Consider the following 67,938-nt stretch of genomic DNA (forward strand, 5'->3'; position numbering starts at 1 on the left):
TAGTAAATTGCATGCACAACTCTAGCGTATCTTGACTCAAGTAATAAGTCGTTGAAAACGGCCTGAATATACATGCGGGGTACTATACGATACTTCGCTTGGCCCGAGCCCCACTTGGCAATGTCTCCCAGCGAATCTATTGCTTACAATAGCACGAGATTGATCCATACTTGTCTTCTACTATAACTGATCGTCATTTAGTCATGCTATACGATATATCCCTCGAGAGAACAGAAACAAAAATCTCCGTAACTTGAATAAGTTGAACTGATAGGCTACTAGCTCATCCCGGGGGCCGCGGGGGAACAGTTGAAGCACCCAATCTATAAGCACTGATTGAAAATTTAGTGTGTACAAAAGCCAGAGAAGAGCCGGCCTGTGGTCAGGTAAATTCATAATATTCGCTATTCTCCTGTGGCATTGAGAGCTTTGAAGGACTAGCTTGTAATACGCCAAGAAAAAGAGTTCGATTGAGACACTAAGACATTCGAACAGTAATTTGACACGCATAGCTGACCCTTTACACCATATGTTCAGACTCCGAAGATTTGAGCAAGGGGTGGATGATTGATCACCTGAGACAAAAACAACTCGAACATCAATAAGCGCAGGGAATAGAGAATAAAAGTCAAAGAAAAACGTATCGAAGAGGAACGAACAGTATAAGCAAATAAAGACCGGAAATGATGCATGCCCAGAAGTGTTTAGAGAGCAAGAGAGCCTCTAAGTTGTTGGACTATCCATGTATGAAATGTTGAATGACCACGCCTCACTTCGACGATGCAAAGCATCTGAGATCTACAATGATCTATTAAGGCACAGTTTGCGAGCCCTGTAGCTTCGATAATCGATATTAATGTCTGTACACCCCCACAACTTCTCAAATCCAAAGCGCACAGAGTATCCCATAGCAAGCGGGCTTCAAATCGAGATCCTCTCAAGGCCCTGTTTCTCAAGGCTTCCTTTCACTTTTCCTGATGACTCTACTTTGTCTCCCATGATGAAGGAGTCCACATCATAATTCCACCAACTGCCCCATTATCAATCACCTGGCTGCGGTCATTGAACCTTCCTAGCAATTGAAACCCCACACTCCTATACATGTGCTCTCCAGGGCCACTTGCTTCCAGCCCAACACACACGCCCTCGCCCTCTGCCCTCCTGAGAACCTCAGCCATCAACCGCTTCCCAATACCCCTCCCTTGGAATTCCGTACCAACAACCACACTCCCCGCATGCCACCTGTTTTTCCTCTCTGGTATACTATTCCAATACTTCTCGTCGTCCGAGGCGATCAACGACCTAAATTCAGCTGTCGCTTTTGGATCAGCCGATTTATCTCCAATCGTTAACTCCAGAATCTTGCAATAAGCCCAAAACAACCAGCTCAAAGCCCACAACCAAAGGCTCTTTCGGCTAGCAAGATGCTTCTTGGCTCCCTCATCATCACCGAGTCGGAGAAATGATCCGTATCCAATGGCATAAGAAGGATTGCTGGCTTCGCAGGCGACGAATGATATAAATCGTGGGTTGAGCAATCGCGCCTGCGATCGCTCGGTAAAAGCACGAACATAGTCTGCTGGGTACTTTTCGCGGTACGGAGAAAGGAAATTTATGAGAGGCGTGTCATAGTATGTTTTGGCTGCGATTTCACCGATTCGACGTCCTTCCCACAGACGAGCTTGTCGGATTATGATTGGTGACTTAGAAGTGGAGGATGCTTTTGCCTTTGTGGTGGCCTGTCCATTTATTGTGAGTGACATTTTGAATGCGCTGCGTGATACTGGATCATGACACAAATGTATGAGCAGAAACTAAAGAATCTCTATGAGGCCTCGAGGTCGAATAACATATAAACCTTTGCAAAACATACAATGACAAGGAAAACACGACATGCGCCTTTTAGTAGACATTTACAGCATGAGTCATGCCGGAATACTTTACATGGGCCAAGAAGTAAACCCCGTACACGTGACGTCAATTTCATCTTTCAGCGACGCCTCTGAGCTCCGAGACCCACTCGGCCTACCCTCGTGTACATATATGACTGGACTTTGAGCCTTGGGCGTCTTTGTTTCTGATAGGGAAATAGGAATAATATGTGTTCCAGCCCGCGGAATTGCCAATTGCTGTACAGCCATAGCTTGGGTTTTCCGGGTCTGCAAGTTTCAGCGGGAAAAAATCCTTTATGAAAACCAACTTCTGGTCTCCAAGTTGGACTTCAGAATGCATGTCGAGTGCTATTTTGGCATAAATGCCTTCCACTTCATTCTCGTCTCTCCTGTTCCTTGCCCTCACTTTCATAAGCCACCTCCAGGCAAACTGTGAGAGACTCGACGGAGACGTGGTATTCAGTATAGTATCTCCGAAGCCCGTATGAGTTTGGATGACACTGCTGTTTTGGGTGTCAGAACACACTGGGAGCTCACGTTTAGGCTGACTTTTAAGTAATGTGGCAATCAGCCTCCTGAGCGAACGACCTCAATTTGTGCCAACGTACAGCCACCAAGAAAGCAATGCACTAAAAGCGGACACGAATAAAACGTGCAATAGCGTAGACGCAGAATGAGTGTCTGGACTGAATAAGACTGAAATGCGTGTTTAAAATTCCAGTTTGTTGGATGACCAGTTTCGACTAGAAATTCAAGCACCAATATTGGTCAAGTCCGTACCAAATTAATAGGCCAAAGATGATTTGTGTTTATGAATTGTGTATATCAAACCCTAGGCGACGTTGCACTAGCACATCTAAGGAAACGCCCAATGCTCGTAAATCTGGACCGGTCGTGTTGTTTTGTGGACTCGGTGTCAACTGAAACCCCTCCTCATCCTCAACACTGATATCTTCCGAGCTCTCCGTTTCCCAGTCTCACGATCAAATTATTCATCGGCAAGTTCTTGCTCCAAGATGTCCCCTGAATAATCACCTCTGTCATGAATCCATTGATAGAAATCGCCAATTTGGCTCAAACTATTGCAAACTTCCAAAACGCTGATCTTTGGCCGGATCCAGTTACTATGCTCAGCCTTCTCTTTCATGAACGATTCGACACAGAACCTCCTATGAGTGTCGAAATATTTCCAATTGATGGTGCTCGAATATGCACTCTCAAAGTGTATGTTGTCTATGGATACAAACTGCCCCTCGGTCACTATCTGCTCAAAAGATTCGTCCTTGTCGAGATCCAGCTGTTCTTCGTCATCGTCAATTTGAAATAGGATAATGGCGTCGTCGAGGTTGCCCCCCCTCGATCGGGTATAACGATAGAGAAGTGTTCCAATTGATCGAATTTCCGAAGAAGCGTAGCCGGTGATTCACATAGCGTGGGGTGCTCTCTATGAAAGATTGCCAGGTCTTCATAAACCTCTGAAGAAAAAGCTATGTGATTAAAGAGCTTCATACAATCCATCTCTAAGAGAGCACTGCGATATTTTGGTAAAGTGAATATCCGGTCACCTATGAAGACGGTGTCCTCCTGTAAATCGCAGAAAGTATCAAAAACTCTGGTGTAACGCATGAGTGCCTCCGCTCGTGCTTCCTTGGAAACGCCAATAATGGATGGAAGTCCACCAAGCCCGGGCTCATGAGCCTGCCATTCTCGTGTAATTTTCTCATAGCATAGCTGGATGACCCGAGGGCGACGATGAGTTGCGAAGCGTCATATCTGAATTCTTAACTCGATTGGAAGTTTTGGAAAAAGAGTAAATGTCTGATCTGAGCATGGAGAAAGGTTGATCTGAGGCGCTGGTACTGGCTTCGGTCTTCGACGCGGTCCATGCAGTCTACGCGGTCTACTATGTCTAGTTGGAGCTGGCGCTCGAGCTGCCGTGGGCATGTTCACTGAGAAAGGATGTTGAACATGCGGTAGTCGTTGGAATTCAAATCTGTTTTGATATTGAGGAGTGGATTGAAGTAAGTGATTGTACTCTGTGTTTGTACTAAAATTCCCACTTGACACGTCCACGAATCACGATCTCTAAATCCACACTAAAGAATTACTACGTACATCCTTGAATGACAGTGATTGTGAGCGGGACTCACGGCCGTCAAAACCGCACAATCTGACAAGATATCACCCTAGAAAGGAAGAAACAGAGAAACGGTGACCCTCCCTTACAGGTAAACCTCAATTATAGAGCTCGACCTGTTTACTACGTCAAAATAAAGCATTCCATTTGAACCAATTTGCTAATTCTACCATGTCTTGTCAGGCATTTTTTAATATCGAGAACTCGAGCGGCCGCATTCTCCACCTCATCAATAAGACCTACCATACCCTCCCTCGACGGCGAGATGTCGATGTACGCTGCCGGTCTAGACAGTGCCATGCCCAATGGCACTGCGGATGGCCAGCAACAAGGCCCCCAGGCAAATCAAGCTTGTATGACATGCAGAAAGCAAAAACGCAAATGCAACAAAGCTCTGCCGGCTTGCGGGCTGTGCGAGCGTATGAACCGCCATTGCGATTACTCGGATAGCACGCCCCCACCAACCTCGGAAGACTTCAATGCCTTGCGAATGAAGCTTATGGAGCTCGAGTCGAGACTGAATGGAGGAGGAGGTGGAGGGTCAGGGGGAGGTGTCATGATTTCCCCGCCTCCTTTTCCTACCCCATCATCGGGCGCTTTGTCGGGCTCCGAAGCACTTGGTCCTCAGCTGCCTCCGTACAGTCCTCAACAACAAGAAGCCCCGACCCAATGGCATGGCGTACAGAATCGGTTCCCCCCGATAGTTTTTCTTGACAAGGAATCATTCACACATGGAGGGTGAGTCGCAATTGGCCCAAAAATGTAGATATGGAGGCTAACCCGGCCAGGATTAATATACCGAAGCCGTCTATTGAGATCCCGGTAGTAAGTGACTTGTTCGTCATCTTATGTGGAATGATATAACTTACATAACACAGGATGTGCTTGATCTTCTCGGAGATGGTCAATCTGTGCAGGCAATAATCTCTGAATACTTTGCTACTGTCCATAAATGGATGCCTATCGTTTCTCAAATGCGAATGACCCGAAATATGGTAAATCCCGTATGGGAAGCTGGGCCAGATCTTGCGTTATTATTTCTTTGTATGAAATTGATCATTTCGCGACCTCACGATGGTATTGAGAGCTCTCAGAACCCCGTTTACCTAGCCGCAAAGCGGTTCATTTCTCTACTTGAAATGAGTGGAGCCGCTACGCTCTTGATATTGCAAGCCAACCTTCTTGTGATGTGGTATGAATACGGCCAAGCCATATATCCTGCGGCCTGGATGACTGCTGGTTGGTGTGTTAGATATGGCAATCTCCTTGGTATCAATGGTCAGAGTGAAGCTGTACAACTTTTAGGACGCCCAGTAGGTGGGAATCACCAACATCCCTTTCATATACTAAGATCATCTGTAGAGCACATGGACTGAGAGAGAAGAACGTCATCGGACTTGGTGGGGTGTTCAGATTGCTGATAGGTAAAACGCCTAGACGATCACAAAATTCGATGAACTAATCTATTATAGGGTTGTCTCGCATATAAGCCAAGGTTACATTATGAATTCACAAGAGCCAGATGCAGAGACTGTTCTCCCTGTTGATGATGCTGCATGGGTAAGCCGCCAGCCTATGTTGAAATTGCTCAGACTGACAAGTAATTTAGGACGAAGGCGAGATGTCAGCCGCCACTCAGACTTTACTCTCCGCTCCTATTGACAGTCCAGTTGCGTCCTTTCCTCGTCTCTGCCAGGCATCTTCAATGATGGGCAAAGTTCTTCATCACCATCTTGGCGAAAAAATACCTATAGAAACTGCCCGCTTCGATCTTGCCTCTCAACTTTACCTCGACGTCTCGGCTCTCGCCAGACAGATCACTGAAGAGATAGCCACCGTACCAGACTACATCACCCTGACAGCCCCACTTTCGCTCACTTTTAGCGCACTGGCGACTCTCTGTGAACCGTATTCCTGCCCGACGGGTTACGGTAGCAAGACTGCTAGCGCAGAAGTCGCTGCTATGCAGATACAAGCTGTTGATGGCCTAAAGACTGTCTCGCGGAGCATCTTGGACTTCTCTGAGCAAATCAATGCCGTCACAACGGAACCGCAAGACCTTGATAGGATTTCCCCAATCGTCATGGCTCCTTTGTACGCAGCAGCGGCAAACTTTGCTTGGCTGGTGCGGGAAAGTGGAGATGAAAATTCGCAGATGGCTCTCGACGCCTTACGGCGCACTCTCAGTAGACTTGGAACACGTTGGAGAAACGCGGCAGAATATGCCAGAATCCTGGAGGCACAAGAATTCCAGTACGCTGTTGGCAGTGCTGGTTCGTGAGAGAGTTTGCGAGATGGCTAGGACTTATGAATGTTGCTTGAAAATGATGACTGAGTTGGATGTTACCTTATGATATGGACATACCACATGATTCATGATAGCGAACTGGGAGGTGGAGATTTTATGCATTGTTTGGTATGTTAACACCCATATTAATCGAAAAAAGAAGATGCCTCAAACGCCATGCTAGACTGCTCCAAGACTATGTATCTGCACACAGAATGTGATATCCCTGAAAAGTCACTCATTCGTCGCTGTTACCCGCATATCTCGGCCAACCCCTGATTGTTGGACCCCAGCGATAAGACGCATATGGAACAGGAACCATCAGAGCAGAGATTGCCCCAAGTATCGTCAAGGTCCAATGCACGCCAAGGTTCTTATAAAACCTATTAAGTCATTAGTAAGCATGTCATGTAAACCTGCAAGGGAGGGAATCAACTTACGGAATTCCAACCACGGTCATACCACCCGCCGCCACATAGCGAATGAGCGTTATACTCACCAGCTCAGACGCAGCATACATCTCATATGTATCAATGATGTACTGATAAGTGCTGACAAAGATGTACAAGGTGCCGTATCTTATCAACACAGAAGCTACCAGGTCACTCCAGTAGCTGATACTGCTATGATTCGTCCACGCCACCCAGAACCAACCAATCGGCACGGCGGGCGCTCCAAACATGTCAAACCAAAGCCTTTTCTCAGGTGGCAGCTTCGCGCCCAGCCCACTTTTCTCCTGCGCTTCTTTCAAACCCTCTTCGCCCAAGAATGGATAAAGGGAATCAGCAGCGAGGCCCCACAGAGTCCGAAAGCTATCCCTAGGAACGCAAGCCCCGTGATGCCTTGAGAGAACCCGTAGGTGTCGCCGTAGATGTATGTATAGCCATCCAAAAACGTAACAATGATTATGTACACGACCGTTAGGTACAACGCGAAGAGCAGCACGATCGGTTCTCGCGCCGTGAGTATGAAGGGTCTGAAAATGGCTGTCCAGGTGGCGTTTATAATAGCTTCCCCATACCTGATATACTATCTATTGTCTGTCACTGGTGGAAAGTACGCCAAGGAAAGTGTGCTATGGTGGAGTTCTGCACTGAGCTACTCCGTACAGTAGTTCACGGCGGATAATCGACGGGACGGGACGGGACCGGTAACTTTCGTACTCTGGAACGCTTTTGTTATTTCCGGTGGTTGCCAGACTGATGCATATTAAAAGTTAGGAATAGTTATAGATACGCAACGTAATATATCCTTTAAAAGTAACTTGAATTCGCTATTTATTTTAGTAGGGTTATAAGTCACTTTTCGTTTACTAGTATATGCATTTACTTATGCATTTTATATATTATCACATCCTCCCTAAACTATTTAGCACAAGTCGACTGAGCTATTTTTCAAGTCGACTTAAGCAAACCCATCCAAATCCATAATCGTCTGGTGGGACTAAATAGGTAGGCTGTGATATGCCTATTTAGTCCAACCATTTACTAGACCATTAACGTACCCATCGCTAAATCAAACGCCCAAATGCAATCAATCCGCCATTATCATAACATCTCCCGGGTCTGACGCCAGCGTCTATCCACAACCCCTCCATTATCTTCTTCGTAAATCACGGGCGGTATTTCGGTGGAGGAGAAATACTGCGCGGCCGCCCCCGTTCATCCGTGGAAACGGCAAACCTCACTCGCGGACTCGAGTCGACCCTCGTGTCTCAGATCTGCCCCTCGAGGACTCGGCACGCGAAGATGAGGCTTGAGGTGGAAACGGAGGCGCTAGATGTGTCGTAGAGCCCGAGCCCGAACGCTGTGGCTGCTCCCAGTGTGAAGGCCATCCAGTGACTGGGAAGGCCTGTTGCTGTTGCTGTTGAGGCGCTGTGGGACCGGGGTTGTTGTCGGTCCAGCCATACTTCACATCGTGCGGGTGCTGCTGAAGAGTAGGAGGATGGGTATCGTATCGCGGAGGAGCTTGATGCATGGGTTGCGCGGCGGGCATAGGGACAGGGAGAGGGACAGGAACGGGTTTCGGTTTGGAGGTTTCGCGCCCATACCGGCCATCGTGAGAGTGTGGGCGGTCTTTCGAATGTCTTCTCCTGCTGTGCGAGCGACGGCGCCGGTGGTTGTTGCTTGCGCGGTGGCGGTGTTCTTCTTCCTCGAGGTAGGCTCTTTCGTCCTCGATCCTCTCCTTTTCCTTCTTGTTCTTCTGATGTTTGTGAATCAAGTAACCAGCGGCTACCACTTCTAAGCCGCCCAAGAGAACCATGGTGTTTTGCTGAGAGCGCGGGGTTGATTAGGTTATCGTAAGGCGTTTTTCCAAGGGGAATCAAAATGTATTCTGAAGGAGGTCTTGCAAGGCAAAGGCGATAATATGAATCAGAATGGGGTTGCCAAAGAAGTGTCAAGTGAAGGGTTGGTCAAGAGGGAGAGGTGGAGAAACAGATAGAAGTGCGGCTGAGCAGGTCACAAGTTACAACAAGTCTTGCCCCTCAATGTCAGCTGCTCTGGGTGACACCAACCACGTGATGGAATATTAGATATACTCCGTATTTTGATGTGTCCTCTGTTCGGTTTGATTGGTCGTATTTATCTTCTAATTTCTCTACACGCCTATTGCTGCATGTTGTTGAGATGCAATGTAAAGATCTTAAACATTCGGCCCTCAGTGACATCATGCCGAACCCACCGGCCTTTTTTGCGGAGAAGGCCTCGCTTAGAGCGCATGTATTTGACATTACGGTACGGAGCGGAGCGTAGTAATATGTCGCCACTTAGGCCTCTGCGTTATACAGTAAGGTACCGAAGACTATCTATCCCCTTGTAATATCTATGCGTCCCTATGGCATTGGGTACTCTAGCTTTCCGGTACCTTAGACAACGACAACCCCTTCTCAAACTCGCTAGTTCGAGGACATTTTGAGGCGGGGGTATTCAGTCATTATTTTCATATTTTCATATTTTCAAGCGTTTTAACTTATACATAAAGACTTGCAATGTTATCAACAAGCCAATCATAGTTTTCAGATCGGAAGTCATCAGTCAACAATGCCGCATCCGCAGAATTGAAGTGCATTAGCTGTTTGTCATCGCTCCACTGAGGCCACTCCTCATAGCTTGATCCATTGTTTGGATCCATCGTGTAAACAAACGAGAAGTAGTAATTATGGATCGCTTCACAAAAACCAGTCAATGGAGTGTTTCACCAAAGCGGAGTATTTGAAACTTACAAGCTGAGGCATAATTGGGAAGTATCCCGTAGAACACCTGGAGAATGTCTCCCGCGTGGAAGGATCCTAGCACAGGCGTACCATAGTCGTACGATGCTAAATAGGACCAGGTTGGGACTTCACTGGACACGATGTTTAAGACGGCACGGCGAGATAACGTAAACGTCAGATCTCCCAGAATTGCAGCAAGGCGTTTGAACTGAGGATACCACTCGTTGAGGATACCTGTTCCAAATGGCGATCCATCTGACGGATCATCGGGATAAGTGGCAACAAGGGCCGTGATCGTTTCGGTCGTTGCATCTTGGAAGTACACAGTCGATAAATAATCGATGAGTTCTGCCGTGGTGCTTATATTTGGTTGGAAAAGGGCGAAAAGGGTCTGCTCGAGTTAGTATGATTTCTCGGGAAGTTCAGGCCAACATACCCCTTCGTCTTCTTGATCTCCAATGATAAAGGGAACTTTAGCATAGTTCCCCTCTGTAATCGATACGTCAGGGGATACTGTGAAAACCTTTCCATCAGGGCGAGGCAGGTAAGATAGATCAATAGAGGTGTAAGAAAGTATGCCAGGTACGGAGTTCGTCGCTCCCAGAAAGGTTTCGTAGTCCAAACCTCGAAGGCAGTCTAAAGTTGAACTTGCTCCTGAGCATCCAGCGACATCCACAACTGTATCATATACATTTTGTGCCTTTGGACAATCAACTGGATCTGCGGGAATAATGCTGCCGGAATCCATGATTCCTGCTCTGAAAAGAGGCTTGCCCTTGTACGTATTGTCTCCATCGTACAAAACCATCTGATCCAGCACGGATATTGATCCAGCTGATTCGCCCCAAATTGTCACTTTGGTTGGATCTATGGGAATGTCAGCAGATATTTCTTTGAAAGTGTGTGAATGATTTCAAGATTAGAAAGTTCTCACCTCCGCCAAAGCTGGCAATGTTGTCTTGAACCCATTGCAGACCCAATCTTTGATCTAGCAATCCCAAGTTTGACGAACCATCCGCCAATATTTCAGAGCCTCCAAGGAATCCAAATCCACCAACTCGGTAGTTCACAGCTACGAATACAATAGGCTTTCCCTCGGTTATTGAATCTGAAACCAATATTGACCCATCATACGTTTGAGTACTTCCAAGTTCGAAGCCACCACCGAAGATCCAAAACAATACTGGCAAGTTTGAGGAATCTGTAGTTCCAGATGGCCGGAAAACATTGACTGTAAGACAGTCTTCACCAGCAGTGGTTATAGTCTGGAATAAAGGGGTGTTCAAAAGAACTCCGAGAACCCCAGTTGGGAAGTCGCTCGTAACATTATCGCTAAAGTAGAGCTGCGGACATGCCGTGGGTGTACTTGTAGCCGTGACGGTTCCAAGTGACGTGAGGGACTGTGGCGGCTTCAGACGCAGAGTTCCCGTTGGAGGCTGAGCGAACGGTATGCCCTTGAAACTGTCCACCAATCCCGAACTTGATCCAATAATGGTAGCAGCAGGAGTTGGAATGGCAACTGTGGGCGCACCATCTCGTTTAGCGGGAGCAGCAAGCACGAGTGGGAGAAGACCTAGAAGTAAACCAAAGAGCTTCATCGTGATTTCAAACTTGGCTGAAAACGATGACTTTGTTTAATTTCCGAAGAAAACAAGTATTGAAATTGATTGTGCAATGGTAGGAAGGCGCAATGTAATAGTGACTTCCAGCTCACACTTGCTTGACTTCGAGAAGCGGCGACTAAACACCTATATACCACATTCCCCTCTATTTACTTCTCCGCTCAAAGTATCCCAAAATGATACATTTCAAAACTTAAAGGAGAGTATTGCCATGTGCCTCCTCGGCCAGAAAGGTCATCACTGGACGGCTGACCACCAAGAAGCGTATTCGGGATTTTCTCGGATTAATCTATGATCTTTTCCCCATACTCGTAGCGCAAAGCTTAAAATGTGCCCAATGCCCATCAATAAATCCAAGACGCAACTCATCTGGGAGGGGGGCGATTGGTCACCGACACCAGTTCCTCAGGAAGAAGCGGAATCCCTCGCCCTAGATACGTATCAACCGAATCTTCCACACCCCCAAGAAGAAGGAGCGCCGGCACCTGTAGCCTAGCCTGCAAACCGGAGCTTCCAATCCCGGCAATGATGTTCTCGAAAACAACAGGCATCTCCCGATCGTGCACGGGGTATCTGGTTTGTGACCTGTGGGGTAATGTGGGGTACGTGGGAAGGTGGGGTGGGAACAGGGAATTTTAACAGGGGCATGCAACCACTTCGCGAGAACTTCGTGAGTTTAATGCCATAGTTAACATCCAGAAAAGAATAAATATTGGAAAAGATTCCTTTCACATGCGGCCTGATTTCCTTAGACTTCGCTCGGTCCCGTACTTAACAAGCCCTGCCTCGGTAATTTCACATAACTTTTTTCTAGTAAAGAACTCTATCATATGAAGTTCGTACTCGAGTTCGTCTGGGAGCCACGAATTCACCCCTTGGCATATAATTTTGCCTGCAGGAAACACCGCGGATGTAAGAAAAGAACACCATTCAGGCACTCTTTGCGAGCCTTGGTGCCGATTGCACTGGACTGGGAAGCATCTATCGAAGTCTCCTCATCACCTCTACGGAGGTCTTCGCCAGCGTATTCGGAATCATATCCATGCGGCTATGCGATTGGTTCGAGTACCGGCCACTAGCCCTCGAGGGTTACTCTGTACATTCAAAGCAGCCCGCACTGGGAGATACCGTTGCGGAGAACCTTGCCCCGCTCCACTACCATCCCTCTCGCTTCTAGTCTCAACGTCCGCTGCGGTCGATGTGCTCGAGCCAGCCTGTTTGTCGAAAGCGTGTGGTATTTCGAAGATGTGCAAGATGCCGTGCCATCACCTTCTAACGCGCGTCGACCGGGTTTCTTGGAAATATGTGGTAGCTGGTAAGAGGTCCTCGTTAAAGTCCGACATCTGTGGTTCTGGAATGAGAATCCCGCTGTTCGGGGGTTATCATAGCTTGTATTACCTCTTGATTATTTCTGATCATCTAGTACTTTCTTTCCCTGAAAGTCCTTCTGCTTTTGATATTAGTAGGTGGAGTTTTATACAAGTGGCACATGAGTAAACAGCACATGTTTTAGATACGCAGCTGCTGTCTTCCCTCATTGTTGATTATATGCGATGGATATATATCCAACTAGTTCGCTGCGAAATAGCCGAGATGCTGTCTTCGAGAAGAATCTGTCGTCGGACCCTGTCTCTGGCTCCCAAGACGATGATGATATTGTTGAACTAAGAGTGTTTATTGGATAGTGTCTTCATACTTGTAGTTTGTCTGATTTCAGGGATGGAAACATAAAGTAGTCTTTGAGATTTTAACAAAAGGTGAGAATGCAATTCTTGGATAGAAATTCGAGAAAGCGAGGAAGATGAGATTAATCCCCTCGGAATAACGTATAGCTTACAGCTCAGTACCTGTGGACTGTTTGGAAAGGCGAGAAGCTGAAAATTCTATCACACAATTTGATAGGTATGTAGATGGGAAATCGATTCAACTAATGGTACGATTATGCCCAAGAACACTTGACGCTTCTGATAACAACTCACCAGAAAGGGCCAGGAAATACGGGACATCCATATTCAGAGCAACCACAGAGACGAAAACCCAGATATCCAGCTAGGACAATTCCTCGCAAAACAAGTATACACGAAAACCAACTTTCCCCATCTATTTGCGACCAAAGTTTTCAATAGCCGCAACTGCTGCAAGGCTCAAGTTATCAGTTATCATAGCCAGATTCGCATTGGCAGTTGCAGCCGCAATCGAAGCCATGCGGAGAGTGCGCGTTGACTGTATCGCCAAACCAAGAGACTCTGCAATTTTGATGACGTTGCTTTTCATATCCGGATCTTTAATGCCCTGTCCAAACTCCAAGATCCGACATAGGTGCTCTTCCGCGTCCCGAACACAGCTGTCGATATGCTCGCCAATTGCATCGTGGTCAAAAGGTGCAACTCCCTCACTATGAAGACCGGCAAATCCTGCTCTTGACCGTAGTGGCGTATCAGGCTCAACATGGCGATGGGCTTGATGGCTGGCGGAGGTGTTGGGGGAATTAGCAGCTGTCCCGGACTCGGCTTGGTCGGGTTCACCGGTAGTATTGGCGGAGGGCGACACCGCTAGATGGACGGGTGGGACGTTGGTGGAAGTGCAACTCATATCGGTGTATTTATCAGTGGCGTGATCTCGAATAGAAATATGAGATTCTTGCAAGATTGACGATGGACGCGAAAGCTTATGCTCTAAGACTGCCTGGTAACGTTGTTGCTCAGTTGACCTCCGAAAACCGGGCAGGAATGAAGTGAAACGGCTTCGAAGACCACCACTGGTACGCTTGATCGATGTCAACTTATCGGATTGCTCAGACCGGTCGCTTAGTCGAGGAGCTTTTGCATCGGCTACTCTCTTTTTGGCTTCAATCTCACGAGCAGCGCTAGCAGCTGTTGGGCGAGCAAGTCGGGACCCGAAGGGTTGTCGATTTTTGCGTGGGACAGTTGCCTTTGGTGATTCCTTGGGCAAGGGCGGCAGAGAAGATTTGCGAAGTGGAAATCGATTCTCTTGGGATGGGTGAGGCGCTCCATTATTGTTTCCGGCATGTCTCTCATCTGACGGCTCTGGGACATTGCAGTCAGGATTGGACAAGTGAAGGATTACCTCACGTTGGGCAACTTGTCTGCTGCGAGTGTTTTGGGGGGCTCTTGTATTTCGACCCAGGGCGCTGGGAGATCTGTTGGCAATGGCCCTTGAGTTTGGACCCATGTTGGTAGGAGATCTACCATAGATTGTTTGGTTTGCTTCAACAGACACCTTCAATGACAGACCAACTCCATATCTTGATGAGCGGCGGATTCGGTCATCCGGTTCCAATTGAGGGCTTGCTGCGCCAGAGGAAGTGAAGCTTGCTGTACGTGCAACACTCTTATTGGCAGCAACTGTTGGACGATTAGGAGTACTCGTATTATCGGACCGCTTGCTTCTTTGGTTTCTTGGTTGCCATCCGAGCGATTCTGAGATGGGCGGAGGCGCAAGTAGTTGAAACTGTTGGCTTAGATCACCGGAGTTGCGTAGATCGGGAAGGTTGGCCTTGCGTACGATATTGCGAGGTGTAAGACTGCCATTACTGATGGTTCTTGTGTGGCTGGAAATGGGCGAAAGAGCATATGTAGGGCGAGGAATTGAACGCAAGGGAGATGATGAAGCTGTATGAAAACTGGGTGACGGAGGGGAAGCGTCTTGTGCTTCAAAATGCACGTCAGATTGAATGTTGTTGAAAGAAGCACTAGGAGACACGTCGACGGCGGCCTCTGGAGTCAGAGCAGCAAAGGTGACATTTTTCATGTTGACATCAGTAGCATCTAGATCAGTCAGCTTCTTCCATCAACAGAGACTGTTGAAGAGAGAAAGTACCCATGATTCCACGATACTCGGGTTCTTCAGGTTCGTCGCTGACTAGTAGAAGTGGTGTCTCTGGAAGAGGCTTGCTGTTTGGCGAGATTAAAGCACCCCTTTCCGCCCTTTGAGCTGTATTCGCCTGGATTGGTTAGCTCTGATGTGTACTATCACCAGATAATGATTGAAAATAAGCTCCTGCTTCTCTCTAAACTCTCAAGCAACAAAACGAACGGGGCTGGTCAACAATTCACTCACAGTGGGAGGTTCATTGCCAGTGAATGTTGGAGAGACAGCGACAACGACATCATCGTCGACATCAGGTTCAATGATTTGAGTAAAGCGAAGTCTTGAAGGTGTCGAAGGCTTTGAACGGGGAGAAGTCCCAGAGCCAAGAAGCTTCATAGTATCTGAACCGTCCATGTGGGATTTTGGTCCAGGACTGGTGCAGCTCCGTTGTAGGCTCGGCTTGCGACCTTGAGCAAGCCTAAGTCGAAGCTCCTGGATTGTAGGAACTCCTTCAGGGGAAGGTCTTGTAAACCTTTTCACAGGAGATCGAAGATCCTTCGAGGGAGCAACTCTACCAATAGGAGACCTTACGCCGTTGGCTGTAGGTCGGATGGGGCGAGTCTTGCTATTCGCATTGGCGACATCCAAGAGGGGCGTTGTATATTGACTACGCCGTGGAGTTGGGGAAGGCATAGCTGAATTCCTTTGATACTACCCTCTCCAATGCTTCTCGGTGACGCTTCACATCGACGCTCTGTATGGTAGCCGTCGATGCAAAATACTGTGTGTCACGGTTGCCCAAAATCGAAAGAAGAGTTAGGATATAGTTCTGCCTTTAAGTGCGCAAGTGGGCGGGACTAAGGTATTGAATGTGGATGTGTTAGTCTAATCTGAGACTCCGGACATATTTACCTATGCTAGATTCAATGGGACGATACCTTTCAGCATCTATACATCTTTACCATATCTCGTCTTCACGTGCCGCTTGCCGGATAACAGCCCCTCCAACTTCCGCGTTGAAGATTCAGAAGGTATGAGCAACGGCATGGCCTATTTTTGACCTTTGAGGTGAGAAGTCACAGATGATCAAACGACGTTGCATGTCTGTGATTATGGCCCACGGTACCAGCTTGGCCGTACATGATTAAAGTCTGCATCTTATTAGCAAAAGATATCGAATACTTGCAAGGACATGGGAAACGAAAGACCACAACGAGCGCAAAACGATTAAAAAGACCTTTATCTAGCTCATCCCCAACTGTGCAGCTTTTCCAAGCACCTAGCGAACAAAACCAAGAACAAGAACATGAACATGCAATTACACCACAGTACCAGGAGCCAGAAATTCTAAAAACACAACAACAACTGTAAATACTTCAAGTATAAATAATTGCAGCTTGATTATGAAGATGAAGAAATCAAAAAGTCATCATCTTGCATGGAGGCAGATTGATAAGGTATCTATCTATCTGCCTTAAGAGCACGGCTCTGCAGAATATCAAGACTTAACAATGTTATTACTTGGATAAAACAACTCAACAAAGACCTGGTGCTTGAAGAGGTTAAAGATGTGAGAAGAGAGGAGAGGGAGGGGAGGCTAAGACGTGTTCAAGATCTTAGTCAGCTGCCAAGACCTAACCTCTTCATGGGTAAATAGCAGAAGGGGCATTAGCTTTCAATGCATTAAGCGGTAGAAATCGTTAAATGAATGAGTGCCGCTTTTCTATCCACGCAAGCTCAAGCCTCCCCCCTTTTCTTCCGCGAGAGTTCTGTGCTGAACTTCGAGACAAACGCTTCTCCTACTAAAGCAAAACGCGAAAAGGGTAATTCGAAGTGAACTTATTTGCCTTTCTCTTGCAGAGCAATATACCATTGGTTATGACTGCCTTATCATGCCCTGGGTATAATGTAAACCGGTATGTCCCATCGGAATGTCTAATCCTCCCATCCTCTATGTAATGAATGCGTAAAAATTCTGTGCCCCCCAATCCTTCTATGTAAAGCCCTCATTAAGACCTATCCCCAACACCCGAATTGATTTTATACCTCAAGAACAAATGGAACCAAAGTCCTGGTTTGTTAACGGCTGTGGGAAAATACCCGCGTCCAACAGTGCAAACGCGTCCCACTCATGAGCAGCTTCCGTCTTGAAGTTCCAGAAAACCCATCCCTGTGTATGGCTCTCGAAAGCTGAAATCTGGGCCTCGATGTAGCCTTTGACGTCGCCTTTCATAGTGTCGTCCCAGTTGGCGATGTTGTTCTTGTCGGCGCAAGACCCGACGTATGTAGAATTGGGATAGGTGCCGTCGTATCTCGAACCAATGTTATATCCATTTAGAGCCGGCGCGCAGTCTGTCTCCGCTGCGGTCCACTCGCCCACAATGACCCATTTGTCGGATCCGGATGCGTAGCTGGCTACGTTATTGCAAACTAACTGTCTGTGTTGCCAGTTCTGCAAGGCTACGAAGTCGTCGGTAAATACTTGGTACTCATGGTGATCCACGACAACTAAGATTTATTAGCTGTGTAACTCGTATGGATTTGTAACAAATCATCTCTTACCATTTTGAGCATTGTCTGAAGTGGAGAGGAAGCCATTGTAGGTTTTTGGTGAAACAAAGCCGTCTTGAATCACGACAGGAGTATTGCTGACTGCACGGACTTGGTCATAACCATTACGATAAAACTCTTTGAGGTCGTCAAAGTCGAGTTCCGAGCTTAAAGGTTCGTTAAGGAGCTCAATTGCGACTACAACGTCCTGGTACTGTGCTTGCGCGTACTTGTTCGAAATCGTTTCGAGAACAGACAAAGTCTGAGCTACCGAGTCTCCCGATTGCCATGTTGGCTTGTCCATTCTTTGACCACTGTTGTCGAAGCCGTTTTGCGAACCAGGAGCTCCGTGCAAATCAATCCAAATCTTCAGGCCGGTACCCCTTGCCCAGTCTATCGCAGCGTCGATATATGGCGCAGCGCCCGGCGTGTATGTCTCACCATTCTCCAAGCTGGCATACGCCCAGTATCCGATTGGAATCCTTACGGTGTTAAAGCCTGCATCGGCAATCTTTTGGAAGTCCGCAAACGTAACCCAGCTGTCCCAATGAGGTTTGAGGATGTTGTATGCTGCAGTCGTACCCAATTTATTTGTAAGAGTATACTCATCCACGATTCCTAGGGATTGGTCAAGTGCCTGGAAGATAGACGGGGCTGAAAAAGGTGAGCAATTAATTACTACGTACATACGATACTAGGGATTCTTACTGATGAACGGTTCCAACACGAGCCATCCACCGATATTCACTCCTCTCACTTTCTGGCTTCCCCATGAGAAATCGACGGAACGTTTAGAGAGTGTGTTTCTGTGGAGCAATGAGTAAGCGCAAACTTGTAGGTCTTGAGATGCGCGACTTACGGAGTTGAGGGGGCAGCAATCGCGGCGGCGCCAACGAGCAAAACAGCAGCGAGGGTGTTCTTGAGCAACATGTTGGATTAAGAATTATTTGGACGAAAATGAGCGTGGTGAGGAGGATGCTGCAGAGGAGGAGGATCAATTGGGTATATGAAGTCCTAGTCGCATCACCTAGATAGACTAGGGCCCAAAGGAGATACTGCGTGTGGGTGATGGGGATGGGATGATCCAGGATATATGTGATGATCAAGGTTCTTGGTAGCTCCGGATGATGAAAGAAGGATGATCAGTGGACATGAGCTTGTGAGGTCAATGCAAACAAGATAGAGCTTGACGTGCTGGACTTGGATTGGCTGGAGGAGAGGCGTGGAGGCGCGGACGGGGATTTAGTTGAATATCTAGGCCCTAGTCGCAGGCCAGGCACATGAAGATACCAACGGTACAGTAGGTACATACAGTAAGGTACCTAGGTACCTTAGTGCAAAGTCAAGAATAGATACTGTATGGCGAAAGCGCCGTCAGCCAATGGGACATTTAGTATAATCGCTGCAGTAACCATAACCATCTGCTGTACCATCCACCATCTACCAAGCCAAGAGTTTACCAGCAGATCGCGATTTGACCATACGCGGAGTGCACCTTCGTATACTGTACTGTAGAGTACCATCTGATTTGACCATAAATTACCATCTGCTGTCAACCATCATGCCAGCACACCGCACCACAGCGCAGCACAGCACAGCACAGCCCAGCCCGCCCCTGAGCCCACTATTATTTTCGTGATTGAAACGCTTCGCACACTTGCCGTCGCCGCAAATGGCTGGAAAGGCTGAAAGTAGTGCAGGGGCCTCACGGACAAGGGCGATAAGTGACGGGCGGCTAGCTCAGGGTAGGCAAGTGTCTAGTAACCACTCCGATTCCCCGTAACTAGACCCCTGGCGATCAATCTCAGACGAGCAAGAAACAAGAAACTACCTAGAAAGCAGCTCATCAAGGCCAGACGAAAAACTGCCGAGTGTTGACCTCTACTCTTATCTCGCGTTTGCTTGCGTAAACATGATTTTTTTCAAGTCAAAATACACACATTCTAAATTTAAGGAGAAGGCGCGTGCGATGCATACAGTACGGCGTATAGCAAGGTACCATACCCACGAAGTAATTGCCGAGCTTATGCAGAGTGAGCACTACGCCTCACCTCCTGCTGAATCCTGCACCACACCGATTTTCTCAATCCGAGTCATTACTAACACCACGATTTTATCTCGCACGGGAACGTCTTCTCTTCTCGTGTTTTCCAAGAGCTAGGACTGGGCCGTCGTGGATGGATACCTATGAAGTCTTGATTATCTGAAAGCATAAAAGGAAATGACTTCGGATTACTTGAGTGAGAGGAGCACGAAGGCATGTTAGGATATTTGCCCCTAATAAGTAGGCTTGTCTGAGTTTTTTTTGTTTTCCCTAGCAATGCAGTATACGTGAAAGGCTAGCAAATAGCTAGCAGGAAGGAAATATTAGGGAAAGAACCGCCCTTTAATACTACGCTAGATGGATATCTATAGGGCTCTATGCTATTAATATAGGAGTTTTGTAGTGGATTAGAGGATATACCTATCTAAGGACTAGGTATCTGGCTTAGATAGAAAGGACCTAGTATAGAATAATCTCTGTAATAACACTGAAATAGCTCTTATACACAAGGTAATAAGAGCAAGGAGTAAAAGTGTAGATAGAAGTCAGCATAAACGAGCCGCCAAGAGCAAAAGCTACAAACCCTAGATCGCTCCAAGCCCCTTGGCTTGGGTGCGGGTGGTGGTGGATCCCTTTACGGGATGACTAATCAGTATGAGCTCCTTACCTGGACTGGAGTAGGACTATTTAACATAAAATCGAGTATTGTCAATACATAATTATGAGTCGAATCAAGGCATGAATCTAAGGCGGCAAGAGGAAGTGAGGAAGCGAGTTAGTATTTGACCGAAAATGGATAGTGAGAGTCAAAAAAGGGGTTAATTTATAGCCACGTGACCGATATCTAACAAGCGATAATACATTGCCAGAAGTTCATAATGGACAAGAAGTGATAGTGACATGTTCATAAGTCATAAGTCATGAAATAATAATATTATTAGCTGTCGTAAAGACCAATCAACCCATCCCAAAATTCTAACATCCCAAACTCCCACACACATTACAATGCCCAACCCTGCGCTGTGAAACTTCTCTAAAGTTCAATTCTCCCCTTCACTTTAACTGTTCCAATCTGGCAAAATCAAAGTCATCCCCACTAGGAACATCAACCCATCCTTCCTCCCTTGTCTCCACATCACCCCACGTCTCCTTACTATTCGCTTCAACAATTGCTTCCAAATTCGGAATACTAGAACCCGACACCCCATCATGAGCAAAATTGGCAGTCACGGCGTCCTCAGCAGAGTGATGTTGAATCCACGGCCGTAACTTCTCCTCAAGACTATGCTCGATGCTCTGTTCCATCTGTTCGTAACCAGGCTGATTGGCAGGATTGATATTGTCATCTGCTTCCAACTCAGGAGCCCAATGTTTATCCACAGGACTCCCCTCCCATCCATTCTTTTGCGTCGGCGTCGACTCGTCAGCCCAGGCAATAGGCTTCCCATCCATCCCATTATTCCACTGATCAGCCATTTTGGCTTCACTCGGGGCATCCCAGGCGATCTGCGGCGTACTACTCGGTGCCGGATAATTGCCCCAAGCCGGATCTTCCCCAAAGCTCTCGCTGCCAGGCAAGGGCCAATTATGCGCATCGTGGCTATAATCCATATTGACGTTCACATTCGCATTCGCAAGGTAGTGATTGATGTTCGACTCTGTCTCCCCAACAAGCGTGCCATCGCTATCTGCCGTCACCGTACTGGAAAAGCTCAAATTCTCAGGCGGCATTTCAAAGCCCGTCGGCGCCGTGAACCCGTACCCCTGGTTCGCAAACGAACTATGCAGATTAGGTGCGGGAAACGCATCGAGCATGCTAGGCTGGTGGGCTGGCTCGACGAACGCATTGAAGTTCTCGTGCATAATCGCCGACAACTGGCTGCTGTGATGCGGACTCGGGCTCATCACGCTCCGGCGTGGAGGAGCAGCGTCCAAGTATCTCCAGCTCGTGGCACTGGGCTCGCCGTGTGATGCTTTGCGGAAGGTCCACAGGATGATAGCTCGTGTTTCGAAGGGATGACCGTTGGATGGCGAGGACTGTATAGCTTGATACATAGAAATCTGATCCACGTATTCTCTCGCGGATTTCCGCGATTCGGAATTGGGATGGTAGGACTTGCGTCTCTCCTCATAACGAAGCTGTGCATCAGTGAGACAGGTGAGCGCGTGTGCCCATACCTTTGCAGGAAAGGGAACTTTGATGCGAGTCTCGTCTTGAGTCACAGACACGACGTGATTGATGGATGTCGAAGATTCTTCGTCGAGATCGATGGTGGGATTGCGGCTGAGAGTAGGTGGCATCGTGAACGAGGTATTGATTTGCCAGACGCAGTTTTCTAGCTCGCACCCAGGCATGGAAAGTTCGGTTCGAGAAACCAACTCTGCTCCTGCTGGCGGGTAAGTTGACATTAGACTGAGAGATGTGTCCATGTGGATAATGTCACAGTCTAGATCTCGCGCGGTGGAAAGGATAGGAAAGCGTTGACGCCAATTCGGGATTGATTCCAGACTGGCGCGTGGTCTTTGAGCTGATAGGCCGGTGTACTTGTGTAAGACAATTCCTTCGTTGTACAAATCCTGTTCGCCAGTATTTCTCCCGCTTTCGATAGTTATACTGGTAATAAGTAACCAAAACATAGTCGGCTTCATAGGCGGGTGATGCGTCTTCATCATCTGACTGATCTCATCATAATGATCATATCGTTTATGTGGTAATCGACCCTGTGAAAGCGCTCTCAGGCATGGGTCATTCTTGAAAGAGTCCTCAAATCCATTCTTTGCAATCTGCTTTGGTGGAAAGAGGCGTTCATCTATTCCAGTCAGCTAGGTTCAAACTTCTCGATGAGCTGCCTCACATGCGGGATGGTCTTTGAAAAAAGTCTTCAAAACTTGGATATGACTGGAAACCTGCTTCCGCGTCCGAGCCATTGACATGTCTGGTGGTTGACCAGGCGGAAGACTTTCCAGATACGCAATCCATAAATATTCCTTGATCAACTCATTACGGCCATGAGGTTTCCCACGAAAGGAAAACTTTCGCCTTCCCATATGCGGGATATCGATCAGGGCTGCAAAATGTCAGCGCCAGGACGGTCGTTAAGGAATCATACATACCATCCAAGAAAGCAATCTCAAGCCGCCGTGGCCATTTATGGTCTTCTGGATTTCCATCCTTGTTCTGTCGATCTCGATATGCTTTATAAAGACCAGAATCCACGATTGGATTCCGGCTATACTTTTGTTGTCTTCTTCGTTGATTATGCTGTTGTCTTTGCCGTCGTTCTATTAATGGTACCAAAGACTGATGTGTTGATGGTACTGTTGGCGTTGGATACATGGGTCTATCCGGCCGGGATTCAAATTCCTTACTATCATGATATGTACCTGAAGTTAAACCTTGAAGTTGAGAATTACCAGCTGAATCCGAAAGAGGCTGCCTGGACGCGTCCAATACTGGATAGTTGGAGTGCAAAGTTTGCGCCATGGATCGTAAAATTAAAGATAAAGAATGCTTCTGCTGCAGTGTCGTCACCAGGACAAATGCACATGAAATCGTAAAGGCTGTGCACACCAGAGTAAGGATTGTAGTAAGAAATGCTTAAAGGAATGGCAAAAGCCTGGGGTCACGGCTGACTTTTAGAGGGAATGTCAATAGGTGCTTGAGAATGAAATGAGCAGCCAACAGGATATAAGTGGAAAGAAGTAGGCTCATCCGAGCTTGAATATGCATAATATTGGAGTAATAATATTAGACGAAACAAGGGCAGTTTTCCTAGATAGAATTCTGTTCATCCCATGCAAGGATGTCTGTTTTTGGAGAGGAAGCTAACCTTACATGTTTGTTACTTGTTACCAGAGGAATGCTTCATCTTGTTGATCTGGGAACTTGCCTAGAATAGCCTACCATGGCCATTTCACCGGGCAACGTTCGGAATTCCACGTACATTACTAAAATACAGCATGGTGCTGCCTTGTTCCATTATCGCCGAGACAATAAGAGAGTAAATCTTTAGACATTCCTTGGCTTGCACAAATTGTCAAATTTGCGGGGCATCGATATTGGAGCCATTGATTTTCTTGGTGGGCCTAGGAGTTAAGTCGAGGCTCTGTAGGAAGGGATTCCAGCTAATAGCGTTGCTATATTGCGGCAAGGGGAATCTCGCTTGGCAGAATTGGAGCCAAGGAGGCGAGATATTATCGACAAATACCTTAAGAATATCTTCAATCCTCCTCTCCATCGTTCCCATCAATATTGAATTTCTTACGACCTCCGCCAGTGAGGTTCTGTAATGCGACTTTGTTAACTTGACCGCTAACTTTCTTCTGCATCTTCTCGATTTCTTCCTCTGCATCGAGAGCGTCCCCTGAAGCAAACTCAATGACGAGACGACGACCAAGAAGATGAGTGTCTTTCAAAGCCTCTAGTGCATTCTCCGCTTCTCGGGCCGTAATGAAGTCGGCAAAGGCGAACCCACGAGTCGAGTGATCGAACTTTTTAGGAACACGAACCGAGCGGAGTTGGCCGTACGAACTGAAAAGAGTTCGCACATCTTTCTTGGTCGCTTCGAAAGGCAGATTCTTAATGATGATCTTTGTCCGTTTGCCAGCCATCTTTCTTGCTCTATCTTCCTTCCTCCGATCTTCAGCTGCATCAGCTCCCTTGTGTGAAGCCTTGATGAGTAGCTTGTGACCTTCCAGCATGTAGCCATCCATCGCCTTAAGTGCTGCTTGGGCCTGGGCCTTGGACTTGAACTCAAGAAAACCAAAGCCCATACTGAGAACCTGGCCTGGTTTCTTCGCATCGGTCTTGGTGTTTACGCGAGCAGACATGAAGCCATCTAGGGGCTTGAATGTCTCGGTCAAACGATCACTAGTTGTAGTAAAGTTGAGATTCCGAACGAATAACGTCGAGGTATCAAGTCCCTCTGTATCATCTTTCTCGAGAAGGTCAGATCCTGATAATTTCTGATCTCCGGCATCTGTCTTTCGATCTGAAGAAACCACCTCGGCATTACTACTCACAACGGTGAACAGATCTTTAGGTGCCTTTTCCAGATACAAGATAGAATCCTTCATACGGCGGTATGCCAAACTTCCGAATGCTGCCCGCGCATGCGATGGCTGGGCGAATTCGACTATCGCAATCGTACCGGTCGGAGGCATCAATACACGAAGGACCTGGCCAAATTCTTCAAACATCTTGCGCAACTCTTCAAGTGTCATACCAAATGGAAAGTTCTTGACAAGAATGGATGTATCGCCTCGTTCACGTTTCTTGAAAGCTTCGAGGTCAACCCCGTTCTTTGCGAAATACGACTTGCTTTCCTGGATGACTGTCGTTTCTGCTATGGCTTGCTTTACACCAGCATCTGCAGATGTTGGATCCAACAATTCAGATTTCGATACCCCAAGTCGGGCAGCAATAGTCGAATTCACAGCATCTTGGTTCATGAACAAGGAGTTCCAGTTGAACGTGGCCGAAGAAGCTTCTGCTTTCTTCTTGATCTGCTTCTGCTTCTTGAGTGGTAGCTTTGCTATAGCAAACTCGTCCAGCTTGTTCTCTCGTTTTGCAGCGGCAGACAAGATATGCAAAAGCCTGCCCTGAAATGGCTCACCATCAAGGTTATGATAAGCTTCTGCAGCGGTAGCTGGGTCCGTATACTGGACCAGCACGAACCCTTTGCTCGTCCCTGAAGCATCAACCGGCAGATGGACCTAGGATTGTACATCAGCATCGGCAACTAATTTGTTGTTGTATTATGAGTTAAAGATTGTATGCCTTCAGAAAACACGAAGCATCTACTAAAATATATCGTCCAGTTCTCATCAAATGCTTATAGCATAAGCTGTCCCTATCTGGATATTCATCACAATGGCAGGAAAAACACGAAAGAATAGGAAGATGCATACCTCTTCAAGTGATCCATATGGTTCGAAGTGTTTTCTGAGGTCCTCCTCAGTTGCAGTATAGGGAAGATTTCGAACGAAGAGGCGTCCATTTGCAGCTATTGCATCGCGGACAAGGTCTGGCTTTGGAGTCTCCTGCTCATCCTCAAAGCCCTCGAATTGCTCCTCAGGCTCCTCGTCAATGATAGGTGCATTTATGGCTTTGACGACTTCTACATTGTTCTTGGAACTTTGTGCGGGAGCAATGTCTTCTGGGTCCATCAAATCTAAAACTCTGTTCGTTCGACTCCTAAGCCAGTCATCGTCTGTAGCATCAATAGCACTAATGTCGACCATTGGCTCGTCCTCTGCAGGAGCCTCTACGACAGCTTGGATGGGAGCGGGTACGGGCGCAGGAGGCCTGGGCGGGCTGCTCTTCCTCGATTTCTTCGGTACCGACTCGTATTCATCGTCACTCTCTGCCTCTGGGACCTCAATAGCCTGGATCTTCAAAGGTGGCTCGTCCGTGACATCATTTTCTACTTCCGTCGCCCACTTTTTCGCTTTCGATGCTGGCTGCATGACTTCCAAGAACTCCTTCAGCTTAGGGTCTTCCTCATCGACATCGCTTCGTTTCCTTTTGGTGGCAGCATTCAGCTTCTCTTTTGAGGCTGCTTCCCGGCTCTCCCGCTGTGCCTGGAAGATCTTTGCATTTTCTCTGTCTTGTTCCCGTTGGGCTTTCCTCGATATTGGCAAGGTCGCATCAGAAATCTAGATCAAGTCAGCATAAGGTCCCAATAGATTCTAGAAGAATGCATACGGGTCGTGCAAGCTCCACTCCTATCTTGGACATGCGAATAAATGATTTGTTAAAGTATTTGACTGCTTTGGCAGCATCTTCGGGAGATTTGTAGCCAATATATCCAATTCTTCGATGGGGAATCAATTTAGCATCTGTGATTGCAGACTTTGCACTGAAATGATTCTTGAAGTCCTCTTCTGATATGGTCGGGGGCAGACCCTTTATGAAGATACGTGAGGACTCCATTGTTGTAGAAGATTTGCAGGGAGGGGAAGGAAGTTGTCTTATAATATTTTTGCGATAATAATTTTGCAGGCGCGGCGCTACCAACTCCGCTACAGGGGTCTACCGCAGCTAACGTTCAGCCAATGATATCCTGGTATTATAGCCCTCCAAAGCCGGACTTCTGAATTCTTGACAATATTCGCATCTACTTCGAATTTATAACCACCCCAAGGATCAATCCTTTACCTATCCAAGAATAATTCCCATCCAGTCGCATACTCGATATACGGATAATACTCGCTTCTTAAGAAATTCAATCACCTTGTAGATCCAAAGTGCAGATCCGAAGTAACGCAAACAGCCACCTCCAGAAACCACCCCTCGAAGTCTGAACACAGCAGACAATCACATTTACGCCTAAACGATAGCAAAGCACCGAAATCATGGCGTCCGAGAAGGGTATCAACATTAAGGACAAGCTCGAGGGTAAGGCAAACCTGCTGCCCAAGTCGCGTCATACTGTGAACAAAACAATGCTAACCAACACTTCTTGTAGCCCAGGTCAAAAGCGCAGACATGGTGAGATCCATCCCTCTATAGAAATGCGACATTGCGAGTAACATGGGGAATTGGGACATATCTAACACGGGTTTCAGACGGATGACATGCAGCAGGAGGCTATTGACGTTGGTATGTTTACTATCTAAAGCACACCACATGCGACTCGAATTAGGAGACCACGGTAGCTAATAGTTTCTACAGCACAGGAAGGAATGTCTAAATACACAGTCGAGAAGGTAGACGTGTTCCTTCTACCTACCCTCTTCATAGCTAACGGACCCCGCAACAGGATATTGCTCAGTACATCAAGAAGACCGTGCGTTAAGCTCCAAGCCCTCCGAATACTCGACCCCACAGCTGACCTCCTCTCTAGTTTGATGAGCGCAAGGGACCAACCTGGCACTGCATTGTTGGACGTAACTTCGGCTCCTTCGTCACCCACGAGACCAAGCACTTCATCTACTTCTACCTGGGCCACTGCGCCATCCTCCTTTTCAAGACACAATAAGCGACTCTACCTTGAATTCATTCCCGTTCTGGTGCTTGAGGATGGATATGGTGGAGATGGGTGGACTCGACTGTTGGTTATGGAAGGTCTGCTTTGGGAAAAGTACTGTTTGATGAGATACGTTGATACGGACATGGCAAATGACAAAATACCCAAATCAAGCAATGGCTATCTTTCTAAATTTAAGGGTAATCTGGTCAAGAGCTTCTTGTTCCCCTGATTGCCGCCCCGTGTTGATTTCTCATTGTCTAGAGAGCATTTTACTTGTTAGCAGAGCTTTCATTGATACCCATTGCTTAATATCTGAACGGCGCAACCCTGCTTCATATGCATTACTCTGGACTTCTCAAGCCCTTCTTCATCAGTACACTAAACACAGAAAATGTTTCTTCTTATCCTTTCCTTCCACAATCCCTTGAAATTCTCTATGCGAAAATAGAGTCTCAGCCAATCCTCAAATAATAGCTACAAATTATCTATCCCATTACTATTACGGGATACGTACTCTTTCTCCAGCACAGTTATCCATGCGATCTTGCTTTTCCACCCTTCTCGCAAGCCCCAAAATCAGTTCATTAACCTAACCTTTCAAGTCCCAGCATCATCTTTGACTATTAGTCTTTGCCACGAGATGAACAAAGTCATCCCCCACCTCACCAATAAACATTACATACAACAGCCAGCAAACCACCCACCACAGCACATGTCCTGATATCTTCTACGCCAAGAGAAGAGCAGAACAAATATCTATATAACCGCTCTACTCCACTCCACCCTTGTTTCTCTACCTCGTTATCGCAGCAGTCCTATCACCCATCCAAGTATATCATATAGTATATAAACCCACTCACTCCACATTCACATCCATCCACATCTTTTACCCCACAATCCCCCCCACACACGAAATCACACTCCCAACTCCCATTCCAAAAAGCCTATTTCTTTATCCCAAAGAAAAGTCTCAACTCACCAGCAAGCATGCTTTGCTCAAAAGCAAATGCAAATCCAACTCGAAATCAAATAATCAAAAGGTACTTATCTCCATATCTCCAAAGCACTAAACATCACATCACATCCCTTGTACCTACAGTAGGCCTTTCATGCATCCATCCGCCTATATAAAATAGAGCTTACTCCATACACGATTATTGGCGGAACATCTCTTCAACACCTTCTCCTTATGTTAAGTTAGGTAGCAATACCCGTACTTTAATAATCAAAAGAATGTACTTGTGTACGGATCGCCGGACGATCCATCATTCTTCGGAGCTACGCTACGCTACCTACGAACAAATAGGCCATACATGTACATGTACATGTCCGAAACTGGAAAGTGGCAGGGCTGATCTGATCGGGAAGGAGGGGAGTGTCTAGATCTATACCTTGTCGGATCTCTTTTCAGTTGCAAGAAAATAACGAATTTAGCCAGGAAGAAAGAAAGATATGGAGCTATGTAGTGAAATTCTCAAATAGGCAAGTCAAAAGGCCGGTATCATTTTTTAAGTCTTTATTATTCTGGTATCTATCCTCCCGGTTTTTTCTGGTCTTGGTATCTGCATTTATTTTGAATGCCTGTCATAAGCATCATCTAATCTCTCTGTCGTAAATATCCATGGTTTATAAATGTCCAGCCATGGTTTTGTCATCCTATAATAAAAGAAAAGTAAACATTAACGCCCGTCCCATGCTCCTTGCCCACCAAATTCCGAAACTGTTGTGACATCTCATCATACAATGCCCCATGAAATATGAGAAATCATCACCCATAACTGAAGATCAAAGCCATTTAGATCCGTTTTAAATCAACTAACCTCCACGATTCCCTCATTGATCTCCCGCTTCATCTGAGCAAGCCTTTCATGCATGTCCAACAGCGCTATCTCCTTATCAATGTTCCTTGACTTCATTCCAGCCAATTCCCTATGAAGTGCCTCGTACCTTGGATAGTAACTTCGGTATTTGCGTGCCAAATCCATGACCTCAGGCTTCAAGTACCGACTCGAGGTGGAGGAAACCGACGAGGCTACTGAGGATGACTTGTGATGGCGCTTGTGAATTGGCGACCTAGAGTTCTTGGAGCTCAGATGATTCGCAGGAGATGTTGAAGATGAAGAGGAAGTGCGGTCTCCTGAGGAATTGTCGACATCGGATGCATTGGTTGGTGGCGAGGAAGCTAGAGGAGAAGACTTTTGAGGCGAGGTATCCTTGGTCTTGGTAGATGAAGAAGATTGGGTTGAGGTATTGGTGGTTCGAGAAGATTGCGAGTCGGAAACTCGGTGAATGGTGGATGTTGTAGTATCCTTCTTGACCTTCTTGCTTAGAGGAATACTTGAATCACTAGACTCTACATCATCTTCGCGTGGACGCTTTGGAAGAGCAACTGGCTTCGGTTTGGGTGGCTTGGAAGTCCTTTGGGGGAATTCATCCTCCTCATCTGAATCTTCCACAAATTCACTTGACAGAACTTTTGCCGCTGTCTTGGTAACTGTCTTGGTTTTGGCAGCTGCTGTTGGCTTCGGAATAGGCTTCAGATTAGGCTTTGAGGTCTTCGCCAACAGTTTCTTCGTTTGTGTCTCCTTCTCGCCGACCTTCTTCGTTTTGGTGGTAGGTGGTTGTGACACAGATCTAGTCATGCTATCACCCTTCACCTTGGACACCTTCTTGTCCTTAATTGGAACCTCATCCTCTGGTCCGGACGTCTCGCGACCTGAGCCATCCTCCTTTTGAAGCTTGATCTTCGGTGGGCGTTGTAGATCACCCCGTGCAATCTGAGCTTGTAATTTGCTCAAACTCTTTCCCGTACCACGTTCCGATTTTGGTAACAATCGGTCCCACTCTGGCTCTGATACGCCCAATCGCATGCGGTCGTACTGTTTGACAGCATTATCAATTGCAAGCTGACGGTCCTCTTGGTTCGGAAATGCGAATGACCATACGTCAAGCTCCTTCCAATATTGTTTTCGCAACTCGTGCTTGCCAATAGACTCGTTCAAATCTCCGACCCTATGAAGAGTTTGTATGAAATCATTGCTACCAATCTCCGGTAGCATGTCTCTCAGATCTTGCTCACTCGTGGGGCCAAGAGAAAGCAGATGTATTATAGGCTTGCGGGCAGCCTTGGCCAGTTCGGCTTGTTGTTGTGAGAGGGGTACGGAGGTGGGGCCATTTGATGGGGACCTGACACCAGATAGGGCTGGACTCGACGGCATTGATCGTGTTGTGTCGCTACCAAGGGATCGATTGTTGGATAGAAACTTGTTCTTGTTACTAGCACCCTTTTTCCCAGGGACGGGGAGTCCTGTCTTGATATATTTCGTCCTACTCGGGTCAGCTAAAACTCGAAATCCTCCCAAACATACGACTTACGTATTGCCTGCCTTCCTCGCTGTCTCTGTGGCCAACGACGATTGAAGTTGTGCTAGAGCTGCGTCTGTTCCAGCACTCGAGGTAGCCTTGGGCTTGACCGCAGCAACAGGAGGCTTGAGGGCGGGATTGAACTTCTTGCCGCCGAAGAGACCCATGAATGTAGCGTTGGGTTTGGATTCGACTTTGACAATCTTGGGTTTCTTTGTTCCGACCTCTTGTTTCTTGGAAGTCTTGTCGTAGAAGGCCATTGCATCGGCATCGGAATCGGAACTTCGATAGAGTTCGTGAGTAAATGGGTCGTCGGAGGTGGAAAGGTGCTGGGTTTTCGTTCCATAAGATAGACTCTGGAGGGGAAATAGTTAGGAAGGTGCTTGTATGTATTATCAAGTGGATATAAAGTAATCGTATAGTTGCTGCTGTAGCAAAGTTGAACAATTCACTCAAAAGCACCAAACCTGCCAGACTCTTGGAACAGCCAGAAGTGAATATGAAAGCTTACCGGATGTTCCCCCAACGACAATTGGAGAGGTTTGTCATTCTGAAAACATTTGATCATGTCTTCAATCACGCTATCCGAGAGGGTGAGACCAAAGACCTCGGGGACGACGGAGCCATGCTTGGAAGTAGCATCCGCGGAGCTGCTCAGCGACATGCCGGACTCTGGCACAACGAGGGAAGGCATTCTGAATATTCGTAGGCCGAAGAAAGGTGAGGTTTGCTTCGAACGAAAGAGGTGGGAAATTCGGGGTTGTTCTGGCTCGGTGCCACAGCAATGGGTGGGTGACGTTCAATGCTACCTCGACATAAAGGCGATATCAGAGTCCATTCGTCGGCGGAAGATGGACGAATTCGGAGAGGATGTTAGGTGGTGGTGTTGGTGGTAGAGGGTGATAGATGGTAGGAGGATCAGGTCGAGGAAGATGCAGTTCAAGGCACCGGGTTTGTTCTGCACTCTTCCTTTCTTTGGTGCCGATAATTGGAAGTCGGGCATGAGGGGAGGATTCTTTGTTTGAGAGCGAGGCGTTCAAGGACTCAGCCAGCAGCACCAGCACCAGCGCAGCGCAGCTAGGAAGCACTGCTACACTACTAGGAATAGGCGAAGACCCGTAGTAAGGCCAAAAGGAATGCCCCCAATCAGGCCTGAGCAAGTACCCGGGGTGGCAGGTCTGGATGCGCTGTGATTCGACTAACTGGGTTGCTGGCAGGGCCACCGGGACGCCAGGGCACTGAAGAAGATGGGCGAGACAGGGACTGGGATTATGAATCGAGGTTTGGGTTTGGACGTCCAGAGCGATACGGAAGTACTTTAGATTAGTATATTCGAGTCAGTGGCAGCTAGTTTTGCAGCAATCATTAAGCATTAATCAATCATTCATTCAATTCTATTCTGATAATCAATCACCCCCATCATGATTCACAAAGCAGTAGCAACACAGACAGAGAATTACTGCCAGCGGAGTATTGCTTACTAGTCGGTGGACTGCTCGGTGTGGGACATACAGTAGCACGGTACGGAGGTTCCCACGCATGTCGATTACAAAGAAGCCGTCTTTGAGCTTCTTTACCAGACACCGCATAGGAGAGGTAAGGTAGGTAGCATAGGAGATAGCATTATTATCTATTCTCATTCGGATTATCCTTTGTCGCTCATGTCCGTAGACCCTCCACTCTCTTGCTTACAATACATCATTTCATCTATACACAGCACAGCCCGGAAGAATCCCCAGCTTCGTCCGTTGTTCCGTACCTGTTTGGCCTAAAATGGGTCGCCAGGAACCGCGAGCGATGGATCGTACGGACCGTATTCTGCAACAGCGGGCCTAAGTCGTAAAGTCAAGTGATCCTACTATGGTATGGGCCTGAACTTATAAAGTGTTTGCCGCACCCGAGCAAAATAAATTCCATTCCCCGGATTTCGACCATTTATCCAAATCATGCCGACGATTCATTACTCCTTCCATGCTCGGGCTATTTATTGTTCGCCGGTGACTCCATCAAGTGTTGGAAAACAACCTCGCTGTCGCCCGGCCATTTGTCATTCGGCCCTTGGTTAGGCACAATGGCCGCAACCCCGCCTTCCTATCCATTGATGCCCCATCTGCTGTCTCGAGGCTGCTTGCTTTCCTTCTTCCAGCAAGCTCTTTTGTCCCACGTTCCACGTTCCACTGTGATGAACCGGCTCATCGATCGCGGGCCACGAACCACTAGACAGCCCACTAATTATTCAAGGTCCCGTAGGTATGGGCAGCCCATCGCGGAACGCCTATCCAGAACTCCTAGTTCCATAGTTACAAAGTAGTGTTGTACTAGCGAGTGCCAATCGGGCTGGTCTTGCTTGGTCCTGTGTACAACTAAAACTCTCTCTCTCTCTCTCATCTTACACCAGTTACTTGAAGGGCAAGGCAAGTTTCGAAACAGTTCCTTTAAACCCTAGATACGAGACGCCTCGGATACTTTACCAAAGTACCGAAGTAGGCCTGTCAATCCCAGTCAAAGCGAGAATCCAGCCTCTCTTGTGCAGGCGCCACGCAGATCCATCCATTTTACTTCTGCCAAAGTTTCTTATATCTTTTGGCTAGATTTCACATCTGTAACCCTCGCCACATTTCAATACCACTAAGAACTAGATTACAGAAAAGGTCTGGTATGTTTAGTGCAATAGTATTCTTTCCACATCTCTAGATTCAGCCTCCTTACCATTTCGGTAAAGCCTGACTGCAGAAAGGCCCGAAATATTGATTATTATTATCCCACCAGAGAAGGAATTGGCCGAATAGAGGGGCAGAGAGTCTGATATAAACCGCCTCCAGGTGTCAGCCATGATGAAAATATAAGCCGTATCTGCAATAAAATATGGAATCGCCGAACTCCAAGCCACGGAGGCAAACCACAGCGTAATACATCCTCCGCATTGTCTCCTATCTCCCAAGACCTTTCCAATTTCAACCCTACCCTCACAGTCCTGTTTAACGAGAATATTAAACATTTCCTGATTAGGAATAATGCTGTCCCCTCATATACTACCTAAACCTCCGCTTTCGGCTAAACGGTACATCAGTGATTCAGAATCATCCGAGCTTTATAGCCAACCAAATAGCCTTCACCATCCGATATATTACAACAAGATGATCCTGTATCAGATCCTGAAGATCAGAAACCTTATCTCCTACAATATATATCGTTGAAACCTCTACTCTATAGCAGACACAAGTCTTGACAAATAACTCTGAACACTTTCGCCTCACTACCTCCGTACACTGCATGAAAAGTCATATGAACAAAATGATGAGCCAAGTACTATGGGGGAAGCCAAGCATGTACTTCGTACATGTACCGAAAAACGCATTTATCACACGCATATCCAGTACAGTAATCCTCGTCACCACCGATGCGCCTTGCACGAATATTCGCCGCGGGTTATCCCGCCGGCCCACGAGCAAGAGCGTGACCGTGACCGTGACCGTGATCATACCAGATGAGATGAAGGATCTTCCTCTCCGTTCGAAACCAGGTCTCATATCATCCATCTAGTCCTCAATCTCGCAAACGCGTTTGGATTGTGTGTCTAGGCAGACCAAGCCAAATACCGTACATAAATAAATCTGCCATACCCAAGGTAAGGTGAGGTAGCATGGGATTCAGCAGCTGGTCTGGCTTGGCTGACTGATATCGGTGAGGAGGGGAGGGGAAGAGCAGGTGAGGGGTCCGGAAATCTGTGATGGATGCAGGTCCAAAATACCTCCAACTCCATCTGAAGCCAATCCTTCTGGTTCGATGCAACCACTACATACCTCCCTGACCCCAAATCTCCTTCCGCCCATCTACGGAGTACTCACATCACCAACCCCTCAATTATCAACCTCCGCACGCGGGTTTCCCGCCAACTCATAATAAAAATACCAAGCATCGCATCGCGTCTTTACTTACTCCGTAGGTACCGTACCCACCCCACCCCCATCTCTCGGCCCGTCAACTATAAAAAAGCGCTATTCCCTGTACGCGCCCGCACCCATCCCATCCCATCCCATCCCATCTATCGCCGTCTCTTCCCGAGCTCTCGTGCATTAGGATGAGGGGTCCGGGTCGGGGTCGCCAATCGCCGTCTGTCACTCGCCGGCAGGCAAAAGCAAGCCAGTCCCCATTCCATTCCGTACATCCAGATCTAGAACGCCAGCAATCATAATCCATTTGCTTATTCTGGTTCTTATTGCTATTATTATTCGCTGCGCTGCGCTGAATGAACGCTACAAATCTTCGTACGTCCGCGAGTGAGAAAAGAGAGAGCCAAGAATACAAGTAAAGAGCCAAGAGAAAAGAAAACGCCCCCGCGCCGCGTCATTCGTGCATCGCAAGCAATCCCCTCCAAACTGCACTTAATGTTCTGTATACATATTTACATCGTCTCCGTCGCACGCACGCACGTACAAGACGGCGGTTCTATATCACGATGAGTTGTCTTGTGTCGTCCTCAAGGCAACAGGTATTTCTTACGCAGGGAAATGAGATGTTGCGAAATAGGATCAGAGTATTTCTATTTTTAGAGAATGGTAGGGGTTGGTTGTCATATTTTCCCTCTTTCGAATACGACAATCCGAGCGTCGCTTTATACCCTTTGGATTGGTGAGATGAAGTGCACGGGGTTATCAAGGGCTGCGGATGTTTCATCCCAGTGAGATGTTTACGAAGGCTCGATGCAGATCTCTTCTAACGTCTAGAAATAGCCTTTTCTGCTGAAAGCTATAATGGACTTGTACCTACGTGTACCTAACGTAAGTTTCAAAATTGTCACGAGAAAGAACTACCTTACATCTCAAAGTATGGAGATGAGGTATTTGAAGTTTGAATGTTGATTGATGGGACATCGTTTTTAAGTTCAAGATGCAGGAAAGACCCTGTGGAACTCAGGACATCTAGACGTCATGCATATACCTGCTAGTGCATGTATCACTCACCATCAACGCAATTGCGAGCAGAATAAGTTGAGTCTTTCAATTCTAATCATTCAATCGATAAGTTCCTCGATTACTTTCTATAATACCTCTTCACTCTCACAATGTCGAGCAATTTCGGAAAAGCCCACAAGTCACTCAATGGTGCGCCCTCCCCGCATTCTACAAAGCTTCAGACAGCAGGTACTAACCGCGAATAATAAAGTAATGAAGAAACCGTTGGGTATGTTCTCCAAAAACCCAATGACAGGTTTCTACCGCAACGGTCTCTGCGACGTCGGCAAAGAAGACACCGGAAACCACTCTATAGCCGGTTCGTTCCTCCCTTACCTCTCCCTCTCTCCATCCATTTACATCCCAACTAACGTTCCCACCCCTCAGCAACCCTCACAGACCCCTTCCTAGACTTCAGCGCCAGCCGCGGCAACAACCTCCGCTCCATCGGTCTCAGCGCCGGCTGCAAATGGTGTCTCTGCGCCTCCCGCTGGAAAGAAGCGCTGGATTTCGCCAACAGCAGCTCCGAAAGTGGAGACGTAGCGAAAGCGGACATTGTTCCCAAAGTTCACTTGCACGCCACGCACGAGAGAGCGCTCGATGTGGTGGATATGAAGGATTTGAGAGCCCATGCTGCCGAGTCCGAGGCGGCGAATGCGAGTTCGGTTGCGCAGGATACGGGGGGTGGGAAGAATAGGCTGGGGAGTTTGGGGGTGAAGGAGAGGACGGAGATGGCGGGGAAGGGGGATATGACGAGTAGGGAGTAGGGAAGAAGGATTAGGGTGTAATTGTATGAGAAAGAAAGGTATGCCCTCAAGTTGATTGGAGCCATGCGCATTCGTTTGTTCGGGGTGACAAGTGACGGTTGAATGACATGTCTGACGACTCTGACCTTCAAGTAGGCGTGATATCGAGGGTGTTACAGTCAATAATCGAGGAGTTTTAGGAAAAGGTCGAGTATGAGTACTTTTTTAATGTTAAATTTAGTTTGCCAAGCTGAGAAGATGCAATTCCGAGACGCTTGTTATTTGCTCCTCCAGTTCGTCCCAAACTTGTAATAGTGACTGGGATAAATAGGCAATAATTGAAACTCAATCCAAACTCGTCACCTCCCAAACCAAACAGCCACACATTTTGTTAATAAAATATACACTAACACAAATTAGCATTTCTCTGCAATCATTATTCAGATCCCAAGCAAAGCTACTCAACTAAAGCTCCGCATCTTAATACCCAAATTCGGTATCATGTAACCCTTGCTATTATTAGAACCTTCAAGTACATCGCAGTATCAGACGCGATGCTTCGAATGTAAAGGAATCCAGGAAGGTGAACGAATGATTGCAACCTCTCAGGGGTAGCGAGATTCCGAATTAGGTAAGTGGGGCAGCATCTGACTGCCATTCTGTTCGTACTGCATACTTGATGAAAGACATCTTTGGGTTCATAAACGTATTATTTTTTTTCACTTCTATAGAGAAAAAATTGTAGGGCTCTTTATTCGGCTTCAGAAAGCTTTGCGCGCCTGATGGTACTAATGTAATAACACCACACGACATGGGCCCGGGATGTCAAAGACCTATTATCATTAACAATATGAACATCATTTCTTAGTTTCAAGGTGGATATTTGTCTCTTGTCTAAGACAGCCTTCCTCTATGCTATTATGCTAAATATTTCCTCAAACATTGAAACCAGACGCCGAGGAGGTAAAACAATAAGAGACGCTATAAGAAGTCAACCTTTTCCTGAGTTCATCTAGCCAATACCCAAACAACCTCTTCAATACTCTACCTCACCAAGAACAGCACTCCTGGTAACATCCAACAGTACAGAGTCCCTATTTCTCCTTCTTAATAACTTATTCTAGCAACCAACTCGTTACTCCTCAAATCTTTACCAAATCAACGATCGTGAGCATCTACTCCTGTGGATTTCCACTTAGCGAGATATAATTCCGCCACGGCCACCCACTTCCCGGTAGCCTATTTGAGAATTGGGTCGCCCAAGAATTGTGTCCAGGCGTTGGCAAAACTCATCCGCTAGAAGTAGACATCGAGTTCCGACACTTCGATTTCCAAAACACCGTCTCCTCGGTAAATTTCAAGAGACTATCTTTATATGGACACAGCCCTCTCGAGCTGACAGAAATTCTCCAAAGCATTGCACGACGACGGGACCGCAATCTCTTGAGGTCTCAAAGAGGGGGAATCCAGCGCTTCAGGGATCTAGACTGGAGGTTATCTGAAACTCCTAGCCAGCAACTCGAAGATGAACGGCTCATGCAGAACTACTATAGTATTTTCAGCGACGTATGCTTCTGCGGTTATCTACATAATCTCTGCGCAATCCAATTTGACCCGCAGATATCTGCGGACAGATGGTGAAAATGCATATCCCCACTCGATTCACCTGAGCTCTGACAAGCTATCCCGGACAACTTCGCTAGCTTGACTAATCTGAGGAGTCTTATGACGGCTATAGGATAATCGTGGGATACGGCTTACGAAGTATCTAGGGATCTGCTCTATGAAATGCTGCATGCGTTCTTGGGCATATATGCCTGTGGTGGCTATTATTTTAAATGTCCCACTAGGTTAGCGTGTCAGAACCGTATGAGGGATGCCACTGGAGACCGTGGGCATAGAATAGAATCGCTAGGGGCTGCTCGGGACATGGAAGATGCTGTGATTATTTTCTTGGGCATGAGGCTGGATCTTAATCGTTCTGTGGGTTTTAGGCACGAGGGACCGGCCTAGCTACGTGCGTTCTATTCCGACAGAAACATTAAGGGATTAGCAGTTTAACAGTAACGGGCATAGGGGTGGGATTTGATGCTCCAGATGATTTGGTGGGTAGTAGCGCGAAGGCTATAGAATTTGGGTTGGGGTTTTGCCATTATATATGTTGGATTTGAAGGATATATGTTGTTACCGTTTCATTGTTTGGGGCCACTTTGATAGTTCGCAGCCCTTGGACTTTATTGAACTAAATACGCATAATAGACATTGCTTCTCTAAGTATATTCTAGCTACGCTTTGTCTCTAGTGAGTGACTGGGTGCTTTTGCAGAACATATCTACCTAGAGCCGCGCAGACTCCGCAGAGTATCACAAGAAGTGAGGATTTTAAGACCTCCTTCTCTGCTAAGACTTCATAAATGTACTTCCGGGTACCAAATTGAATGCCTGCCTAGTATTGTAAGCATAATGGTTGCTCGGTGAATAGTCGATGTAATTCACCGCCCTCAAGTAAATCTCGAGTTGTCTTTTATTGACAGCCTCGTCACTTTAAATCTTCCAACCCAAAACACTTGCAGGTCATAATTATACTAGACTGACTATACACCAGATAACTCCTACAATCATCTATGATACAAATACCAACGCTTCAGCATGGCCGCAACAAACCCCACGCAAACCCGCGGGGAGTTCTCGATCTTCCCCACACTACCCTTTGAAATGCGACTCAAGATCTGGAACTCAGCCCTGGAAGAAGAGCTACACCGTCCCGGTCGCATCGTAGAAGTACGATGGATCCAGAAAGCCAAACGATTCATCTCAGACAACCCCCTCCCCGTACTCCTCCGCACTTGTCACGATTCCCGCGTCGAAGCCCAGAAAGCCCTCAAGCTCTTGACACTAGCTATCGAAGTCTCAGACCCCACCGAGCATGTACTCGAGCTCAAGCGCTTGGGATTTAACCTTGTCGATGCGGTGAACCCACCCTTCGTCACGCTGTTCCATACCTATTTCAACTTCAACGTCGACACCTTCTTCCTCAATCCGCATCACTTCCACATGTTCATAGGCGATGACCGATTCAGCCAACCGGCCAAAGTAACCGAATTCCTCCATGCTCTCAATGCCCAACGTCTTGTTGCTGAACAGCTGCATTACCTGGCCTTTGGCGGCGATGGTATTGACGTGGAGGACTTTGGTGCTAGGATGTTCAATATGAAAGCCCTCGAGATGGTCACATTCGTTTTCGATGATAAGTGCTGCACTCGAACCCGTGGCCAGTCCCGCTCGGACGCGCAGCACAACAAACTCATCAAACTCGAGCCATTTGTCTTCCCGGAGATGCCTTCTGTTCGTACCCAGCCAAGGAACGCGGGGAACGCCTTTACGAATCTTGGCATCCACCAGCAGCAACCCCCTATCTTCCCCCCCCCTATCCACGCACCCCCTTTCAACCACCAGGCTCCAGTAACCACATTCCCTAGCGGCGGAGGATTACATCCCTTCCCCATGCAGCAGAACCTCCTCATTAACATGAACCTCGCTATCCAGCAACAGCAACAGCAGCAGCAACAACAGCAGCAGCAGAACCCCCCCATTTTCAACCCCACATTCAACCCACTCCAGCAATTCCACCCCAACCTAACCACCAGCCTAAGTCCCCTCTTCGGGCTCTCAGAAGAAGATAACCACGCATTGAAAGTCCAAGCGCTATGGCATGCGCGCGACGACGATTTGATCACGTATCTTGAAGATAAAGTGGCGGATCGGATGGCGGAAACGGGGGGTCAGGCGAGGGAGGAATGGAGTAATCTGCAGACTTGTGCGGTTACTGCTGTTAGGGAGGAGAGGCCGAAGGTCGTTAGGGGGACAGGTGATGAGGTTGGGGTTGTTAATGCGAGACCGGTGAAAAGATCGCTGTTTGAGGGGTATCAGGTCTTGGTTAATGGGAGACAGCTTAGGAGATGATGATAGGGGGTGAAATGGGGGCGTGGAGATCGGTTGTGTCAAATGGGGGGTTGGGGAGTTTGGTCTTTTTCGTGCAACTGTTCTGTTTCAAGGCGTTTGGTACGTTAGACGGATTCGGTTATAACAATACATGAAGTACCATGATACTTCAAAACTCCTAGTCATTTTCGTAGCTTCTGAGTGATGTTTGTGAGTTTTTATGAACTCAAGACTGCAAAGGTTTCCTGTAAAAATTTAATATAGTCCTAGAAAGGGAAGCACAGTCTCAAACCCCATAACCTAAATCTTCCTAACAACAGCCCTCAACCTCACATACCCTATCCGCTCACCACCCCCCGGCCTCCCACAAACAGTCTTCAGCACCTCCCCCACCTCCCTCTCACACTCCTCCCTCTCCGCCTGATCCTCCACAGCATCAAAAAACTGCTTCCCCATCAACCTAACCCACGCACCCACACCCCCCTGATCAGCCTCCGTAGGTCTATACTCCATCTCCATTCTCTCCACCTTCCACCCCCCCACCGTCTCCTCCAACATCCCCCGCATCCACCGCTCATCGGGAAAGAACCACGGATCGGCCTCCCTCGCCCTGTCAATCCCCACCCGCTTCGCCACTACCGAAATAAGAGCAGCGCGCATCTCGGCCACGTTCCCCAGCCCGCCCATTTCAAACACAAAGATCCCGCCGGGCTTAAGCGCGTTGCGGACGCCTTGGAAGAACGCCTTGCGGTGGGTTTCAGGGCGCAGGATCCAGTGCATTGCGGCGTTGGAGAAGACTTTGTCGAAGCTGGAGGTTTGGCGGGCGGGTGAGTTGATTAGTTGGGTTGCGTCGAGGACTGTTTTTATTAGTGACGGTGCGAGGATTAGAATTTGGTACGGAGATAGAAGTATGTACCTTCGAAAGTGCAGACGTGTGACATCCTAGGGGTTTCGTATGCAGATACGGATTTATTTGCTGTGGCGATCATGGATTCTGAACTGTCGATGCCGTGTATGCAGCCGGTGCCTTTGAAGAAGGTCGGGCTGATTTGGAGGTCGAGGACGCCGTCTGAAATTTGTTAGCATGAGCGTTGTCTATAAAATATAAAATGTATCAAAGAAGACGGTAAAAAGAGATCCATATGTTGGTTTGATAAGAGCAACATAATCACATCTTTGAAAGTTGCAACTTGCACTCCTTCCTTCCTCCAACCCCGATTTCAACACCACGCAACAATCAATCACTTGCAAAATACCCAACGAAACATAATCAAAAACTCACCACCACACCCAACATCCAGAATCACATCATCCTCCTGTACATCAAGCCATTGTAAGACCTTGGTAGCCAACTTTGGTACAAAAGAAGCCGCGTTTTGATATGCCGCTGAATCCCAATGATCTTCTTGTTTTGCCGCCATTTTGTATCAATCAATGAATTTGAGGAGAAGAAAAGTCACAAAACAGTAGATGAACTATGATAATTTGAATGTGAATTGAGATAAGAAGAAGGGCTGTCGTCTTTATTTATAGTAGAAGTGGAAGTGTGCATGTGGGCATATCGGAGGGGTAGATGGATGAATGTACGGGGTTGGCGCGAGGCTACAGGTACTCCTGCCGGTTTCGGAGCCGCACTTTCATCCATCATCCCTACTAGACAAAATGCAATCGTCCTATTTGAAAGGCGTAGGAATGCAGGGGGGGAGTATTGGATGGGAAGGTACAGCTTTGTTGCGTCTCCGATGACGGCAAGAAAGAACCCTGGAGTGAGTCCAACCCCAGCAGCTTCATTTGACACATAGAAAATATCTCCAGAACATAAACGCCATGCTACAACTATGTACACCGCATCGCAGTTGTCCTTTTTACTGAAGTTCCAAAAGCTGATATTTGTCGTCACCCAATGTATCCTCGATCCTCTTCATAATAGCGAGCACCTTTTCCTCTTCCAATCTCTGACCCACAATCTGTACAGCGACCGGAAGGCCATGCATAGCTGTGGCATCATAATGCTTGTAAGCTCCTTGAGCAACACCATTCAAGTCCTTGAGTGAGAAGTTCGCAGGCAGCTGGTCGAGTGATTTGTCCACGTGAGTTATGGGCATGATGCCACATGTGTAATCAAGCTGCTTTTGTATCAGCTTTGCATAATCGCGGAATTGGAGGAGACTTACGAGATTAAATAAGAAAGTATAACCACAGCTACTGACTGCATCCTTCATCCCGTCATGAGGAACTGCTGGTGTGGCATTAGGAGGCGTGATTATGAAATCTACCTTGGCTTCATGCTCCCACCAGTCATGGAATTTCGCCTTGTAGGCTTCTCTCTTTGTTACAAGCTTCCATTGCTCATACGCGGACTTCTCTTTCCAATCTTTGATGAGACCAGCCCAAACATCGTCTCTTCTGACATACTTGACCCACAGATAGTAAGCATACTTGAAAGGACTAGGTAGAGCCATGAGCCAACTCATTTGCTTTGCTCCTGTATCTTCCCATTCTCCAGTTCGGAAGAATGACTTGTAAGTCTTACAGCCATCCGCGTTGAGAAGTTTAGAAGCAATATAGAGGGCCTCGTATGGAGACGGAGGTTCTACATCAACTACTTCATGGCCCTCTTTTTTCAAAGCTGCTACAACTTCGTCCACAGCTCTGGCACAAGCTGGACTAGGGTCAACTACCCCATCGGTACGCAGAACACCTACTCGGAACTTCTTCTTCTCCTCAAACTCCTTCGTAACATCATCTCTCCATGCAATCGGATGTACTGAATGGTCATATGTCCATGGTTTCATACCAATAAGCGACTTTGTGAAGTATGACAGATCTCCCAGAGTCCTTGACATAGGTGAGAATACAGCAGCAATTCCTTCCTGACCTGGCATACTCGTGACCATGCCATTCTTCGGCCACCTCCCCGTAGAACATTTTAGACTGTAAATTCCGGAGAAATGTGCCGGAACCCTGACACTCCTAGAACTAGGGTTAGTGAATCGTGTCTTACTAATCCCGAGACAATTACCCAGCAACGTCAGAACCAATTCCGATTCTCCCACCACCAGCAGCCATCAAAGCACTTTCTCCACCCGTTGATCCACCGGGAGAGTACTTGTTATTATGAGGATTTGTACACCTCCCCCAAACATCATTCGTCGATTCAAAACTCAGCAGCGTAACCGGCAGATTCGTCTTAACATACGGCACCGCCCCAGCATCTTTCAATAATCTCACCATAGTCCCATCCCTAGCCCCCTTGTTTCCAACATTACTACTATATCCAACAGACGTATCAAACCCCCCAACCACTACCGAGTCCTTGAGCGAGATGGGAATTCCTGCCAGAGGCCCTTTCATATTTATACTCCCATCAGTAGTCCAGCCTTCTGCGGCACCAATCATAACCTCTGTCACGCAATTCGTCTTCTCGTGTGCTTTGAGAGCGGCTTTGCCGTAGGCGCGTAAGATGTCAATGGGATGTGTGACTTGTTTGTGTACATCTTGCACGAGTTCTTCAATTGGTTTAGAGAGGATATGTCGTTCTGGAGATGTGAAAGGGCCATGATAGCTAGCGAGAGCTTGTATTCGTTGTGTCCTTTCTGTCTGCTTGAAGTTACTGGGACGGGATTAGTGTTGATAAGAGGGGAACGCGGGGAAGATGGAGTGGAGCTTACCAGTCCCGCTTGTGCTGGAAATAATCAAGAAGAAAGACCATCTTGGCAGTCCGAGTTTATTCAGATATCGTGAGGACAGTGTATTATTGTAGGTATTTGAAAGGAGAGGAACAAATGGAGATGGGATGAAGATGATTGTATAGTTCTTATGCTGGCTGGGCTGGATTCCACGATATCCGGTTGTACCTTCTTCATCTGGATCCCCCACCTTGGAAGCTTCTACAGGATTGAATCACGTGATAGAGGGGCAGCTTGATTAACCAAGCTCACAATCTCACCTCCCACTCCGGAATGATGGATCGACCAAGTAACCCCTCCCCTCCCGTTCTAATATAACATGGCTTCCGGCACAACCACCCCCTCTTCTCAAACGCCCACGACTCCCAGCAATCAGGTTCGTTATGTGGTAGAACATGAATTCGAGTCCATGAGAGGCCACTACGGCGATACACCACCAGCAGTCAACTCCATGGACTCAAACTCAGACCGTCTCCTCATCTGCACAGCCTGCGGCACGCAGTATGACACCGAAGACCGCGAACTCTTAACGCGGTGTCGCATCTGTGACGACCCACGCCAGTTCGTGCCGCCGGCCGGCCAAGCCTTCACCACCTTGTCGGAACTAAAGAGGCAAGGCTGCAAAAACAAATGGAAGGTTATTGATGAGGACGACCGCTTCTGGAGTATTTGGACCGAGCCCAAGGTAGCTATTGGGCAGAGATGTATTTTGATCAAAACGCCGTTTGGCAATGTGCTTTGGGATTGCATCACGTTTCTTGACGAGGAGACAAAGGAGTCTATTAATAGTCTTGGGGGCCTTGCAGCTATCGTTATAAGCCACCCGCACTATTATACCACGCATCTGGAGTGGGCAGATGCTTTTGACTGTCCGGTGTATTTAAGTTGGGAGGACAAGCAGTGGCTTAACCGCCTTGATCGACTCGGCAAGGCCAGGACGTTTATCGAGGGCACGGAAGAGGAGATTGAGGTTAGGGGAGAGAAGACGGGTGTTAAGGCTTTGAAGCTCGGTGGACATTTCCCTGGGAGTTTGGTATGTTTGGCGTACAAAAAGTTACTCGTAGCGGACACCCTCGTCACCGCACCGGCTGGACTGGGTGATTGGAGTAAGGGTCCTGATGGAGGAAAGGGAGGCAGGCCACCTGGGATGACTTCGTATTCCTTCATGTGGAGTATTCCCAACATGATTCCTCTATCAGCTGAAGAGATTGTTGGGATGTGGAGTGTTTTGCAGAAGCATGCATTTTCATCGACGCATGGAGCATTTGTGGGGACAGAAATAAGAGATAAATATGGTGGAAGTAAGGATGGCGTTAAAAGAAGGGTATTGGATTCCATGAAGACACAAGTTTGGAGGATGGGCTGGAGAGACCACAAATTCTTACGAGAAACATGACATGTAAGATACTGTTAATGACGACAATGTGAAAAGAATTGAAGAGCAATCTTCCCTCAACTATTCTTGGTGTTTGGCGAGGGCATACCAATTCATCGACTTCGATTCAGCAATGGCAATCTTCTACATCACAACAGATTGAAGGACCTGACAGTCGAAATATGTGACACTCATCCCTGAACCGTGTTGATATTCCAGACACACACAAGTAAACTAGAGATACATGTCCCGATACCTGCCCCAAGACAGGGGTACGGCAACCATGACAAACGTAAAATATATGCCAGCGCAAATATACAGACCATATGCAAGAACCCTAGCCAAGATCAAGATGATCCACGCGTATATACCCTAATGTGACCTGCCCTCGAGCTAACGTAACTCCTTCCCAAATGCAGACTTTACGTCAAGTACTCCACCCATCCACCCTTGTACCCTCATAACGATTGCGGTCTTTCCCAAATAGGCAAGTCCCAGGACGTCGTTTTTTGATTCGTTGTATTCGTCACCGGCTGAATGCATCAGGCTAATGTCCTTCTTAAAACGGCGACACAAATTTTTGTGTCGCGAACCCAGTCCTTTTCCATTGGATCGAGCCGAGTCCGCTGGAAACCGAAATGTCCTGAAAATCATGTACCCGTGTTTCTATGTTTTGTAGCATTTCATTGCGTCGTTAGTTATCGTGGTCGTTTCAGGGCACTGCCCATATTACTATCATCATAATCCCAAGTAGCGTGTCTCTTCAAACCACCCTCATACACACTGGCAACAGACTCTTGCCACATACTCGGGCTGACAAAAGATGGAATTGCGGCCCCAGAGTATTGTTGTGGGGGAATGACCGTCTGAGTGCCTGGTAGACTGGCGTTCGAGTGAGTGTGAATTTCAGGTAATGTTGGAATTTCCTGGGCACCTGATACGGAAAGTTTTAGAGGGGTCTGTTGTGGAGGAGGAGCGGAGGTTTGAGGCGTACCAAAAGTGGTATTCCACTGGCTGTAATCTGGTTAGCAATGTGCAAGTCAAAGTGGAAAGGATGGCGAAAAGCTTACTCGAAGATTCTAGCGGGATTCCAACTGCCTGGATCGGGCATTTGAACCCCACTTGTTGCTGGCTGCGGCTGTGGCGCTCGTTGCGCGGCCATCATGACCAGAGACTGCGCGGCTGGAGAGTCACTCTTCGTGTCCGCAACACCTCCAGCTGAAATAGGGGGTGTGATGGGGTGGTTTGTATAACTGACGTGCTGTTGTGGTTGGACATGCTGATGCTCCACATTCTGGTCTATGGAACCGTGATGTCCTCCTGCTTGACGATACTGGGCGTTTGCCCGCGGAGGACTCATGTTCGGGCCTGGACTGCCATAAGGAAAGCTTGGCTTTAGCACAAAAGGTTTTCTGGTATCAGCAGAAAAGGCCTCTCGTAATGCATCAATTTGCTGTTGCATATCCGGCATTGGCCAGGAGCTTGTGCATTTTTCTAAAATTCTCATATGCCGAGTGAAGTATTCACGGGCGTCTGTATTGAGTTCAGGATCGGGGGACGTAAGCGCGACCTATCACTGTTTAGTCACGAATCAATGCAAAAAGGATTCTACATACCAAATGGAGAACTGTGCAAGTCAGAACGCAATAGATGGTGAAATTAACACCTCTTTGCATGCATAAAAGGCCAGTCAGCCCAAAAGACTGCAAGATAGCCTCTTGCACGCGGCACAAGAGTTTCGCTGACGAATAGCATATCATCATGTGGTGTTTCCATCCTCCATGCATATCCGTTGGCTCCATGAATGTAAGTTGTGGTCGGTGTAACATAATGATGCTGAGGTAATAATAGGAGTGAATGTTTCCAATGTAGTGAGATGGCAACCACGGAGGAGAACCGTCCGGAGGAAATGTAATCTGTAAATCTGGGGGAAGATCGTTCATCCAGGCGTCAAAAGAGGGATTTAGTTGTACAAAGTCAGGATCAATACCCCATTCCTTCTTCTTTTTGATTCTCGAATAGACGTTGTTCATCCTCCTGACATTGCGAACGACTCTTGTGAAATAAGTGAAATTGCGGGAAATGTGGTATTCGGAGTCATCAAGCCCTGATGCTGGTCTGGGTATACTAAGATCCAAAGAATCTGCATCGACGGATAGATCTGTACGTCCTGTTATTCGTTAGATAGAGCCCCTAGAAACCAAGGTACAAACTGACCTTGGGGCGAGCCGACCATCAGTTCACAGATGAAAATGGTCTGCCAGATTCGAGTCTTGGTAACGCAATCGGCAAGATCAGAACCACACGGTTTACCAGCCTTGTGCTCTTCATAGTGCTCATCTAAGCCCAAATCCTTGGCCATTTGTACACATTGAACAACAGTCATCCATGAGCGGTAGTAGTAGCCCCGTTTTGGCGCTGATTCTCTTGCCTTCAGAACAATTAGGGTCGCTTGGAGAGTGCTAAGACGTGGGACATCCATGAAGGAATCGGCGTGTTCTGGAGTATCGTTAGTATTAGTATATAAAACCCATATCTGATTCTCACTTGATGCAAGTGCTAGCCATTGGTGTCCTTGCGCTGGCTCATCTGCAAGTCTTCCAGCTATTGCGAATATAGCTTCTAGAATAAGCGGCGAAATAGCTTCTCGGTTGGTATGCCATTGATGATAGAACAGAGCTTTGTTCAGTACCGGTACGTAGGGATGAACATTTACAAAATATATCTCGAAGTAGTGTAATACAGTCTCCTCGTCTGGCATCAATTCCGGTGGTATCCTCACTTTGAGATCTGGTCCGGGTACCGAGACTGGCAAGACGTCTTTGTACTCATCTAGATCCTCAAACACCGGCTCCTCGATCAATGTCTTATTTTTGTTCTTGCTATTCAGGTACGGGGCTATTAAAAGTTAGTGATCAGCATATCGACTAGGTGCACAACAATCCTTACCCGTCCCAGCCTCGTTCATCCTGAGCTCTCCCAATAAATCACTCAAACCCTGTTGCCCATACTGGTCCTGCTCGTATGTTTCCGGTGATTCTGGATGTGAACCTTGCAGAGGTGGTGTTGGAAAGACATTTTGTGGAGTGTATTGCTGATGTTGGTCGATTATGCTTACGGGGGTTTGCATGTTGTTGTTATAATGCATACTCGGTTGACTTTGTGCTGAAGATGGCGCGCCATAAGGTACATTCTGATAGACACCCACAGGTTCAGCCGAGTATGGCAGTTGTTGCGTATATATTGGAGGAATGTTCTTATGCGGGCTAGTTAGTTGGTGTTGTTGCTGCATAGACACCTGCTGATGGTAGTCATCGTCGCCATTCCCCCCGCCTTCGTACACAATCCTATCCGCTTCAAAGGCCTGCCCATCTAATGGAAAATCGCGATCGTAATTGACAGTCGGGGGTACGCAATGTAGCTTCAGGCGGATACATGCTGAACATGGCCATGTATTGGTAGTCGCCGCGTCGCACTTGATCTTTCGCCTTCTGCACCCTTCACATGCGCGCATCACTATGCAAAGTCAGTACCCAAACATTCAAGGCTGAATTCTGACTTACCCTTTAGCCGTTTATGACGGTTGTGCTCGTCGACAAAGACATAGTCTAAGCATAGATTAGAATCATTGTAAATGAGGGGTCAAAAGTTGGAAGGTAAGGAGCCGCACTCTTTTGGTTTTCTCTTTGCCCAAAGTTGTTAGGCGCAAATGAGAAACTCTGCATCTGTGAGCTTTGAGGGAGGAGTCTCCGATTTCCAGGATCACCAGCCATTGTATGCGATAGATGGGCTTTGCGCCGACGTTGTCAAGTTGTCAACCAGTTGCACGATCTGTGACGCAATGGACTATTTTTTGCAGACAGCAGCTAGTCCTCTGATCGAGACCTAATAACCCGACTGTATAAAGAAACAAACAGTGGGCGACTGAAGTTGATGACGGATATGCCCAATTTTAATGGTTCCGGTAAGGTTCCGAGGGCTTCACCTTGTGGTTATAATACACCCTAGAAACATTAGCAAGGCCACGAGTCCTGGACTAATCAAGATCAAAAGCGTTTAGACTTCTAAAAAGGGTTCATATGGCGATCAGGGCCTACCTATATTTCGGGCGGTTGTACTGGTTTTGTACCAGTTCGCATTGGGGTACACGGGAGTGAGGAAAATGTGTGAAGTCAAAGCTACCGCCACAGCTTACCCGCACAAATGGGAGAGTGATTGCTCCTGAAGTTTGCAGTCATGCAACAGCGTCTCGAGGTAGAGCTATGCCAAATGTCGGACGGCAGGAAAGCGCAACGGGCGCGGAAGGGAAGGGAAGGGAAGAAAGTCAGGAACGCGCTTCTGTAATGCTTCGAAGGCTTCGAGTAGCAGACGTCCCCGTGGTCTGGTTATGGTACGGTACGGTACAACGTGGGCCGCGAAGAGTCCCAAGTACCCGCTAGGCAGGCCGCTGTAAGAAGAAGGGAGGGATTACGGAGTTACGGGCGGCGTCTGGGGGTCTCAAGTAACGGTATCGTCTTCCCTGTCACCTATGAACCAGGATGGTGGTCAAGGTTATATTTTGCCCCTCTTTTGAAATGCGGGTACCCATCAAAATGCAGTGCCAGATTGTCCTGTAGTGGTAGTGGGTCTGCTTTGGCCCCCTGGCACCTGGGCCCTGAATCCACGGAACTTTGCGAACGACCAAATGCAAGCTGCAGCGTGGGTGGCATTCACGTGCAATATGTTCGACCCTTGGCTGGCAGTGAGAGCGCTTAGATGCCGAGGAGGAAGCGGCAGGTCAGATGAGGCAAGGACGTGGAGGGGGGTGGTTAGATCCCGCTGGCAAAACAGATGGCAAATTGAGGTTTGTACTGTACAATGGCTTCCCTACACTTGGACTTTGGAATTGAGTAACGTGGGCACGGAATATAGCCGCTGGAGATCTGATGCTATTTCGAGTTGTTTGACAGTAGTGACGATCATCTGAAGAAGCTCTGTTGACAGACAAGCCAGGGCAGAAGCCAGTCTCAAATTCTCAATGGTGCGATCCAGGTGCGGGTGCTATAGGGATCGCTATGATCGCTATGCGATGGAGGCTGAAACGCAACAGGAACTGATCGACAATGTCGTATTCGGAGTGGTTATAATATGAAATTCGTATAAGAGAATTACGTATCATGTTGTTGTGGAGTTGGTGACGGACGGGAAGATCTGGGGGTCGTCGCATGTCCTAAACCGTCCACTAAATGCTAGCCGTGCCCGCTGTCAATGCTAACGTAGAAGTACAAGTTAGGTAGATAAATGGTCCAGTCTGGTAATTAACTGGTAGGTAGGTGGGGATTGCCCCGCAATATATGATGTATATTGGGTAAGTACTGTTGTAGTACATTATGCAGAAGTACCTGGCTGAGCTACTGTAGGACTTGCTGTAGAGTATACAGATTAAGTACTTTGCATTAGCTGCAGTTGCTGACGATCTCCCCCATTTAGTCTTTCTGAAATTCTGAATGTCTTCTCTCGAAAGCGTCGGGACGACCATGTTTGAACTCTGTACCAAGTACTCCTCCGTACCTACTGTAGAACAAGATGGCACACAGGCTGGGCTGGGGAACCTCGGCCGTGCTAAACGTCCTAACCGATCTAGCGGCCATCAATTAACGGTTCTTTGCATCATCCACAGTCTACCTACTCTCGTTTGGCTTCTAACCTTACCTAAGGTAGCTTTGGTGTGATGCATTCCGTCCGCCCAGACTCCACTCCACTCCACTCCGCCCAGTCCCATTCCCAGTACCGAGCTGGAAGAGAAGTCAGAATTTCAGAAACCTTTTTATCCAGCCACATGGCTTTAGCTCAATTGCGTTTGCAGCAATGTGTTTTGCTTTGATGTTCTGCCGCTCTCGTCCCCAAAACCCTTGATATGGCATATTCAACCAAATGCCCCTTGAAAATTGACGCACATGCCTACGCATACGCACGTTGTTGCCATGCAAGGCGGCGCATACTCTGAATCCTTTGATGAAATTTCCAGCATCATCCACGCGCGCTTCACGGGCCAGACGGTACTGTACAGGGGCGCTAGCGTGGGAGGGAGAACATTGCCCATTGTTCCATGCATGGTGGACGCCTAGGGCTTTTTATGGAGTATTGCGGCTGCATGCGGCAACTGTACTGTAGTATTGTACCTGAGCTGAATCAAAGATGCATCTTGCATGAATTTTCTGAAATACCTATATACCGACATTATAGTATGTGCAAGGAGGCCAAGAATCGCAATTGTAACCGGCTCCTACTTTCCATATCTGTTTGCAAATGGAAATATATCCGGAACATTCTTTTTAGGCACGGGAGGGCTGTGGGCCTTTATTGCGTATTGCAATCCGTTTGATGCGTCTTGCAACCCGTTTTGATACCGTTGAATGATTGCTGTCCATAGCTAGACAGGGTCTAATGCAGACCGATATGGCCCTGGCTATTCGAGAACATGATGTCCGAGATGAGATGCAAACCTTATCTTGACCTTATAGGCTTATTGTAGTTTTTTATGAGCTAGGAGGCTAAGAGGCAACGCAACAACAGGTCTAGACTTTAGCAAGTTGCCTATTCAAGCCTAGGCTGAGATTCAGCTATAGTGTTTCAAGAAATTATGAAGCATAATTGGGGGAGATGACGACTATCTACATCTACATATGCATGGAATTTGCGCAAGGCAAGTATTCAAGTCATCATATGCTTCAAAGTATGCATCGATCGAGTTGAGCGTCGTTTTGTAAAACTGGAAAAAGGCACAGAATGGGAAGGTATTATTGGGCTGATAGACACTTCCAACCTGCTTCCAATCAAGTCATTGTTTCATAAATCTAAAACTCGTTGATTATTGTGACCGACCAAAGACGATCGAGAACTTACGAATAGGTTTAAATTGTATCTGCACGTGACCAAGGCTGTAGTCTTGCTCTTGCTTTTCTTGCCTTGTCTTATCGATAACCTTACCTTATCGCTATAAGATTTTCTACTTCGAAGTAGTTTGCAAGAACCTTACCCACCAACCCCACCCCTCCTTTGCCACCACAATATTACGGAGGTAGTCTTTCACGAGCCCATATCCGCACTGATCCGCACTGAGCACGTCTTAGAAGTATTGACGCACTGCGACAACCCTGAACCTGCCTTTCCACCCCGGGACACGATTGCTTCTTCAAGATGGGTTCTGTCGCGCTCGACAACGCCAACCCTACAATCTTGAATGTATCTGAACTTCCATCGCATAGACAGCGGCGGAGACAGAATGATGGATCTTCCAACAAGGATGGCATCCGCGACCTCTTGATGAGCAAGCCCAGTTACTCGTTGGACCCGTTTTACATGTCGGACTTCTCAGACACAGACTCGGATGATTCCAGCGTAGAGCCTATTGACGTCCATGAGATATACGGTCAGTCCTAGAGTGTTTATTTCTGGCTTTCAGCCTTCAGATTCCAGACTCTTTGCTTTTCATGCCTTACACCTGCTCGGCAACGAGATTCTTGATATTCTGGTTCAAGTATGGAACTGTTTACGAACTGCGGAGGCTACAGATGTATATATAGATTATTCGTTTCAGCCATGTTTTCTATTTGTACTGTTTTTATTTACTTCTCGAATCTTGCCTCAATCCTCGTCCTAGATGGGGATCCAGCAACTGATGTTTCATCTTGTAGACCTTATCGCCCCCATCTCTGATCCCGAACACCCTCTTTCTCTGGCATCTTTAGGAGTAGTCAAACTCGAAGATGTCCACCTCACTTCGCCTTTAGACCATTCGAATCCCTCTGCTCTTTCACGGGTACTGGTAGAACTCACCCCCACGGTTACGCACTGTTCACTAGCAACTGTCATTGGGCTTGGTGTACGCGTGCGTCTGGAACAGGCTCTACCTCCTAGTTACCGGGTCGAGGTCAAGATTAAGAAGGATACACACAGTCAGGCGGACGATGTCAATAAGCAATTGGCAGACAAAGAACGTGTTGCGGCAGCACTTGAGAACGCGAATCTGATAGGGCTATTGAGGAAGATGATGAAGCCATGTATGGAGGAATGAAACGATTATGTGCATACCCTGAGCCTGTCATGCACGCACGTTCCCTTTGCTGTACATAGCTTGCCGTGATTCACAAAGTCATTTAAATTACCATGCTTCTGGCAGCATGGTGTTCCGAGTTTGTACAGTAAGCGCGCGTATAAACCCCCACAAAATGTCCTCCGTACTATAGAATATTACACGTACAGTATTGGCAATCACGTGTCTGGGAGTTGTGGCATTATTCAACATCCTAGCTCTTACCTTACGGAACTTGTCAAACCCTAGATCCTTGAGGGAGATTGCAGGCGTTCGGTCCCAGCCATCAGGCCATGCGCCTCCATGCGCCCATGTGGACCCTCCCCACCTCCCACCCGGCTTCTTCAAGTCTTCGAGTCGTCTTCGAACGGTCTCGAGCAGCATGCAAGTAAAGTCACAATTCTTGGCATCGTAACTTACCTACTCGAGTATCTATCCTCGCCGTCCTCGCCGTCATCCTCGCCGTCCTAGTTGGCTACATCCGCAGTCTACCCCTGAGACTTTTTATCTCTAAACAAGCAATGATACACGACAGAGCCAATAAAGGCTAAATACACAGTACCCAGAAACCTTACCGTCCATACCAGATCCCAAACCCCTTGAGGCTTGCGCACGGTACCGGCAGACGGCCCATGCCACCCTCCCACGCCCAGAGGTCTGATCTTTCGATCCATCTATTTTCCACATCTCTTCCCAAAACAGTCACCGCATCATTTTTAGGGACCCCTCGGTGATTGAAATTCCAACTCTTTCTTGCTTAAACTCTTACGGAGTACAAGTATGACGCGGCCCCCTCTCCCCAACTTCTAGAATGATAAAAGAGCCAGACACCCCCCCCGTCTATACTGCATCCAATAAGGCATTTCTCCAGCGCATTCGCATTCCAGCGAACCATCGACCGCCAAAAGATAGACACACCGTTACAACTGCAAGGTCCAAGTTACTCTGCCAGGACAAGATATATGGCACTAGAGTACCTACCGGTATAATACTACCTGCTTCACAAGATAAGGATAAAACACAACACGTCAAGTTCGAATTAACCACAGCAAAACCAGCAACTCAACAGTTGAAGTCCCATCCATCCCACATGTAAAACACCAGCCATCAGAGCAGCCAGAAGCAGACCAGCGTCGGTTAGGGAATTAGAGAGAGAGAGAAACGTTACAAGCATGTGATAGGTGGAAAAATGGTGGAATCTATAATTGCGGAACTATAGGTAGACGTAAGTCACATAATTACCGGTAATTCGCATTACGGTCCGTACATTATACACCGGTATGTCGTATAGCAGAAAAAAAAACACCTCATTATTCAGCTTGAGTAAGCTTTGTGCACATGCACACACGCACGGCACGCGGAGTGCAAACGTTAATTTCGGCGACGAATACTGTAATTTATTTAATCTCAAAGGAGTATTGATTGCGGGAAGCACGAGCGCGGTGCCCTCCCAGCCCAGGTTGCTGGGAATTGGCAAATCCTGGAGACGGAGACGTGTGATGGGCTTTGGCTTGGCTGGACTGTGCTGTGCAGTGCTTGCTTGCTTGCAGCTTAGGGTACTGGTACGGGAATACCCGATCAATGCAATCATGCGGCGGGTCGATTAGAAATTGTCCAAATTTCAAAAAGCTTCGTTACTCGTATAAGCCTTGTCTTCATTGCGTAATCATCTTGACCACGAAGGAAGCTTGCAAATAAAGCTCGAATTAACCTTTTTTTATATTTTTTTAAAAAGGGTCTAAGCCTCTGAGGCTTACAATACAGCAGCCTATTCTTATTGTCTCGCTATACTACAGATCTCGTACTCAAAACGCCTTTTGGAGATCTCCAGGAATTGAGATCATGCCGTTAACTCCTCCAAATAATGGATTGCTCTATTCATATGCTTTGTTCATCCATCTAACAAACCACTTTCCTTCAAACTGGCGAACAGTTCTGGCTCGAGGAATTTCGCAACGCTGACATCCTCGCTCAAGCCCTTTCTCCTCCTAGTCTTCAAAACAAAGTCCCTTGCCGTAGCCTGGGCACTGGCCGGTTCTAGTGGCCGCAGTATAACATCTTTATCGAGGGGATCTCCAGGTACAATGCTCCATCGATCGAACACCAGGCTGAGGGTTGCCTGACCCTGGGTATGAATTCGCAAGTCGGTTTCGAATCCAAAAGAGTCAATAACCGGTATAAGCCCACTGACACGGTACAATGGTGTGCCGGCAATTGGACCGTCGGATAAGACGTGACCTCTTCGCTTGGCCAAGACAGTATATAGTGTTGTGACCGAGTCGGCAGGTCCCGTCATGGAGCAGGAGTAAACAGGTTCCATCAAACGTGGGGACGCCATGAGGAACGATGAATAACAAGCGCGTCGGGATGTGGGGATGATCTGGCCGCCGCCCCGGAAAATCGCTTCAGGAGCCAATGTAACGTCCATTATTTTGAACTTGCTGTTGCGGATAGCTACAAGGATGGTTAACATTCGGACCGGTATCAACCAATGAGACGAAAGCGGGAAGGGAAGGAACTACGCTTTTGTTCTCGTGTCATGTTCGACATCGACGATGTGAGAGAGTGGGGTATCTGGTAACTTACGCTCTTCACACAAGGGGCCTTCTCTGGTTGCCCAACTAAAACCTTGACGAATTGTGTCTCTGACACTCATTAGGAGATGTCTATCTACCTGTTGGGTGTCAGCATAAAAGGACCGATTGTACGTAATGCAGCATGGGGAAAACTCACTTCAGATGGCAGAGTGTCGTTTTGAAGAATATTCGGTCCCAAGTCGTCGGGACCAAAGGCCCAAATGCTTCTGGAAGCCAATAGATCCCACCCGTAATGTTCTTCGAAAAACTTGCCAATGACTCGATTCGGGCTTTTAATGCTGATTTTTCCACTTTCAATGTCTTCCGCAATCCCCTGGTCCAAAGGCTCCGCAACCATAGTAATCTTGTTCTTCTTATTCGGCGTTTGAGCATAGCATTTTATAGCCGAGGTCTCGACAACCGTTTCGCAGAACCGTGTGACGGCATCCGATACTTTGATCTCCATCTCGGCGTATAGCCGACGCAAGTCATGCAGAACGCAATCCATGTATAGCTCTCCCGTCCCGAGAATGACGTGTTCCCCGGATTCTTCGACTTTAGTGGTTATCAGGGGGTAGCTCTTGTTGATTTTGCGTAGGCCATCCAACATCTTTGGAAGTTCTGAGGGGTTGATTGGTTCGACCGCAACTTTGAAGACCGACTCGGTGAAATGCGTAATAGGTTTGAAGATGTACGCATCTTCTTCATCAGGCAGAATAGGTGGTACTAACGTTGCTGACTTGACAATGGAATTGTCAACTCCCCCCAAAAGAACCCAGTTACCCGCAGGAACACCGTCCGTAGGGATATTGTAACGGGATTCAGCAATCCACACGTCAGAGATAGTTGCAAGACTCATATCTTCCTCGTCATCGATGGAATAGCCTTCGCCGAGAACTCGCACCTGAGTTCCTGGTCGAGCAGTACCGCTCATTACTCGTCCGAAAGAGTTGAATCCAGTGGCATCACTGGTGTTAAATAGTTTCGAGATCTGGATAATCAGAGGTCCGTCTTGATCGCACTTTTCAATTGCCTTGGCCACGCTTGTATCAAGGGGCCCGGTGTAGTAACGTTCGAGTTTAGCCTTAGCAGAGTCAACAGGTGATGGGATGTGTTCCACAACCATGTCAACGAATCCATTAGAAGGCCCGAAAAATTGTTCGCAGACCAGCTTCAAGAGAACCTTGGCGTCTGTCTTGAATTGAGTTGGCTTGAGAGTTATACCCAGAGTTGCAAGAGTCTCCTTTAAGTCCTCGGGGCTCTCACTAATTGTATGTGAATACAATTTGTAGATCGGCTCTAGTACAAAGTGTACAAATGCGCGCTTAGAATGCTCCTCAATGCCTTTCCGCGTGAACGATCGTTTCCTGGGGTTGAAGAACACATCACCCCACAGACGTCGCGCAAATTCATGAGCATTGATTCCAGGGGTTCCTTTCTTCGTTGGAGGATAGCTGTCTGCGTACATCTTGGCAAACGATTGCAGAGTAAAACACCAGCCCATAATGCTGCTTGCAAAGAGAACGTTGCCTTTTTCGGGGCTGAGCCGCCTCTTCTCGCCTTGTCCCGGAAGGACACTTTCAATCACTGTGTTAACTTCTTCAACAACATGCTTGAGCTTGAAATAGGCATCGGAGGGAGGAAGCTTGAGTTCCAGAATCAATCGATCCATTTTGTTTACCACAAGGGTAAGGGGTAGACCTTCCAGTACTGCGTGCTTGATTATTTGTTCCGTATTGACTTGGACACCTTCCACGACATCAACAACGAGCACAACACCGTCCACCAGTCGAAGTGATGATGCGACCTCATCAACAAAATTGACGTGGCCAGGGGTGTCGAGTATATTGACCAAATGCGACTTTCCATGTGTACTTTGGAGGACCAAACTCATTGGGGCGGATTTTATCGACAATCCTCGCTCCCGCTCTTGAATGTGAACATCCGTATATCGCAACTGGTCGTCCCTCTTCCTGCCCGTCCTCTTCTCAAGTCGATTGGTAATATCGTGAGTTTCCAGTACCAACATATCCATTAATGCTGTCTTGCCATGATGAAGATGACCTGCAAACGCAATATTCCTGATCTGATCGGGGAAATTCATAAGGTCCATCATGAAACTCCGGTCGAAGTGTACTGGTGGGAGGTCTGCTTCTTGAATCGTAAACTTCTTCTGCTCGACGGGTGCGATGATAGGTTGTGATAAAGGCTGCGCATCTTCTTCCTGTACCATAGTTTCAACATCTTCTCCATATACCTGCTGCGCCGTCGGATAGTACTGCTTGTCCTCGTGAAGGACTTCAGCGTTGGAGGGTCCTTCATCTATAAACCGACTTGTTAGTAATGCCAAACCAGCCGGGGCTCCATCCACATACCATCGATCTCCATAAGCTCCTGGCCAGTAGTCTCGGGAGCTTCTTCTGGGTATTCATCGTAGACATAGGCCCCCGCATCGATACCATGTTGGCTGTCGTCCTCTGATTCTTCAGCTTCACCGATGAAGTTACCAAATCTAGACAGGATTAGCACTGGATTAGTTTAGAGCAATCGGGGGGATCTTTACTCATCATAAAGATCATCCATGGTGGGCAAATAGTTTGAGAGAGTCTTTATAGAGTATGGTGGAAAATGCGACTCTGCTCACGATTATCAACTATCGCGACGGAAAGCTTCAAAAAAGTTCGCGAAGCTCTAGGCGGATAGTCACGTGCTACTCGATTTCAGCCCCGCACCCACAGCCTCGCTATGTACCTAGGTATTTAACACTGTTTATATGAGCTTCTATAGCAAAACCTGCGTAATTAGTTGAATGGATTACATGGTTCGTGTTGAACCTGGAAAATGCCAAACCTGATATCGGTCTCCGGTCGTTTCTCAAATAGGAAACGCCGAACGAGGGTCTTTTGTGTTCCTGAACTAAAAAGGAGGGGCGGTGTACGGAGCAAAACGTTGAGCTTCAATCAAAGGATCTGGTAGATTACTAAACTCCCCGATCTTAACTCTCAGCGTCCTTCTTTCCATTCTCAGAATATAAAAGTTCAAGAAATCATAATCTTGCCCCCTACATTCACTATGGCATCCGTCCCCCCCGTCTACATTGTCTCTGCCGTGCGAACGCCGGTCGGATCCTTCCTGGGGTGAGTTATTTTCTGCCAAGCTAATGGAGGGGAAATATTGACAACAACAGTTCCCTCTCAAGTTTGAGCGCAACTCAATTGGGTGGTCTTGCTATCAAGGGTATGTTGCCACATGCTCCTAATCAATCCGACTGACTGACGAAACTCGTAGCTGCTGTGGAACGAGTCCCTGAAATCAAGCCCGAGCAGGTTGATGAGGTCTTCTTTGGCAATGTCTTGTCTGCAAAGTAAGGACTATTCCTTGTCCATATAACCTCATGCTGACTAGAATAGCCTGGGACAAAATCCCGCCCGTCAGGCCGCACTTGCTGGAGGTCTACCAGAAGCCACTATTGCTACCACAGTCAACAAAGTATGCGCCTCGGGACTCAAAGCAATCATCCTCGGAGCTCAGACTATCATGACTGGTAATGCCGAGATTGTCGTTGCCGGAGGTGCAGAATCTATGTCCAACGTTCCTCATTACCTTCCCACCCTTCGAACTGGAGCGAAATACGGCGATCAAACAATAGTCGATGGTGTTTTGAAGGATGGCTTGACTGATTCTTATGGCAAGAAGGAGCATATGGGTCTGGCAGGAGAAGAATGTGCTCAAGAGCACAGCATAACGAGGGAACAACAAGATGAATACGCCATCAAATCATACCAGAAAGCTCAAGCAGCTACCGAGGCCGGTTTATTCAAGACCGAGATCGTTCCAGTTGAAGTCAGCGGAGGCCGAGGCAAGCCAAATGTCAAGGTTGAGAAAGATGATGAAGTGAAGAACTTGAACATCGACAAGCTCAAGGCTATGCGACCAGCTTTCCAGCCTAACGGCGGTACTGTCACTGCACCAAATGCTGCTCCTATCAACGATGGTGCCTCTGCATTAGTTCTTGTTTCAGAGGCCAAGTTGAAGGAACTTGGTCTTAAGCCCTTGGCCAAGATCCTCGGATGGGGAGATGCTGCACAAAAGCCCAGCAAGTTTACCACTGCTCCAGCATTAGCCATCCCTAAAGCTATGAAGCACGCGAAGATCGACGCATCAAGCGTTGATTACTATGAGATCAATGAGGCTTTCTCTGTCGTTGCACTTGCAAATATGAAACTCCTTGGTTTAGATGAAGCAAAGGTCAATGTTCATGGAGGATCTGTTGCTATTGGACACCCTCTTGGCTGCTCAGGAGCAAGAATTGTCACTACTTTGATCAATGTTCTACGCGAGAAGAACGGCAAGATTGGTGTTGCTGGAATCTGCAATGGTGGTGGTGGAGCCTCTGCTTTGGTAATTGAATCTTTGCAGTAGATCATCGGCCTCAGCACTTTTTGGCTTTTAGAAGAATTCCGTAAAAATATGAAGCAGCTATGGATACCATTGGGGACTCAACTTCTCGCAATGTGAAAAAAAATAGAGTAACTTGAAAACTGCATCAGGTCGATAATGGTAGACTCGATATGATAGGTTTCTTGTGCCAGATCCTCTTAATTCCGGTCCTCTTGAAATATCAATTTAAAAGCCTCCTTGGTCTTAATTTGAATACATGCGCCATGAAGTAAATATTTACCAAAAGGGAAATTCCCGGACTATCAGCCTTGTATGTGCGATCAGCCTCGCCTTATCGGATGCCAGTGAAATTTTAATCGTCTGGTTGGACTAAATGGCCTAGCACGCCTTACTAGCTCTTCGTATCTACACTCAGGTCTGGTGCACCGATAATCCAGTTTTGCATCGATAATTTAGCTTTTCTTTTGCATAGTAATTAAAAGCGGGTCTGCATTATATCTTCCCAGCTTCACATTTAAAATTGAATCCGTCTGATCCCAATAAATTATGATATAGGAATAAATTCTACAGGAGAAGAACATATTTTTTAGATTTTTATATAGTGTTATATAAAATAAACTGAATTATCCGGGCACCAGACCTGAGTGGTAACGAAGGGTCTGGTGGGGCGTGCTAAGCCCATTTAGTTCCCACTAGACGATTAGCTATCAAATTGCGGGAAGAACAAAAAAAGTCAAGACGGCAGCACCGCTCTTCAACCGACTTGCCTTGTGTATACATTATGTTAATGTCGCCCTCGAGAGGATTTTAGACTGTCTGACAAAAGTAAAGATGGTCCAAAAGGCATTGTACATCCCCCGCAACTCCCATAAGAACCATTCAAAATATTAATCTAGTTTAGGGATTCGCGCATCGCTGCGCTGATTCACAATGGCATTCAAGAGAAGAAGAGAAGCTTTATCATAGTGGTAGGAGACCGGGCGAAGGATGCTATTGTGTATCTTCATCACATCAAGTCAACAAAGGACATGAAGCAGAATAAATCGGTTCTATGGGCCTACAAGAATAAGCTGCTTGGGTTTACGAGGTGAGAAACGATGGCAGATATATATGCTAAAGCTAATTTGTGCTACAAAGTCACCGAAAGAAGCGCGAGAACAAGATCAAGAAGGATATAAAACGTGGCATACGAGAAGCAAATACCGAGGACCCTTTCGAGCTCTTCGTTTCTCTGCACGACATTCGATATGTATACTACAAGGAGACGGAAAAGATTCTGGGGAATACATACGGAATGTGCATATTACAGGACTTCGAAGCCATTACTCCAAACCTACTTGCCAGAACAATTGAAACGGTCGAAGGAGGTGGTCTTGTTGTGTTGCTCCTGAAAGGCATGAACAGCTTGAAGCAGTTATACACTTTGTCTATGGACGTCCACTCGAGATACCGAACAGAAGCTCACGATGATGTCACTGCAAGATTTAACGAGCGCTTTATCCTATCCCTTGGCAAGTGCGAATCATGTCTGGTCATAGATGATGAGATGAATGTATTGCCAATTTCTGGAGGAAAGAATGTTACCGCACTTCCTCCTCCAGATCGCGATGAACCGAAGTCTGAGGCACAGGAAGAACTAGACAATATGAAGGAAGCACTAGAGGACACACAACCAGTTGGATCATTAGTCACTTTAGCGAAGACTGTCGACCAAGCAAAAGCTTTACTCACTTTTGTGGATGCTATTGCCGAGAAGACTTTAAGGAGTACGGTCACACTGACAGCAGCTCGTGGCCGGGGAAAATCTGCTGCTTTGGGTGTGGCTGTAGCTGCAGCAGTAGCTCACGGGTACAGCAATATCTTCATCACATCGCCAAGTCCAGAGAATCTGAAGACCCTGTTTGAGTTTATCTTCAAGGGTTTTGATGCTCTGAATTACATGGACCACGTGGATTATTCTATCATTCAGTCTACCAATCCTGATTTCAACAAGGCAATTGTGCGGGTCAATATCCATCGCCAACATAGGCAGACCATTCAGTATATTAGACCCCAAGATGCACATGTCTTAGGACAGGCCGAACTTCTGGTTATAGATGAGGCGGCTGCAATCCCTTTACCTCTTGTCAGAAAGCTGATGGGCCCTTATCTGGTGTTTATGGCTTCCACAATCAATGGATACGAAGGTACAGGAAGATCACTATCCCTCAAGTTGATCAAACAACTGCGGGAGCAATCTAGAGGAACCTCCAAACCCAACGGGGCTGGCGATGCCAACGTTGATCGAGCCACTGGGAAAGCCTCCAAAACCGACGACAGCTTTTCAGGAGGTCGTTCTCTGCGGGAAATTACACTCTCAGAACCGATTCGATATGCGAAGGGTGATGGTGTAGAGAAATGGCTGAACACAGTACTCTGTTTAGATGCCACTCTCCCGCGGTCAAGACTGAATACTCTTCAAGGCTGCCCCGATCCATCCCAATGTCAGTTACTCAACGTCAACCGCGACACTCTCTTCTCATTTCACGAAGTATCGGAAAAATTCCTCCAGCAAATGATTGCACTTTATGTAGCAAGTCATTACAAGAACACCCCCGATGATCTACAATTGATGAGTGATGCTCCTGCGCATCAGCTTTTTGTGCTCGTACCACCAATCCCTGAAGACAGCAAGCACTTGCCCGAACCGTTATGTGTGATTCAAGTTGCGCTTGAAGGTAAAATCAGCAAAGCGAGCGTACTGAACAGCTTGAGCAGGGGAAAGAGGGCGGCTGGTGATCTTATTCCTTGGATTGTCAGTCAGCAGTTCCAGGATGAAGATTTTGCTGGACTCTCTGGTGCTCGTGTTGTGCGCATAGCAACAAACCCCGATTACATCTCAATGGGTTACGGAAGCAAGGCTCTCGAGCTATTGAACGATTTCTACGAGGGCAAATTCGCCGACCTTTCAGAAGATTCCAATGGCTCTGGTCAAGAAACGATTACTCGGGTCACAGATGCTGAACTTGCGAACGCCTCTCTTCTTGACGATGATATCAAGGTTAGAGATATTCGAAAGATGCCACCTCTGTTTTCAAAGCTTTCAGAACGTCGCCCAGAACACCTAGATTACGTTGGTGTCAGTTATGGTCTCACGAAGCCACTACACAAATTTTGGAAACGAGCCTCCTTCTCTCCAGTGTACCTCAGACAAACTCCAAATGAGCTGACTGGTGAACACACATGCGTAATGATCCGTCCACTTGATAACAGCGACGACAAGTCATGGCTTGGGGCTTTCTCTCGAGACTTCCATCGCCGATTCTTGTCTCTACTCTCGTACCAGTTCCGCGAATTCCCACCCGGTCTTGCCCTCAGTATCGATGAGTCTGCGAACATGGGAGCAAGACTTGACACAGAACATCAACCACAGCCTCTCACTAAAGTCGAGCTTGACGCTTTACTCTCTCCCTTTGACCTCAAACGACTAGAGTCATATGCAAATAACATGCTTGACTACCACGTTGTGCTAGATCTTGTCCCAAAACTAGCCAATCTTTACTTCACTGGGCGACTGAAACCAGACATCAAACTCACTGCGATCCAGCAGTCTATTCTCCTAGCCGTTGGATTGCAGTGCACAGATCTATCTGCAGTTGAGGTTGAGGGAATTTCGCTTGAAAATTCACAATTACTTGCTATGTTCATCAAGATCATGCGCAAGATGAGCTCGCACTTTGCCGCTCTCGTATCCGGTGCGATCGAAGCAGAGATGCCACGACGAGACATCGGTGTCAGCAGGGAAGACGCAAGCGGTGCTCACGATGATGAAGTGGTCGACACCCAATTCATGCCTCTAGAAAGAGACTTGGAAGACGAGCTTGAGGAGGGTGGTGATGAAGCATTGAAAGGATTGAGAGAGAAGCAAAGAGAGCTGATTGATTCTCTGCCTTTGGACCAGTATGAAATCGAGGAAGGGGCGCCAGGCTGGGCAGCTGCAGAGAAACAAGTCCTTACAGCTACCAAGGGGGGGCAAAAGAATCCGGTAGTCAGTGTAAAGAGTAGTAAGTCAAAGAGGAAGGCGGATGAGACGGCGGCGGAGATTTATGCAAAGGAGATGGGAGAAAAGTCGACTAAAAAGGCGAAGAAATCTAAAAAGGGGCGTTCATAGGGTAAACAATATCAATGTCGGGGTCTTAAAATGCATGAAACTTCACCAAATTTAATTATTAGTGCTGTGTGGGTAGATTTTGTAAATTGTATATACTGAACCTTTTGAGCTTAAAGAGCCAATCAAAAGGCTTGCATGACATGCTAGTATGTCGCAAGATTGTATCCAGCTCGAGTGGCTTGAGAAGACTCAAGGAATGACTCAAAACTTCATTCAGCAATACTTTAATCCACAAATGGTGTTTTGATCAGAACCATATACTTCAACTTTCAGCCGCTCACACCTTTGCCTACAAGACGAAAATTCTGCTAGCTATTTTAGCAACTGAGTTCCCAATTCCGATCTATTCTTCGGAGATATACAACTATCATGACAGAGGCACAAACAACAGATCAATGGTGGGCAGCATTCCCTGCACCTCGAGCGAAATGCGCGGAAGTCAGTGCAGATGAGGTTATGAAGATGTTTGATGATATGGATATCAAACCAGAACCTGCAGAATTTCTACTTGTAGATGTGAGAAGGACTGATTGGGAGGTACAATTCCCAACCCTGCATACAAATCAAAGCACATTTAACTAATTCGTTATAAAGGGCGGAACCATCAAGACTTCTCTTAATCTCCCAGCCCAGAGTTTCTACCAGACTCGCAAGACATTGCTGGATCTTTGTGATAGGGCGGGGATCAAGCAGTTGATTTTCTACTGTGGTACGTAACTTTTCCAAACCTAAAAATAGCATCTCATCATGGACAGGCTCTTCAAATGGACGAGGTCCTCGTTGTGCCAATTGGATGCAAGACTACATCGATGACATCTCCAAATTCGGTCGCAAGACACCTCTCAAAGTTTTGGTCCTGAAGGGTGGAATCAAAGGTTGGGTTAAAGACTTCGAGGGCTCAATGATGGATGGATATGAAGAAAAATATTGGGAGCAGTTCAAGTAGCGGTTGTGATGGAGACGGATATAAATTTCCCATTTGCTTTTCCATGCGAGATGGTATTTGCTGCCTAGAAACGCCTTGATTTCCACAAACATCCAGAAGCAACTTTTGGAACCTTGCCTTCCATCTCTCAGTGATCATTTGCGCCTTATGTGTGTACCGAGTTCATCCTCTGTCTTCTCTGCCACCGCCTATTCTCTCCAATGCCTCGAGCATAACGACTGAGTTTCCTCGAATGACCTATTGCAGTATTAGCTTATAAATTCCAATTACCCTAAAGTCGAAGACAACTAACCACCATGCCCAATCTGACCTTCTCTCCACCATCCTTCTCCTCAACCGCATCATCCAGCACAATATTTAGGAAAACCTACTCCTAATTAGCACCCCTCCAAGCTCTCGGGGCAGGAAAAAAACATCATATCCTCTCAAGACCCCAATAACCTTCCGGCTTCCATTCAACTGCACAAACAACCTTTTGTCGAGGTACTGCAGGCGTGGGTCAGTCCATTTATCTTTCTGTTTGGACTTACCGTCGCGGTCTTCGAGGCTGGGTTGCTGTCGCATGCTTCCATTCCCGCGATTTTGGCGACGGTTGTAGGGGTGGAATGGAGCTTTACGTACCTTCTTTAGCTCTGGCTGAGCTTGAGGCATCTTGACTGGATTTTTTTGGAGGTTTCGGCGAGTGGGTGGAGGGGGAGCTGAGCTGTAGTGGGATCTTTTGGGAATCTTGCGCGCTAGGTTGAGTCACGTGCTGATATGATTGTCGCAGCAGGAATTTGTTCTAGTCTTCTTTACTTCTCAGCTTCTGAGAGAAGGGATCCCTCATTTGTGATCTCGGCGCTATCAATAAAGATGAAGTCTGCATTTGGATCAAAGCGGAAAGCCCGGAAAATCCAGGTGGATGAAGAGGAAGACGGGGAGGCAAGTGGAAGTCAGGCAACTGAAAATACTGGTAAGTCTCCTGAAGATACAGCTACGAACCTGGCTGATAGTGAAAAGCCAGCTGACGGAGTAATTATAGCCCCTACCGAATCTTCTACCCCCTCGAATCCAGTCAAGAAAGGCTTCAAGAAATCCTCGTTGCGACAGAGCATTGCGTTTGACGATCTACAACAAGACGAGAACGAGGGAGACAAGGCACCGGTGAACAAACCTACCATAGGGCGATCAAGCTCACTGATCAAGAAGAAAAAGAAGGCAGCGTCCTCGCGGCTTTCTTTTGGGCCAGGCGAGATCATTTCTGGAGATGCTGCGGAAGCGCTGGAAGACGACGAGACGTTCACGCCTAAGAAGCCAACATTGGGGCGCAGGGTTATCGAGGGCAATGCATTCCGGAAGAGTCTACCAATACCCATACGAAATAATGAAGATGACGAGGAACGGCCAACTTATAGCAAGGATTACTTAAATGAGCTGAAGAGTTCTACACCTACTACTCCGAAAGATTTACAGGCAATACAAGCTACTGCTGAGGATGAAGAGGGTCTGGATGCGTCAGAGCTGGACGGAGCTATGGTTGTGGAGACTTCTGGGCCTGCACATATACCAACGGAAGCCGAAATTAGAGAAAAGAAGGAGCGAAGGGCACGGTTAGCTCACGAGAAAGACTTTATATCATTTAACGACGACGATGGAGATGATCAACGGCAGCTCTCACTTTTACCACGGAAGAAGGAGAAAGAAACTCGATTGGTGAGGGAAGATGAGGATCTAGGTGAAGGTTTCGAAGAGTTCGTGGATGATGGACGGATCTCACTGGGCAAAAAGCAAGAAAGAGAGGCTAGGAAGCGTCAACGCAAAGAGATGGCTGATATGATCAAACTAGCGGAGAATAACTCGGATGATGATTCAGACGACTCCGAAGCTGAGCGAAGAGCAGAGTATGAAGCTGCTCAAACACGTGCAGGCATGGATGGTCTTCACAAGCACGATGATGATGCAGAAGCTGTCGCCACTACTCAAGTCCCGTCTAAGATCACTCCTTTACCAGCTTTATCCGAATGTTTAGAGATATTACAAGCAACTTTGAGCACCATGCAGCAGGAATTGGCGCAGAAGCATAAGAAAGTGGCGGATTTGGAGAAGGAGAAACTTGAGATTGTTGCAAGGGAAGGGGAAGTTCAAGACTTGTTAAAGCAGTCTGGGGAGAGATTTGCAGCGTTGAAAGCAGAC

At 47.3% G+C, this 67,938-nt stretch overlaps 20 protein-coding genes across 20 annotated transcripts in view; 9 read left to right on the forward strand and 11 right to left on the reverse strand.

The window, feature by feature from the left end:
- Positions 1 to 983: 983 nt before the first annotated feature.
- On the reverse strand, positions 984 to 1,763 carry LHYA1_G004710 (uncharacterized protein; the record flags this gene model as incomplete). Its single annotated transcript, XM_031149667.1, has 1 exon — positions 984 to 1,763. One exon carries the CDS (start codon positions 1,761 to 1,763, stop codon positions 984 to 986), a length of 780 nt encoding a protein of 259 aa, XP_031005536.1.
- A 2,531-nt stretch (positions 1,764 to 4,294) lies between these two features.
- On the forward strand, positions 4,295 to 6,310 carry LHYA1_G004711 (uncharacterized protein; the record flags this gene model as incomplete). The annotated part of the gene is made up of 6 exons (XM_031149668.1): positions 4,295 to 4,767; positions 4,818 to 4,854; positions 4,908 to 5,342; positions 5,392 to 5,453; positions 5,502 to 5,589; positions 5,639 to 6,310. 6 exons carry the CDS (start codon positions 4,295 to 4,297, stop codon positions 6,308 to 6,310), a joined length of 1,767 nt encoding a protein of 588 aa, XP_031005537.1.
- Positions 6,311 to 9,286: 2,976 nt separating this feature from the next.
- Positions 9,287 to 11,143, reverse strand: LHYA1_G004712 (putative secreted lipase; the record flags this gene model as incomplete). Its single annotated transcript, XM_031149669.1, has 4 exons — positions 9,287 to 9,483; positions 9,540 to 9,921; positions 9,967 to 10,397; positions 10,465 to 11,143. Coding segments are annotated over 4 exons (1,689 nt in total), but the record flags the coding sequence as incomplete, so codon positions are not given.
- A 5,887-nt stretch (positions 11,144 to 17,030) lies between these two features.
- XOG1 (Glucan 1,3-beta-glucosidase) lies at positions 17,031 to 18,463 on the reverse strand (the record flags this gene model as incomplete). Its single annotated transcript, XM_031149670.1, has 4 exons — positions 17,031 to 17,491; positions 17,546 to 18,187; positions 18,242 to 18,339; positions 18,393 to 18,463. 4 exons carry the CDS (start codon positions 18,461 to 18,463, stop codon positions 17,031 to 17,033), a joined length of 1,272 nt encoding a protein of 423 aa, XP_031005539.1.
- Positions 18,464 to 20,630: 2,167 nt separating this feature from the next.
- AbaA (Conidiophore development regulator) lies at positions 20,631 to 22,914 on the reverse strand (the record flags this gene model as incomplete). The annotated part of the gene is made up of 3 exons (XM_031149671.1): positions 20,631 to 22,387; positions 22,433 to 22,645; positions 22,692 to 22,914. 3 exons carry the CDS (start codon positions 22,912 to 22,914, stop codon positions 20,631 to 20,633), a joined length of 2,193 nt encoding a protein of 730 aa, XP_031005532.1.
- An 884-nt stretch (positions 22,915 to 23,798) lies between these two features.
- Positions 23,799 to 26,511, reverse strand: mrd-1 (Multiple RNA-binding domain-containing protein; the record flags this gene model as incomplete). Its single annotated transcript, XM_031149672.1, has 3 exons — positions 23,799 to 25,292; positions 25,488 to 26,234; positions 26,284 to 26,511. The coding sequence occupies 3 exons, from the start codon at positions 26,509 to 26,511 to the stop codon at positions 23,799 to 23,801; spliced, it is 2,469 nt and encodes an 822-aa protein (XP_031005533.1).
- A 422-nt stretch (positions 26,512 to 26,933) lies between these two features.
- Positions 26,934 to 27,779, forward strand: LHYA1_G004716 (uncharacterized protein; the record flags this gene model as incomplete). The annotated part of the gene is made up of 4 exons (XM_031149673.1): positions 26,934 to 26,976; positions 27,047 to 27,069; positions 27,147 to 27,180; positions 27,322 to 27,779. 4 exons carry the CDS (start codon positions 26,934 to 26,936, stop codon positions 27,777 to 27,779), a joined length of 558 nt encoding a protein of 185 aa, XP_031005534.1.
- A 1,582-nt stretch (positions 27,780 to 29,361) lies between these two features.
- LHYA1_G004717 (uncharacterized protein) lies at positions 29,362 to 31,607 on the reverse strand (the record flags this gene model as incomplete). The annotated part of the gene is made up of 3 exons (XM_031149674.1): positions 29,362 to 30,877; positions 30,926 to 31,269; positions 31,425 to 31,607. The coding sequence occupies 3 exons, from the start codon at positions 31,605 to 31,607 to the stop codon at positions 29,362 to 29,364; spliced, it is 2,043 nt and encodes a 680-aa protein (XP_031005535.1).
- Positions 31,608 to 35,978: 4,371 nt separating this feature from the next.
- Positions 35,979 to 36,635, forward strand: LHYA1_G004718 (uncharacterized protein; the record flags this gene model as incomplete). The annotated part of the gene is made up of 3 exons (XM_031149675.1): positions 35,979 to 36,057; positions 36,125 to 36,187; positions 36,256 to 36,635. 3 exons carry the CDS (start codon positions 35,979 to 35,981, stop codon positions 36,633 to 36,635), a joined length of 522 nt encoding a protein of 173 aa, XP_031005530.1.
- Positions 36,636 to 40,855: 4,220 nt separating this feature from the next.
- On the reverse strand, positions 40,856 to 41,976 carry SPCC70.08c (putative methyltransferase; the record flags this gene model as incomplete). The annotated part of the gene is made up of 3 exons (XM_031149676.1): positions 40,856 to 41,412; positions 41,472 to 41,624; positions 41,838 to 41,976. 3 exons carry the CDS (start codon positions 41,974 to 41,976, stop codon positions 40,856 to 40,858), a joined length of 849 nt encoding a protein of 282 aa, XP_031005531.1.
- Positions 41,977 to 42,420: 444 nt separating this feature from the next.
- Positions 42,421 to 44,267, reverse strand: amdS_1 (Acetamidase; the record flags this gene model as incomplete). Its single annotated transcript, XM_031149677.1, has 3 exons — positions 42,421 to 43,528; positions 43,578 to 44,168; positions 44,227 to 44,267. 3 exons carry the CDS (start codon positions 44,265 to 44,267, stop codon positions 42,421 to 42,423), a joined length of 1,740 nt encoding a protein of 579 aa, XP_031005505.1.
- A 296-nt stretch (positions 44,268 to 44,563) lies between these two features.
- Positions 44,564 to 45,640, forward strand: ymaE (Uncharacterized protein; the record flags this gene model as incomplete). The annotated part of the gene is made up of 1 exon (XM_031149678.1): positions 44,564 to 45,640. One exon carries the CDS (start codon positions 44,564 to 44,566, stop codon positions 45,638 to 45,640), a length of 1,077 nt encoding a protein of 358 aa, XP_031005504.1.
- A 677-nt stretch (positions 45,641 to 46,317) lies between these two features.
- On the reverse strand, positions 46,318 to 49,392 carry LHYA1_G004722 (Cutinase transcription factor 1 alpha; the record flags this gene model as incomplete). Its single annotated transcript, XM_031149679.1, has 8 exons — positions 46,318 to 46,633; positions 46,690 to 47,189; positions 47,236 to 47,789; positions 47,837 to 48,118; positions 48,167 to 48,517; positions 48,569 to 49,135; positions 49,183 to 49,227; positions 49,290 to 49,392. 8 exons carry the CDS (start codon positions 49,390 to 49,392, stop codon positions 46,318 to 46,320), a joined length of 2,718 nt encoding a protein of 905 aa, XP_031005518.1.
- Positions 49,393 to 52,798: 3,406 nt separating this feature from the next.
- On the forward strand, positions 52,799 to 53,675 carry YHR122W (MIP18 family protein; the record flags this gene model as incomplete). The annotated part of the gene is made up of 2 exons (XM_031149680.1): positions 52,799 to 53,030; positions 53,296 to 53,675. 2 exons carry the CDS (start codon positions 52,799 to 52,801, stop codon positions 53,673 to 53,675), a joined length of 612 nt encoding a protein of 203 aa, XP_031005506.1.
- Positions 53,676 to 55,584: 1,909 nt separating this feature from the next.
- cwf10 (Pre-mRNA-splicing factor) lies at positions 55,585 to 58,852 on the reverse strand (the record flags this gene model as incomplete). The annotated part of the gene is made up of 5 exons (XM_031149681.1): positions 55,585 to 56,211; positions 56,280 to 56,321; positions 56,427 to 58,591; positions 58,645 to 58,781; positions 58,833 to 58,852. 5 exons carry the CDS (start codon positions 58,850 to 58,852, stop codon positions 55,585 to 55,587), a joined length of 2,991 nt encoding a protein of 996 aa, XP_031005500.1.
- A 489-nt stretch (positions 58,853 to 59,341) lies between these two features.
- erg10 (Acetyl-CoA acetyltransferase) lies at positions 59,342 to 60,691 on the forward strand (the record flags this gene model as incomplete). The annotated part of the gene is made up of 4 exons (XM_031149682.1): positions 59,342 to 59,406; positions 59,469 to 59,506; positions 59,558 to 59,633; positions 59,680 to 60,691. 4 exons carry the CDS (start codon positions 59,342 to 59,344, stop codon positions 60,689 to 60,691), a joined length of 1,191 nt encoding a protein of 396 aa, XP_031005502.1.
- Positions 60,692 to 61,501: 810 nt separating this feature from the next.
- On the forward strand, positions 61,502 to 64,820 carry KRE33 (RNA cytidine acetyltransferase; the record flags this gene model as incomplete). Its single annotated transcript, XM_031149683.1, has 3 exons — positions 61,502 to 61,518; positions 61,572 to 61,757; positions 61,808 to 64,820. The coding sequence occupies 3 exons, from the start codon at positions 61,502 to 61,504 to the stop codon at positions 64,818 to 64,820; spliced, it is 3,216 nt and encodes a 1,071-aa protein (XP_031005503.1).
- A 369-nt stretch (positions 64,821 to 65,189) lies between these two features.
- On the forward strand, positions 65,190 to 65,766 carry LHYA1_G004727 (uncharacterized protein; the record flags this gene model as incomplete). The annotated part of the gene is made up of 3 exons (XM_031149684.1): positions 65,190 to 65,357; positions 65,415 to 65,529; positions 65,576 to 65,766. The coding sequence occupies 3 exons, from the start codon at positions 65,190 to 65,192 to the stop codon at positions 65,764 to 65,766; spliced, it is 474 nt and encodes a 157-aa protein (XP_031005501.1).
- A 162-nt stretch (positions 65,767 to 65,928) lies between these two features.
- smg1 (Small nuclear ribonucleoprotein G) lies at positions 65,929 to 66,417 on the reverse strand (the record flags this gene model as incomplete). Its single annotated transcript, XM_031149685.1, has 3 exons — positions 65,929 to 66,003; positions 66,059 to 66,133; positions 66,181 to 66,417. The coding sequence occupies 3 exons, from the start codon at positions 66,415 to 66,417 to the stop codon at positions 65,929 to 65,931; spliced, it is 387 nt and encodes a 128-aa protein (XP_031005508.1).
- Positions 66,418 to 66,618: 201 nt separating this feature from the next.
- LHYA1_G004729 (uncharacterized protein) overlaps positions 66,619 to 67,938 on the forward strand; it is a gene marked incomplete at both ends in the record, with an annotated part of 1,461 nt that continues 141 nt past the window's right edge. Inside the window, 2 exon segments of the mRNA XM_031149686.1 lie at positions 66,619 to 66,718; positions 66,734 to 67,938. The exon segment at positions 66,734 to 67,938 is cut by the window's right edge and continues 141 nt beyond it. Coding sequence (XP_031005507.1) covers positions 66,619 to 66,718; positions 66,734 to 67,938 — 1,305 coding nt within the window.

This window comes from Lachnellula hyalina, assembly GCF_007821495.1.
Source record: "Lachnellula hyalina strain CBS 185.66 chromosome Unknown contig00063, whole genome shotgun sequence".
Classification (NCBI taxonomy): domain Eukaryota; kingdom Fungi; phylum Ascomycota; class Leotiomycetes; order Helotiales; family Lachnaceae; genus Lachnellula; species Lachnellula hyalina.